A 71,467-nucleotide genomic window follows, 5' to 3' on the forward strand; every position below is an offset into this window, starting at 1 on the left:
GGACGGCAGCTTATTGTCAGCTCAAATTTACAGTAGTTACAATATATTCAAACAGCGAGTCATGGCAACAATCAAGCTTTCTACAGCTGCCGTTGTTTGTGAAAAGGAACTTTCCAGGGTTACTTTTCAAGAACTCAGACAGTGAGTATTTAACAGTCAAAAGATAGATTTTTGGTTTATTATTCCTTTAAATTTTCATGTTCATATTAGAACTAAGGTTACATAAAATAGGGTTAGCTATGTAACCACATGGGCCAGGATTAGTGCTAAGGGTCGAAGTTAGGGAATGAATGTAAGCCCAATGCCCCGACAAGGGTAGCCACGCAGGGGTGTGTGTTTGCACATATTTGTGTTTGTTTTATGCACTCATTGTGACCCTCTCTCTCTGTGTGAACACTGTAGCAGCCCTGTATGCCTTGTCTCCACAGTCGGCCTGCGTTGAGCTGCGCTGCACTGATCTCTCTGTGTTCCCATCATCCCTGGCTGTCCTCTCCCATTAGCCCTGACAGCTATTTGTCTGTCATTACTGACCTCAAAACAGCACAAACACTTTCCGTCACCACACACACACACACATACACACACAGACACTCACAGATAGACTGCACACTTGCTGTGCTTTGCACTGCAAAATGATTATGTGTCTGCACTATAGTTCAAACTTAATCATATGATATGCTTTCATCACACAAGGTGCAAGAGATAAATATCACATTGGAATGTAATGAGACTCAGACCAATTCAGACATATTTTCATTAAGTCTATTAATCCTGTCCTGAATGGGATGGTGCGAGTTGTAACATGAAGACCAACATATGACTACTCTCCCAAAGTATCATTATTATCAGTGCTGTCATTGATTTAAGGTGGAACCAGAGACAAACAGGATATCAGTCATGTGGGAATGAATAGAGCTGTATCCTTTTACTAGTCCACCTTTACTGCCCTTAGATAGAGATAATACAGACCCAGTGTAAAAAAGAAAAGGAAAATTACAGAGTCAAAGGATTTGGCTTTGCAGGGCTGATTGGAGAGCTGCAGCATATCTACAGAATGAATCAGGAAGGTCGCTGTCTATTCTGCAGAGATCAGCCCACTAGATCTGTGTGCATGTGTGCGCATGTCAGTGTGCCAGTGTGCAAGTCTCTGTTTGTGTGTTGTACCAGCACTAAATCCCTCACCCTACAAGTAACAAAAGCCAACAGTCTCCAAAAGTTCAGCTGCTGTTGGACGAGGAGCCAGCAGGAGATTTATCTGAAGGATTAAATGGGTGTGCATCTGCTTCTGTGGCTCAAGCACGTGCATTGGCCCTGGTGTGTATTCTGTGGAGCTGAGGGTTGACAGGCAAGGTAGACAGCGGTATCAGAGGCAGACTGTCTTCACCCTCATTTCATGGCATTATTTTTTGCACCATGCCTCCTCCCTTCGCTCCCATCTTTCTTCTCTCCGTCTCTCTTGGAATCCCCAGTCAGCTACTCTGTGTCTACCAAAGAGACAGACTGGCAATTAAATCCTCCCAGCCTTGATTCAGCTGCTTAGGAGAGATCAAGGTAGGATTTTTGAGGGGGGCTTTTTGGGGCCTGCCACTGTCATATTATCTCTGTAGGGTGTCATTACCACCCCTTTCCACTCTGTCATTATGCACAATATTCCCTTTGGGTAAGACTAAAGATTGACCCTGCCTTATATAAAGTATTTATGTACGTAGTGTGTGTATGAGTGTGTGTGTGTGTGTGTGTGTGTGTGTGTGTGTGTGTGTGTGTGTGTGTGTGTGTGTGTGTGTGTGTGTGTGTGTGTGTGTGTGTGTTTTTTTGTGGAGCCAGTGTGTGCCTGAGGTAAATTTGTTACAGGTGATAATATTTTGGAATAGAAGCTGCTCTTGAAATGGACGTGTGGAATTAAGTTCTCTGATCAGATTGCAAAGGGCAACAGATTGACTTTCCGCTGCAGTGCATGTGTGTTAGAGGGAGGCGAATGATGGACTCACACTCATTTGTCCTTTCACCTAAAAATGTAAACTATGCATGCGAGACTTGTGGGTTTGGAAGCTTTGATCATTCATGTGAAGCTGTTTTAACTTCATCTGACCTTGATGTTGCTGGTACTTTGGCATTTTTTAAAAAGAATTCTAGCCACAAAGCGTAATACCATGCATGCCGCAGGCTGTACTTTACTCATACCTTACAGTACAATGAAATTAGCAAAATTGCTGTTTTCCAAATTGGTAGGTTAGATAAAACATAAAAGACCTACAATTAGAGTGGAAAGTTTAACACCCTCCCACTGATGCAGAAAAATGTACACAGACACAAACACGTTGCCTGTGCAGTCAGGCTGCACTGATGCTGACAAAACAATTCACAAACAAAGCTAGCATTCATTTGTAAGCCATTTAGATAACCCGCCATATTTCACTACTGGCCGTGCACTGTTTTAGGTTGTTTGCAGTTTTGTGAGTGCATGTGTAGGTGTGTATCTGTGTGTGCGCGTGCGTGTGTTTATGAGTCTCACTGCGGTGCGTATGTTTGGATTAAGGACCGAGACATGTTCTGACTAATACTTAGCACTGTGCTGAAGTCTGTATCATATCACAGTAACTAAGCTCTCATAACCTTTTTACACGCAGACACACAAGTGCACATACTGTCAGGAAGGCACAGACACACACACACACACATACCTTACATGCAACACATGCAAACAAGTTCAGCTTTCCCAGCTTTCCCCCTGCATAATCCTCCCATTAAAGCGTAGCATAACACCAGCAGTTCCAGGCAGGAAATCAAACAGATCTTTATCTCCATCCACCTACCTTGTGTGCATGTATTAACCTTCATAGGAAGCTAGAAATTAGCATTCTATGATTAGAAAAGATGGGGAAGATAAAGTTTGGTAGGTACTTGCAGTTTTTATATTTCATAATCATTTTTCAGGACCTAAAGTGGGAACTTGAAGTGGCTGTTTTGAAGTTTACAGAGGGGCTCAGCAGCACACTCTTGTGGTCACTCAGAGTCAAACCTGAGCAGGTTTGACTTATGTTGTGGTTTTGCTTGATGGCGTGATGGTGGGACCTCACTGTGTGACTCCCAGCGCTATGCGAGCCTTGTTGCTTTCTCAGATGAAGTGCATCACTACCTGTGATTCAGACGCTGTGAGACCTTAATTCACTCCTTGCAGAGGCTGAGGCAGCTCTCTGGAGGAAGGTATGCTGCTGCCACAGCTGTCTGTGAGGAGAGTATCCAGGCAGCTCAGGATACAGCCACCAGCCAAACACTCAGGACTTATGACCTGCATAGCACTCTGTGACCCTGTGCTTTAAACGAATATGAAGGAGCATGTGTATGTGGGTGCGTGGAGGCAAACTTCAAACAGTCAAATGCTTCATGATGGACGCAGGTTTAAAGCCAGTGAGACATGTGAGTCAAAGGAATGTTGCCTTTAATGGGCCTGATAGGATAATCCTCAATATGTTTAAAACTGAGTGCACTGAGGTGTACGTGTGTTTTAGAGAAAAACTGAATTCAGTCACATGTGTGTGCGCGTGTGTGTGTGTGTGTGTGTGTGTGTGTGTGTGTGTGTGTGTGTTGGGGGGGGGGGGTATTTTCATTGTACAGTTCAGGGCTTTTGGCCAGGCCTGTGATCTTGTTGATTGCGCTGGTGGTCAGGTGAAAGGGAGGCACGGCGTCCTGCTGGGCCTGAGACTGGAAGGGAATACTGAATGGAACAGGACCAAATTTTCATTCTCTCTCTCTCTCTCCCTCTTGTACCCTGTGTCTGCTGCTCTCTATCACGCTGCTTCCATTGCTGAAATGAATTGGCTATTCCTGTAGTCCTGGGCACAGCTGTGTACAACGCAGAATACACACTGAGCTGATCATGAGCGAGACAAGAAACTAATTTAGAGTGAGAGATGAGAGAGACAGACAGACAGATGGCCATCCATCCATCATACACTACAAGCCATATGAAACAGTAAACCAGCAAGGATGTAACAGAAAAACAGAAAGTTTTGCCTGACCACAAACGCTGTAATAATAATAATAAGACAGTCATTTTAGGTCATGAGAATTCTCCTCCTCAGTGGTTATGAAACAGTCTGGCAATCCCAGTCTGTATCTCCTGCATGAGTTCGTCAGTGTGCAGACAGCCACCATCCTCTGAATTGTCAGACTGGGTCTGAGGAGCTGCTAATGGTGTTCCTACAGTTCGAGTCTGGTGCACTCTGTTGAGAGAGAGAGAGTGGAAAAGGAGGTTTGATGAGAAACTATGTTGGGGGTTATGTTGAGGAAGCTCCCAGTGCAGCTCCCGGTCTCTTTAAATCATCTCACTGATTCAGAGTTCTCTCAATAATGCATACATAAGCCGAGGGCAGGTTTTCTCAGGCTTTAGAGCCAGCAGTTAGCCTGAAATCTCAATGCACTGAACACACTAGGCCCATAAAGTAAATTATGATCACTGCACAGTTAATCATTAAAGCGGCTGCTTGGCACATAATTTTGATATGCCAAAAATATTCCTTGTCGTTGTCGTTTCATTATATTAATCCTTTTCAGGTGCTGTATTATCAAATGTATTGAATCTTATCTGTGTTTCTGTTGGTAATATTCCAACATCAACTATATTGACAGCACTGACTATAAACCGTGTATGTATGGGCCATGTGGAGGACAGGTGCCCGCTTCACGGCCCTGCAGAAAAGCAAGTTGGCAGTCTGACTGTTACCACCTCCTTCTCCCTGCTTCTGCTGCCAACAACCCTGGCACATCTGTGCCTGTCCAGCGTGTCTTGTGCCAACTACCCCGCTCTCATTGTTCTCTCCTGAATGCACCCAACGCCCATGGGAAAGAAGGCTGAACACAGTGTGGCACAACCTACACAGTCTGTTAGATAATCTCAAGACATGAAAAGATTCTCTTAGCCTAGATTCTAGAAACAGCTTTTTGTCTTGCAGCATAAGCAAGGAAAACACCCGATGGGGATTTTTATAAAATTCTTCCTCTATCAGCTTCTGTTTCTAGAGTTAGACATTCACTGGAACACAGTCCTGCACGAGCAACTGACCTTATAATATAATATAATAACAATATTGCTTTTCATGTGAAAATCATCTTGGGAACCCTCTTTGAACATCATATTTTCACTTAATTCAACGATTTTGATCAATTATGTGGTTATCTATCAGTCTGAGCTTTTGTGAGCTTTTGTTTTCGCTGTCATTATATTGCAGTTATTGCATGAAGAAGGAAACATGCACAAGACACACAAAACATAGGCAGTAACAATACGCAAAATCCATGACCCCCCCCCCTCTCCCCACCCCCACCCATCTGTTATTTGCACTTTCCTTGTGTGTTATTTGTCTCCACTTCTTCAACACACAGACACACAAACACACACTCACACAAGTGAGGGAATTAAATGTGTCCCATGGAGAAATAGGATTGGGGAGCATTGATGATATGTATTTCCAGAGTGGAGGCGGTGATGTGGCCAATAGCAGATTTATCAGGGTCATGCAGGCTGGCGAATTATTCCAAATGGGGGAATCAGTCACCCTCTCCTTTGATCTCTCTGCTGCCTGCTCTCTAATTTTTTTTAACCCTCCTTCTTTCCCCCCTTGCACTCTGTTTATACTGCACCAGTTTTCATCTTTAATTCCCCCATGCCTCCACCTGCAGATAGGCTGTATTGTCCTTTCTTACTGTTATCTGTGTGAGTGCAACAGTAGTGTGAGCATGGGTTTTTGCCTGTTTTGTCTAACTGTGGGTGCTGATACACACACACATTTGAATATTTCTATACTTGGGAGGACCCTTACTGACATGCACTCCCAGTTCCTCTGTGCCGACCTTACCCTTACTCTAACTATAATCCAACCCAAAGGTCCCATATAGTATAAATGTAGATGTCCATGTGTTTTTTGATTATACAGCAGGTCTAGGTTCTATATTAACACTGTGAAAGTATCAAAGCCTCAGTCCACAGAGAAATGCACCCAGCCTGTATTCAGAAACTGAGCCTTAAAACCAGCCGTCAGGACTTCTGGAACTTTGTGATGTCACAACAAAGTAGTCACCGCTCTCAGCCATGCCCCAAGCCCCGCCCACCTGGACCCACCATCCAACATTGTAGGACTTGGTTTCTCTGAGTGTTTACCTGAAATCTGCTTTATTTTTATTAGATGGCTCAGAAAACAGCTCACCGACCTGTTGACCGACCTGTTGTTGAGAGAGAGAAGCCTGAGAGGAGATTTAAAACTACATTGTGATTTTTTTTTTTAAATCACAAATATATCTTCTTATGGATAACAACACTTCAAATAAATCACAGGAAAAGTGTATATATGGGACCTTTAAATCAAAACTCCAACAAAAGTGCTCACACTCACAAGGTCCTCAATGATCCTCACAAAGATAGAACCAGCTCACACACACTTACAGCACACATGAGCTGCGACACCAAGTCTTCTGGCGGTGTCCAGCAGGCTGTTTAAGAGCTGTGATTATGGGCCCTGCGAGCCTGGTAGGATTCCTAGCATGTCAGAGGGTTTAACAACATCCAAATCACTGTCCGACTGCTTTCAGCTCCTCCAGACTGGCCTGTCTGTCACTCTGTGTCACACAGACATTCATGCAGATCAGCCTCCAACAGCCAGTTAGGAGAGCAGAGGGAGGAAATATGGCAATACACATACTAAAGACACTCTTTTGTCCTCACTTACTTACATGTGCCATAATTATCTTTAGCTTTACTTAGGGCTGCAGCTTACAGCTATTTTCATTATTGAGTATTGATAATTTCTGTCCACAATTGTTTTTATTTATCTGCTCATCAGCAATCAGGTAGTTCATAAAATGCCAGTATATAATAATTTCCTGAAGCCAAAGGTTACATCTCCAAAATGCTTGTTTCGTTCAGCCTACAACTGAGAAACAATTAAATTGAGAGAAAAGCAGCTGTGTGTGTGGTGTGTGCACAGTAGCTCACACTATGTATGCTGTGGATTTATTGTGTCATGTGGTTGTCTGTTTTTTGAAACAAGAAACACTTTATTTTATTAGCTTCAACTCTAATGCAAGATTTTGTCAATGAGCGGAGCAGAGCCTGTTGGGACCTCATCCAAATATGCACTTATTGACAAAGTGCACAAACACACATATGCACAAGTCATGTCACACAGACACACTCCTCTACCATGCAGCGACTTCTTTGATTTACACTGTGAGAAGGTCCCCAAAGAGAGGTTTAAATTAATGGGGTAATTATACTCTGGGAGAAGAAAGCAGCCGCACTCACACTGCACACTGACTAACACACACATGTGCATGCACACAGAGTCCCCAATGAGACAGACTCGGTCTTTGCTTTAAGGACAACTGATCCTCTCTCTCCTGTCTGATCCTCAGCTCCGTTCACTACCTCAGATTTCAGATCCTCATGTTGTGTTCCCTGGTCAGCCATTCTTCTCTTCTGTTTGTCTGTCCGCCAGAGCCTGGCTGACCCACCGCCAGTAACAGTCCCCATGTTCAAGTGCAGACTCACTGGGGAGCTGCAAACATTACTACTGTGCAACTTCAGCTAAGAGAGTGTCATTCCTACCAAGGAAAACACACATGCATGCACACGAGCTTGCAAAAAGAGCCACTGACATAAGGCCATGTATCAAGAAGCGGTATACTGTCATGATAAATGCAGTCAAGAGGCAGTGCATTAGTCATGTTGTTAGTGGCGTGGCCCCAGAGGAGCGGCTGCTTTCATCAGTCATGGAGGTGAAGGAAGAGGAGAGAGCAGCGTCAAGACCTCAAACCTCTCTCATCACATCAAACAGCATCAAGGAGGAGCTCAGTTTAAACGACTGACAGAGGAAACTGGATGTTTGTACTTCGGAGAAATTTGTGACTACTCTCGTAGTGAAGAACAGAATGTGTGAGACGTTCTGATTTGGAACAACACACAAAAACACATCACTTCCAACTTTGTAATACTGAAACGTAAACACAAATGTTTTTGTGTGATAGTGGAGAGTTTATGAGTACCGAGTCAGCCTGCAATGATGAGACCAAAACAACCCACCAGCTGGAAAACCAACAGGCACGGGGCCACTTACTCCTTTGTGATGGTGTAAGAATAGATGTGTGCGTGTCTGAAGATGAGCTTGTGCATTCATACATGTGTATATTTGTGGTTTGTTCAATGGAAGAAACTTACAAGCCTAACTAGATGTAATGATGCAGTCCTTTTCCACCTCGAGGCCCACAGATGCGCAGCAGAAGGCAGCTGGGCTTCAGCTGAGGCAGCACTTTCCCTCAGTCTTTACAAAGTCAGTCTCTCTCTCTCTGTCTCTGTCTCTCTCTCTCTCTCTCTCTCTCTCTTTCTCTCCCACTCTCTCTAATCCAAACTTTGGAGACTGCATCCCCTAACACCATATTCCTCAATGCAGCAGCCATATTGTTTTCTCTGATCACATCCAGTGTTGACATAAAGCTTGATTAAAATGCAGAGGTGTCAAAGAATGGCCAAATTATCATGTGAAAGTGTGGAGGCAGGTAGAAACAAATTGCAGTGGGAAGCAGAGCGAGGAAACAGCAAGTAACGGGGCGAGAGAGTAGCTTAAAGCAATCCCAAAAAGGAGAGCGGCAGAGCTTTAAGTCCCGGGGGAATTTGAAAGCCACAGAAATCCAGTTGCGGATATTAAGAGGCTTAATCTAAGAGCTTGCTGAGGCTGAGTTTTGCTGTGTGGGCCCCATCACTATCATCCTTGACAGAGGTTAAAGAGGAGACGGGGGGGGGGGGGGGGGGTAAGGAGCGAGAGGAAGAGAAGGCAGATGGGAGCAAAGACGAGGAGAGCGAGCTGTGTATCATTATGACAGCCTTGCGTGCTTTTATACGAGAATTAAACATTGACATAATGCACAGGTGTGTGTTTGTGTGTGTGTATTTAGAGTCCTTTTGTACTGCTGTTCATAAGTGACTGTGTTTTTCTATCCAGTCAAACAGCATGCTGGATACAGGCAAAGCCAGGGAGCATGTGTCAGACGTGAGTAGAGGAATCAGAGTCTAGGATTCATTCATTCTATAATTAGACACAACCAAGTAATCCAACTCTGGTGCATGAGCGAGGATGACATAAAGCAACACTTGCTGAAATGAAACTCATTATCATCAAGCTGCAGATGTCTCCCAGGAGAGGAGAGGAGAAGAGAAGAGAGGAGAGGAGAGGAGACTGGCAGGCAGGTGGAGGAATCCCCGCTGCCTCTGTGACATTCTTTTCTCCTCTGTTGGCATTCCTGCTTCATTTGATGTGAATGTTTTAGTATAATGAAATGCTTCAGTGATGTAAATTCTACAAAGCCCACAAAACCATCAGTATCACAGCATTTGCCACTGCACTTTGGCGCTTCACTCTTGTCACCTTGTCAGGAAAACTGGTGTCTGTCCACAGCAGTTGCTGGAGCGTCCTTAACGGCCCATAATGCTGCTTTTTCTCACAGTTTAGAGATTGTGTGTCCCACTGGGAGAGGGGGGGGGGGGGCTTTGCTCTCTCTGCAGAGAGATAATTGTTTTTGCAATGCAATTATGGCTCTTTATGCTTTTTGGATTCAGTAGCACATTCCAGGAAACAACAGCAAACAATTTGTAATGAGCCACACATTTTTTTCTTGCCTGTTTGCCTGTATTTTTTTTTGCCTTATTTATAAGTATATTACCTAAGACATTTATTACTAGTACAATTATCTTACATTGCCCAAACAAACATGGAAAATATCTAATTAATTTGTTTTATAAATGTGAGCAATAAAAAAATGGCTAGTATATTTATATATCTGTGTTTTTGTGTGTGTAGGAGGCATAAACCGGGCAGGGGCGGCGGTGCCGACGTTCCTGCGGACCCCAACGGTGATCCAGCCCCACCTGGACATGAAGCCCTTCCTGCAATTCCCCATGGAGACCGCACCTCCTCCACACAGCATGAGCCTCTTCCACAACTTCAACACGGTGAGAGTTGATGCCGACACATCACAAAAAAATAAAATAAAAACCATAGGTCACCTACAGTTTTCCAAAGAGCTATTTTGAAGCTCAGTGACAGTTGTTTTGTCGCCATTTTGGAGGTGCCTGGCTTTGCCTCACTCCCGGCTAATCCAAAAATGGGTAAAGAGGTGGGGCGTGCGTGGAGACTTTTGTGCTTGCCGGTTTAATAACTCCGGCACCACAGCTGGATGTCTGGGCATCTTGCTAGAAGGTTAACCCAAAGCTAATTAATTTGCTTGCTAGTTAGCTAGTTAACAAGCTAGGTATGGTGAGCCATACCGATACTGCTAATTAGTGCTAACATATAAATAAAATAATACCAAAGGAGCAGACATCCTCATTTTCTGTAAGTCAATTAACTACACAAAAGAACATATTATTTTTCTGATATTTGCATGAAAACCACAACAACAAACATGGCCAAGAGGTCAGGTTCAGGTGACACCGAGTAGCTAGCCAACTGCGGTGGCACCCACCTGTCACTCAAAGCAGCCACGCTCTCGATGATGCATAACTTTAAGCCTTTGAAATCTGAGGTGAGTTCACAGTACAGTTGTCATGAAGGGGGATATTAGCTATGGAGACCAGAACCGTGTTTTGCTGTAAATTTGGGCCTAGGCCTTTTAACATGGGATTGTATGAGGAGTGACTTGCTTATGGAGCCAGCCTCAAGTGGCATTTCAAGGAACTGCAGTTATTGGCACTTTGGTGTTGGCTGCATTTTTTTCAGCCCCAGAGGTTGCATCTTGACACAAACACACACACATACTCCAGTCTTTTAAGGTCCAAGCTCCTCCACAAATTCTTCGTACAACATGCAGGATATTAAGGTTGTCATAGTAGTGTCTGTGTATTTACCTTCATGATACTGTCATGATCCATGTGTAACATATTCATTTTAATGTTTATGTAGGTTTATAGTATATGTATTGAAGTTGTTAAATTCCTACTATACCCACTTAAATGATGTATTTCTATAAGGGAAGCAGGGCATTCCAGAGGTTGTATTATTTCATTTGCACTTACTCTCTCCTATTCCTTAAATCAAAGACCTAAGAATTAAAGAGAAGTGCTAAGGCCATCCTCATAGCTGTGCACTTCAAACACCACAGTTTTGTTTGATGTGGTATTTATTTTAACGGAGAGGGATCTTCCCGTTTCCCCGGGCCCTGACTAACATCTTACAATTTAGATTAGACTGTAGAGACATTTGGCATTTCACCAACTCAGCATAATGTGCCGCCTGCTCCTCCAGACTCCATTAGGGAATGTCAACACATTTTTTGTCAGCAATATGTAAAATCAGTGAACTTTGTATGTACTGTAGTTGGGCAATGCTATTCCTGGACCATGTGTGCACCAGCGTTATTCTCTGCATGTGTCAGCCTGGTATATTTGGCTACAGTTTGCAAAGGTGTGACATAGCAATCTCCTGTCACTAATTGGAAATATCTGGCAGGTGCATTGACCACGTATGGTGCTACAGGGATAAGAACAGGAGTCCAGACACTGTTAAACACATTTTAACGATACAGTCATTTTAATAGCCCTCCATGGGCCATGACATAAGTGGAAGCAGTCTCACTGATGTTAAAACTGCAGTTCACCCAGCAGACATGGATTAATAGAGATACTGAAATTATGCAGGCACTCACTTTCTACTATTGCATCTGTTAGCACAGCCCTGAAATCATTCTTGCTTGCTCTTTCTTCATTTTGTCTCGCTGCCGCAGCGCTCCCTCTGAATCTCTCTCTCTCTTTCGTTCTATAATGTCCCTCTGCTCCCCATTTTCCTTCTCAGAACATTAACTACGCCTGAAGGTCTACAGGGACGCAGTGAATGTTAATAACTGTTGCTGCTGATGACTGCGAGCCAGCCCTCAGTGAGTGGTGTTTTACAGCCCTGTGGCCAGGAGATGGGGCCATAGGAGAGGCTTGGAGGACATTATGACCTTATAGCTCCACTGCATACTGGCACGTATACATGGACAGGACTTCGGCTCTTTTACTGCATTGCATTGAAAACAGTGGAGAAGTGACTGACACATTTAGTCTGATATTTCAGTCCGTATTTGACTTGGCGGTGCCTGAAGTAAAGTGCAGAGTCAGCTGTTTCTATCTCCGGCTTGTATTTTGGAGCCGTGAAAATGCAAAAATAAAAGACACCACATTGGTTGCTGCTAACGAAGGCTCTGTCTTGATGTTTTCATACAGAGGATGGTGTGGCCCTCAGCTCCCTCAGAGATGTTGTTATGTTTAACTTAGTGTTGTGTAGCTGAGTACATTTATACAGGAAGACCTAGAGTAAGAGAGTAAGTGTTTGCAGCTCTGTTTACATCACCGACTGTATTTTATGGCTTGTTGGGCTTTTAGGCTGAAGAATGTTTAAACAATCAGTGAATGGCATTCTGCTTGGATCTCATCTCTTTCACATAACCATGTGAATGGAGGATGAACTGCAAGATTATTTCACATTAAATATGCCATTTCGAGGGTCTTTGATGCCTCCTGGTGTCTGCCTGCACCAACGCACTGTAATAAATATGGATATGCACAATATTTCAATGAAGACACAGCATAATGGCAGCAATAACACTGAGAAATGTCCCTGCACTGAGCTGGCAGCTAGTTATTCTACCATTCTCTCTTAATAAGTGATCTGTGCTGAGTTTGTACAGTCTTAATGAGACTCTACTTTACGTGGAGGGTTATTAGCCCCACAGCAGAGGAATGGCCTCTCCTAAAGCAATATACAGCTTTAATGGTTTTCTAATCTGATTTGTTCTCTACCTGCTTGTCTCGGCCAATGTGCTTCTAGACAGTGACGAGGCTGAATTATTTATCTGCAGCAGCTGGTCGTGATACAGACGCACGTTCGCACACCTCTAGGCCGAGCCAGCTCCCCCGATGTGGACTGCAAAGTCAGGAATTTCCGATGAAGGTGTCTAATCATGCAAAGCCTTGTGAGGACTTGTTGAATCTCACCTGCTGTCGGTCCTCCTTTCATCTTTATTTTACTCTCTTCCTCAACAACTCACTCTCCAACCTTCATAACACTTTCATTTCAGTACTACTCTTCTCAGACTGACTGATGCTTTATCATAGCTGTTGCCGCTACAGGTTTCAGACTGAGGCTGCAAAAATAGCAACCATTTAAAATATGTTTTGTCCAGTTCCTCATGGGGCTTTATGTGCAATGATGTCTGGCTGAAAGGCATCCCATCTCAAACCCACTGTAGCAAGAAACCACTGTGTGTATTCATGTGTGGTTAGGAGGGATTGGTGGGCAGGGCAAAAGCTTCCACTGGCTAATGATGACATTTGATAGATGGTGTGAACTTGGGGGGGGGGGGGGGGTTGAGCAGGAGGAGAGTGGGACACACAGTCCTGGCTGCATTTGGACAGATTGAGTATGCATGAAGAAGGGGGAGAGAGAGAGAGAGAGAGCGAGAAGGGGAGGAGAAAACTGGAAAGCAGAGTGAGGGGGGAAATGCACTACAGGAAAGCGTGAGACAGAGCGAGAGAAAGCAGCTGAGAGGAGAGGAGGTGGAGGCTGAATAAAAGGGACAGGCACTTGTTAGGTAATGTCTCAGTGAAAAAAGAGAGGGTAAGGGAGAGATTTGAGAAAATCCTTACAGCACACACTCTCTTGTAGCATCTCAAAGAGACGCAGAGTGTGTGCCAAAAAAAGGAAAAACAAAGAAATCCTGGCAATGCATCACTAGGCAGAAGTCCTGTATATTTTTTTTTTTTTTTTAGTGAGTTAGTTTGTATTCTGCACTGACAACTGAGTAGAAAGCAAAATGAGTGAGGAAAGTGCAACACACATTCTAACTCTCACACATGCTGAGACCCACACACACACCTCGGCCAGTAGCACACACACAGGAGGACCAATGCAGCTCCAAGCTTCTACAGACACAGAGGAGAAGAAGGTGAGTACCTAAATGTCTGGAGCTTTTCATAGCTTTTTTGTTTGTTTTTCACCCAACTGTGTCTTAATCTGGGCACAACTCAGTAGAGTGCTGCAGAACTTGTGCTTCAAAGGCTGTTTTTATCTGGCACAGTGCACACTACGCTGTGACTGCCAGAGTGGTCCCAGCGAGAGTCACTGAGCAGTGTGTTCTTCGTTGCTTGAATACAACCCTTCCAAATATTTTGTTGCAGGGAATTGATCAAACGTGCCAGAGGAAAAGAAGAGAAACAAAGAAAAGATGAAAGAAAAACAACAAGTGGGGGGGGCAGAGAGAGAGAGTATAGGAAAGACCACAATAGAGGATACTGGTGAGCTTAGGTGCGCGTTATTGTGCAGTGCCAGGAGATGCTTGGTTTCTCCACAGAAGAGGCTCTGTGGTAACAAAGGGGGATTAGGGTGTTTGGGTCTTAAGACCCTGTGGAGATGTTGACATGACCGCTGAGTGACGCTAAAGTCAGTGATCTGTGTGGTTTACTTACTTCTGCCAGAGCTCTCACCACATTCAAACAGCTCCATGCTCCATCCGGCATGACAAGTTTCCAAAACTCACTCAGCTGAGGTGAATATATACATTGCTTACTAATGAGATTTTCAAGATTGAATGGATTCAGTTATAAACTATTAATGCAGGAAACACAGCCAATATGAAATTCCATTGCTGATATTGTCAAAATTGGCCAAAGCGAGTGAGTGAGGTTTGGAAAATCCCACTTCAGTTGCATCATAGTGCTCTGATCCTATTTCATGAGGACATGTTTTGGAGAGGATTCGGGTAAGAGGCCATGTGAACAGTCATCCAAAAAGGCTTGTTGGCAGCCGGACAGTGTTTTTAACAGCTGAATCAACTGGATGGATCATTACTGACCCACACCCAGCATACTGGACTGACTGGCTGGGGAGAGGCCCATGATTCACATGTACAGTTACTCCACCAGGTCTGTTCAGCCTCTGGATAAACTTTCCTCAGCGGGGTGGTGATGGGTCACAGTGATGGGTCGGAGCTGCGGTGACATTTGGCAGAAGTTGGAGGGATTTGATCAAAATGCTGAGTTGATTGTTGATATAAATGGCTGTTTTATTGGACTCCTTGTGTTAAAGTAGTCATTTTGTTGGTTTCAGCTGGCTAATGCGTAGTCACCGCTGAACTATTTCTGCATTAGTTTGGGCAGTTATCATCCACCATCGTCATTGCTCAATAACATCCACCCTCCCCCCAACCTCCAGTCCATCAGAATTCACAGCAACAGCCGCAGTGGAGCTGACTTTAGGCTGTTTCTGGGGAGAGGAATAGAGGGAGTCATGGAATGAGGAGTAGGGTAAAGAGAGCCAAATGAGATAAGAATGTACGATGTGAGGATGTCCGGACCGGGCCTCTCTCTCTCTCTCTCTCCCTCCCTCTCTCTCTCTCTCTTAGGCTCTTTACGATTTCTCCCTCCCTCTGTCTTTCTATGTGTCCAAATTCATCTTCCTCTCCCACCCATTAGCTCCTCCAGATGGTGTGTTTCTGTCCCATCCTGTCACCCAGCTAAATGTCTTTGGCCTCCTCCCCTTTCACTGTTTACCCTGTTTCTTTGGAGTTGCTAAGTAACAAGCACTGTGCAGAAATTCTAATTGTTTAAGGTTGAGTTATGAGAATATTCATTTCAGCCTCTTTTTACTCTTTGTCACTCCTCAGGCCAGAGGAGCCATTTGTATTTTAGAGGAGACTGTGGCTTTGGGTGCATAGCTTCAGGTAAATCTTGGTGATTACCGGAATTAAACGTACTGATGAGCCAAATTGAGTCATTTAAAGTCTGTCGTCCTCTTCAAACCAACAGGCTTGCATCAGACTTGGAGGACTCTCTGGAACATTCCCTCACTGCCTTATGAATTCAAAACACACACTCACATTCATATCCATATTGTTCTTCAAGCCAGGATTTTTTTATTTCTCTTCATTCCTTTTGCATACCCATACAGTACCACATCATCTTCTAAATGTTGCTTACTTTATCTGCAGACATAGTGCCAGACAGTTGTCTGTGGTGGAAATCCACACCAGCCATTGACTCCAGACTAATGCTAAGGTCAATTAACAATGATCGCTGGATAAATTCAGCTTCAAACCTAGATAAATAATTGGAATGAAGCCCTTTTAGATCAGTGCAGGCAAGGTCTTTTGTGTCTGGGACAGAGTTTAAGTGGGAGGCTTAGCCACCGACACATGCTAAAGCAAGTCAGTTAAATTTATACAAGGTGCTTAACACCACACAGATGATGGACGTCCTAGCTGAAACAATTAGCACAGGGACAGTATGAAGCTACATCCTGGTCTGGGATGCAACAGGTGTTTCAGTTGTAGCAACACACTGACAACACTGTTGACTGCTGTTTGCTGACTATAAACACAGACAAAGAGCAAACACTGGGAAGATATGTAAACACTCAAGTCTGTGCACTTTCTCCACCCCTGCATGTTGTCATGTTGCAGGTTTGGTCCTTTGGGCAGAAAACCTGTAGACTCCTTCTACTCCACACTGGCTTCTCTGGCATCAGAGGTAGAGGGCGAAGCACAGTGACCCCTCACCATCATTATGATAGATTGGCCTGTCGACTTTTAGCACCAGGACTTCAGATGTAGGGAGTTGTAGAATATGAATTATAGCTCACAGATTTCTTCTCTTCTCTTCTTTTCTCTTCTCTTCTCTTCTCTCTCTCTCTCTCTCTCTCTCTCTCTCTCTCTCTCTCTCTCTCTCTCTCTCTCTCTTTTGTGATGCTCTGTCAGATGGACCCGGTGCAGAAGGCCGTGATCAACCACACCTTTGGAGTTCCTCTGGTGAAGACCAAGCGGCCAATCATCTCCTGTAACGTCTGCCAGATCCGCTTCAACTCAGAGGTACAGGAACACGAAATAAGCCCAACGCATACACAGTGTTTCTCCCGCTTCATCTCCCACGAAGTCTCGATTTCCCACGTGGCATTAAATATACTGAATCCTGCTGGTCATACACATACATCTTTCACAATCATACATGTTTTCCTTAGGGATGTGTTGGAGGTCTACGGTATATATCCTATTTGCTCTTCCAGACAGCGGGCACTGACACAGAGGATGAAGCAGATTTGTTTGGGTTGTGTTTAGGCAGTTGTGACCCCGCTGGAATTTAATTTGCTTCAAGACTGTGGCGTTAGTAGAAGCAATAATCGCTGCGGCACAAAGCCTCACAAGCTGCTGCAGAAACTAGGAGTGAGAGATAGGATTTCCTCCCTGCTTTCTCAAAGAGATTTTCTCTTGCTCATCAACACTGACAAAGCCTGAATGAGATCTTGAACACGTGGAGAGTTCATTTCACATTAGCATGACGTGCAGTAAGAACATCTTCAGCAATAACTGAACTGTTTTTTTTTTTCGCATAGTGTTGTATAATTCTGTCAATTAATATTAGCAGCATTTTCATCTGTTTGACCATATGGTGTAGTTTATCTGAATTCATAATGTGAGTTTAATGGCACATCGTACCCACGGGCAACTTGCATACATGGCTGATGACAAATTGATGAAAACAAAAATCATATGGAAGTATTTTATGTGTAGTGAAGCCAACTCAGTCTCAGCTTTTTCTTTTTGCTGGAGACGAATCGGACAGACACATGACAACATCAGCGCCAAATGTGTGTAGTGTATAATTTGGCTGCGATTGTCCATATTCAGTGGTGCAGACTTCAGGTCTAGGGCGTACATCCATCCACAATACACAACATTAAGGAGTGGACCGGTGCTATATATACTCCCCAGGTCTACAATCATGGTTTCCATGTGGTCAGGGAGCTGCAGGGCTGTAATCTTGAGCCTAGTCTTTGCACGGTTGTCTGCTGGATTTCTCCACAGGCACAGGAAACCGTTAGACAGAGATGTTTATACAATGAAATACTCTGAGACCCACAGCTAGCAGTCTAATAGTGGCTTCTTTAGTCAAAACGTGTCCTGTTGGATAAAGTTAAAAGGATATGCAGCAAATCTGTGTAGAATTTAAAGAATTTAAATATTTAACTTAAGAGTAAAATATTGTTTTAATGATTTGACAGCTAAAAGAAAAAGACAAGAGCAAAGTTACAAAAGAAACCCTTAATGTGTCAGGATACATACAGAACAGAGTCTACTAGTTTTGCTTTCGTATTTAGCCTAATAAAAACAAAAATAAATACTGTTTGTTAGCATTTCTGACTGGATAGGATGTGCAGCGTGGGGTGAGGGATACTGTTTATACATCTGGACAGATGCCTCCTCCTCACAGTGGCCTCAACACTATGAACAATTGGACAACTGACCTGAGATTCTTCTTCCTATTTTTAACCAGGTAAAAATTTCATCAAGACCCGACCAACAGGCCAGTAATAAAAAATTGTTCCAAAATAATAATTAAAATAATATAAAGAGACTAAGACTCATGTCGTGCAGATGCAATAGAGGAGCTTAGATAAAAGGCAGTTAATAAACAGGTAAAAACATTTTAAAAACATAAGGTTATTTGGTGTCTCTAGTGAAGTTAATGTTTTTTTTATGTTCATATGTGTACAAGGGTGGAAAGGTAACAATTAGGTGACACACACTGCAACTGTGGCTTCCTGTGTGTTCTGGCTCCTGACTGATGAAACACTCACTCACACACACACACACACACAAACACACAAACACAAATCCACATGCATGTGAAAACCTCAGGATTGCGATATTCAGGACGACACTGCCTCTCGAATGTCATCGTCACTTTCGCTGCCTGTGTGCTCAAGAAGAAGCGCACACTGCAATATACTGTGTCAGCAATGTCAAACTTGCAGCAGGCCGTGTGTAGTTTGTGGTGTCCTGCAACCCGTTCTCTTTTACATAATGTGAAGTCAGGATGAAAATATTAAAGCACGTAACACTTCGGGATAATCCTGTGCTGCATTCCCAGCCTCGTTTTTTCCCAGTTCGGGCTCTGGCCTTGATGTTGACATTTCTCTGTCGTTATCTGCCATCTGTGAGTTGATTGGGGTGCTTAGGTCAAATACAGCAATAGGGGCTTACCATGTAATGTCATAATCAATGCGTTTGTCTTCAAAGAATCCAGCTCTGCCTTTTTGTTCCCGCCCTTCATTTCACGCATCATTTTGCCATCGTTCATTCATCCCGTTTGATCTTTCTCTTCTGTGCCTCTCTGCTTGTCTCTCTCCCAGCAACCTTCTCCCCCTCTTTCTATCTTCCTCCCTCTCTCGAGCTGCATTATTTACTGTGTGGAAATGCCTAAAATTGCCTGCCACTACTTATTATAAGATGCATTTGTCAAGGGCATGGATTAGTGTCTGGTTCTGACAGCCCCAGTGCATCTTGGGAAAGTCAGGGAGAGGACACTTTGATAAGGAAGGGCAGCAGAATTAGGGGTGGGTGGGTGGGTGGGGTGGGGGGGGGTTTGCCCCAGCTCGTTCCCTGCGTGTATAAAATGGTGGTGTGAGGTGCTAAACGGTGGTTTTATGCAGAATAACCTTGGTGGCGTGCTGCATTAGTGACATCACAGGCTCCGTCGCGCTGCATTGACCAACGTCACAGCTGCTGCAGCAAGACTTGGCTGATATGCATCCCTTATTTTCTTCCTGTTCCTCTCTCCCTTCTCTGCCGTCCCCCTCCATTTTCACTCCCCCTCAGTCTGTGTCCTGCCTGTTTATTGTCCCGGTCTATCAGTTGTTTTCTCTCACTTTAACTTCCATCTGCCTCATCTGGAGATGCAGCTGTGGCTACGCTGTAACATCACAGCTTTCTCCCTCAGAATGATAGTCATGCTGGAAAGCACTTGTTCAGTTTGAAGCCTCTGCATAATGAAACACAGGCAGATGCGGCGCAGCTTTTCCTCCCTCTGAAAATTTTTTTTGTCTCTTTTACATCATTCCCATTCTCAGTCCAGCTCTTTATATCACCTTCCTTGTCTTGTAGTTCCCTGGCTATGAACCAGCGCTCCTTCATCTTCCCTTCATCCTCTTTCCCTTCCCTCCATCCAGGACCTCACACTGACATTCAGCAGCTTGGCAGTTGATCCCCTTGGCTTGGTGGGAGAGGTTAAGAAAGCCTCTGTGGCTGCTTCGCCATGCAGCACCATATACCTTTCTATCTCCCCACATTCCCTTCTTCATCTGAGAGATCACTTCTCTTTCAGCAACGCCCTCGACCCACCCCATTCCCCCCTCTCCACAGCTCTCTCCACCTTGATCTTCTGGCTTTGCTCGAGCAGCTCCTTAAGACCCCTCTGACAGGATACAGTTACAGCCCAGTTTGTCATCATGATTTACAAGAAACATGTGATCTTCTAAAGCACTGCAGCCAATGCCCCTGGTTTACCGTGCCAGATCACATCCTGGATGCCATTAGGCACTCACATAAAGCAAACATACACAACTGGGCTCATACAAACATTACTCATCACTCCCCTGCCTCTTTCACCAAGCCAGTCTATTCCCACTCCTGAGCATGCGGTCAGTGTGATGTCCTGAGTGTCAGGCAAATTCTCCAGGCCTTTCAGCACCTATTGCAGCTGTCAGCCGCTCTTCAAGACCTTGAATCTCACTCTCCCTGGCACCTAACTGTAATCCAGCTATTTAATAATCATCTTCATCATTGGCCCCTAGATACAAGAATTATTTGGCCGACACGGCACATGGCGTGGTACATATGCTCACTCCGTATATTTGTGGCGATGGCAGGGAGCTATTTGACTCAAGGAGGGTGTCAGTGTTTTTAATTGAGGCACACTTGATAGAGGGGAGATAAAGAATGGGTGAGCAGATGGCAAATAGGGTTACATGACCACCCCCTGCCCAGCTAGGTGTGTGTGTGTGTGTGTGTGTATGTGTGTGTGTGTGCCAGTGTATTTGTCTGTGTTTTTTTGTTTCACAGCCACCATACTGTGAAGCTAGACCACTGGCGACAGCTCAGTATAGCAACCGAGCATCTCATCTGCCATGTTGTCCACGACTCACATACCTCTGTGCAGACACACAAACATACACACAGTAGAGGCAGACTCCCCCGATGTCCTGACAAATGACTCACCTCTGCTGTTTACCCTCCAAATAAAACACATTAGCTAGCAGGAGATTAGCCACAGTAGCCTCTGTAACAGATCTCTGCACTATTTATTTATTTATTTTTCTTCGCTGGAATGCGGGATGATCGTCAATCTTTGAAAACCTCCAGACTCCAGAATCCGCACTTTATCTTTACTATGAGATATTACAGACAGGGTCTCTGCTGCCTGGTAGCATGTATATTTAGGCAAGCAGTTAAGTCCGGGACTGTGCTAGAGCTTGACCCTGTCCAACCAGCAGCTGAAGGCGATCACAGTATTTATGTTGTAGGAACCCACATATGTCCACTGATAATGCAGTATGTACCGTTATAATGTGCGTGTGTGTGTGTGTGTGTGTGTGTGTGTGTGTGTGTGTGTATGTTGCAAGAGGGAGGGTAGTGTCAGTGCAGGGCTTATGGGTCCTTCAGGCAGATAACACGGCATCCCACTGACCCCGAGCTCAACTCCCCTCGGCATGTCTGTCAGCATGGCTGTAGTAATGAAAGCTGGAGCCAAGTACTGTCAGGGTGAATGCAGAGGTTTAGACTACAGAGGACGTATGTCACTTTGAGCTGAGCAGTTATGTCCAATGTAGACAAACAGATTACCCGAAATAGATGTACTGGTAGTCTGAATATGCTGCATGATAATTTATTGCTAATTCGAAAACCTGACTATAAGGTGACATAAGGCACAAGGAGGGCAGAAAGGTAAAGGTCTCAGATGTCTCCTTCTTGCTTGTCTTTGTTCTCCTTGCTTGTAATCCATCTATTTATCCACCGTAAACCTGCCTGCTGTCTGTGGCTCAAGTCCCCAGAGTATATTAAATATCATGCTATCATAATAGCATGCATGTGTGCACAAGTGTCTAATTCAACTTGCAATGTTTTATTCACCTGTTGGCATCAGTGTTACAACAGACATGTATTTTTTCTTTCCCATAGAGCCAGGCAGAAGCACATTACAAAGGAAACCGCCATGCCAGGAGAGTCAAAGGCATCGAAACCTCTAAGAGTCGTCCTCAGGAGGGGGACAAGCCTCATACTGTGCCCCCCACCTCCTCCCCGTCTCCGCCCGGAGCACCAGGCACTGTCTCAGACAGCGAGCCCAGCAAAGCGGGTGAGAGAACAGAAAAAAAAAAAAAGGAACCGAAAAAAGTGCTTGTGTGAGTTTTGTTGTAGAAATAATCATTTCAATCCGTGCAGGATGTTCAGAGGCTTATCGTTTTGCTGGAAAATGAAATGGAAAATATGCAAGAATAACAAAGGCATCTAATCACAGCGGCTTTGCTGTGTATTGTTCTTCTTGTGAGCATCTCGGCTCTGTGTGTGGTCTGATTTGGCTGCAGCATATCTTATGGCCAACAACACAGCCCCACAAACCTCAGAAAGAGTTTGCACTAACAGTAGTGTTTATGGGGAAAATAAAAATTTAATTTAGAAATGTTTGTTTCATGGAAGATTGGGTAGCTGAACGAAACTTTTAGATGCCAAGACTTCATTCTGAAGTGACAAAAACTATTTTCAATGATAGTTAAAAATAAACTAGAGTCCTGAGGAAGTTAGTTTAAAAGTGGGACACAGTTGAAGCAACGAGTTCCTTTCTGTGACTCTGGACACATTAAATTTCATTAAGAAACTAAATTGAGCTTTAACTTCAAAGGAGTGTGTCCAAGTTAGTCTGAATGCAGCTACAGTTATATAAGCACTGGCAAACGCTTGATGAAAACATAAATCAGGTCGATAGGAAAGTTAAACTAAAAACAGAGGGAATCTGACCCAATACTCCAAGGGTTAAGAAGTCGGAGCCCTTGACTGAATATTTAATATGTATTGCACATAGTAAAGATTGATTCAGTTCTTTACAACAGATTATGAAGACAGTGTATGTAGCTCAAACAAACAGATAAATGTTTGCTGTCACGGGACATACTCCATCAGTTTACATCACGAGCCTTTTTCATCTTAATCTAGAACAATATACTGATGCCAGGGGATCATCTTATATTGATCTTGTCTGGCCAACAGCTGAGTAGCTCAGAGAGGAGCACACGGACCAACATGAAAGCCAGACGTCAGGTGTCTTGCTCTCTGAGTGATAGGTTGATCAAAGTAGAAGCATCATCACTGTACCCCAGACAATCCTCCGTATTAGTCCAGTCTAACCACAGCATTGTTTTGTTCAGCTCGGCAACGCAAGAGTATCTATCCATTTAGACTGTGTGTAGGCGAGTTGGCATAGAACACGGCAACATGGCAGATTCTTGGCGTGTTTTCAAGGAACCCCACTGTGGTGTGCGTAAGTTTGTGCGTGTGTGTGTTTGCACAGTCCTGAGTGAGTTATTGAGAAGTGCAACACCACAGAATCAAAATAGACTATGTTGCCTGAGTCCAGGGTGGTGGTAATGTGTGTTAAGACTGATTGAGAAAAATAAAGATGACACCACTGTGGGAGAGCCACAGAAAGGACAAAGATGGCAGCTGATACGACTTTAATGAAAACTAATTCACTGTTGGCAGATTCATTTATTAGTTGGTAAGGATACAGGGCATCATCAAGGCATTGCAAGCTCTTTCTTTAGCAGTATGTCTTAAGCTCTGACCCTGTTGTCTCCGTATTACTTAACCTCTCCCTGTCTTGCTCATCTTCCTATTTAAAGCTCTAATTCAGAGACTGGGTGCTGTGTGCCTATGCCCTTCTCCATTCTCCACCCAGAGTTTTCCATTCCCTCAGTGTCACCACTCTGTCCTCGGATCAAACACCAGGCAATGAATAGACCGGTCATGTTTTGGTGACATTTACAAAGGTTTCTGTAGCTGATTCTTTACCAGACATTTCCACCTTATTGACGGGAGGCCACAGAGCAAACACGGTGAATGAAAAGATGAAACTCAGATCCAATAAAGGCCAATATGCTGCAACATGCCAGAGCAAAGGCCTTAGCATTTCACCATCTTTGACTCTTTTACTCTCCATAAAAATAACACTAATTCATTGTAGCTGATCCCAGAGTAGTAAGAAGCAAGTCTTTTTTCACTCACCCTCCCTCACAGGGGATCTGAGATCAGCTCCAGGCCAATCGCCATTAGTGAGACTTCCCGGGGCGAACTCCAACAACATGGGGAGCCAAAACAAGCCTGCCATGATTGAGATCTGAAAGTAGCAACATGTGAAAGAATGCCTTTTTCCATCCAAGCCTCTTTCTCGTGACCCTGGAACCCTGTCTCTGCCTGCTCTGCCTGCCTGCTTGCTTACTTGTGAATTCATGTGTGTATGTGTGCATGTGTTTCTGTCATAGGCTATCTTTGGGGGACAAATTTCACACTAAAGACCATTTAATTGGGGACAGCTTGTGCAACTGGGGACAAAAGCCATGTCCTCAATTTGGAAAAAGATCATTTTTGGGTCAGGTTAGGGTTAGTGTAAGTCTTCAGGAAATTAATGCAAGGCTATGTTATGTCCCCAAAAGTGACCTATGATAACGTGTGTGTGTGTGTGTGTGTGAGTATGTGCGCTTGTGTGTGTGTGTGTGTGTGTCCTCAGTGTCATCCTGTCCCACTGCTCCATGGTAGGGGAACAGACCTCTGGGAGCAGGCTGCTGTGCATGACCTTAACTTGGAATGCAGCATCTGGAGAGCGGACACTGCAGTTTGGGCCGTGGAGTCAAACGCAGGTCACTCACTGGCTACTCTGAAACTGAGAGATGCTCTGGGCTATACACATAATGTATGCACACACATATATACACAAACAATGTGGTTAGGCCTGTGCAAGCACGCATTCGGAAGGACGAGGAGGAGATTTCCCACAGTGCAAATCCCTTACAACCCAGCGCAGCCTCTGTTGTTGATGTTGAGTGTTTTTTCCTGTGAATGGTTTGTTGATAAGGGATTTTACGCAATATCACAGTATTCTGAAACAGTCGGCTATAATACTGCCATGATGACCTTCTCTTTTACGCTGCATCATTTCCTCACGCACATATTAAACATGAAGCAGTGTCAGTGACGGCCATAAACAGGACACATTAAGACCTTGCCGAAGGCTAAAACTGTGAAAGGTCAGTTATGGTTTGAATGCTGTTTCTTCTTCAGCCTTATGGCTACCAGAACAGGTCATGAGATTCGCAGCCCTTGAAAATTTAGTGGTCAGTGTTACCCCCAAAGAGGAGGCTCTTGGCTTTGGGGGATTTGGCCTAGAGAACTGAGGGTTTGGCTGCGCCTGCGGGCGATGGCGAGGCAGCTGTTTACTCGGAGAGAAACTCTGCTCTTCCCTCCCTCCTTCCCCTCCTCTCTATCCCTCTGCTGTCTGACACTCCCACTCTAATGAAGGGCCCTGTTAAAACCACCTGATATTATAGCACTCTTGAGTCCACACAAACACTCGCAGGCGAACACGCCCCCAAGGTCAATTAAACAGATGACTTTCATGTGAGGGCTAGGGTTGCATGGCTGTGACGTGACTACGCTATTGAGTTACACAGAGCTGATATGCTTTTCATGCTCTGTCTATATTGGCTGTTGGTCCTGGGAAGTGAGTTTTTCAGGGAATTTTTTCAGGGACTTCCTCTGTGGTGAAATATACCTGCAATAACATGACTAACTGATAATAATTTGCTTGTTTGCGCGTGTGTGTGTGTGTGACTCAGAGTTCAGATGTAGGCCAGACTGGGAAAAAGGCACCCAACTGCATTATGAATGAGGCACGGGTCTTGTAGGGCCAGCGTTATGTTTCGTAGCTCGTTAATCATTAAGAATGGGCATCGGGGGCGGCACCAGTGGCAGACGGAGTCATCCTGCCCAAGTAACCCTAACCCCTGATCACACACACACACACACACACACACACACACACACACACACACACACACACACACACACTGTGGAGTCAATATCTCAGTCTTGTGGTAAACCTCCTGGTATCTGACTTGAAACTCAAACTAATGGAGGCCTCCGTAATCTGTTTACCTTGGTTTTAATTGCACTGCTTTCATTTGACATTTAAAATAAACAAAGCATACGCATCACCACATAATGTTCCACCTACACGCGGATTGATTATTGCAATAACATTTTATACAACAACAAAAAGCTTACTCGTTGTTTGGTTTCTAACCCTGTGGGATCACTTACACTCTGTGTAGAATAGGGAGGATTTGCTTAGGCAGGCACTCATTAATATACTGCCTCCTACATCGATTCCACAATCAGATATGTTTTATATTTCCAAGAAGCTATTGCAGACTAGAGAAAATTTCACACTTAAGGAATCAGGATGAACATTGACTCTTAGCCAACAATGGAAGTTCCTTTGGTCTGACTTTGAATTGGTCCGTATTAAATCCCATGGCTTTATCAACAAAACCTCTCCCTCTCCCCATGGACTGCATACTATATACATCGTTTTAATTTCCTGAAGTGGATTAAGGCAACGCAGACACACCAGGCTGTATTGTAAAGCATCTGGATTGAGTTATCTCCCTCTGCTGACCTCTCCCAGTGAATAATGCCTTCTTCTGTTTGGCTCTGAGGCCAGCAGGGACGAAGGGCAGTTAACTGCCTTATCAATGTTTAATTAGACTTAAATATCCCTATACTTTCTGAAGAAAATAACTCTGCAAGTGGGATTCTGAGGGCAAGAAAAATGTAGCAATTTGTCTACTCTGTGCTTTTCATTTTAGTCAGAAAATATGAGAAAAAGAAGGAGTTTTTTGCTGCTCAGTGACATTAGTGATTTTGGGTTGCTGAGACAGACAGTGCATGACTGTGGCTACGTGACCTCAAGGGGTTAGCCTCCAACTGAACTTGTTCTAAGGTGGATGAATGTAGGAGACGTTCACTGTGGTATGAGGTGAAACAGTGACTGGATGTGACGGTTGAGTATGGCACACCTCCAGGCTATCATGGATCATGAAATCCCTCTCTACTATTGGGCCATCCACCTCTCCCCTCCACTTGACTTTAACTCAAACCACATGTTAAGGACGCTGTGGATTCTGGGTTTGTTTCTCAGCATTGTGATGAAGTCATGTGCATGTGTATGTGCTGTGTGTGGGCAAACGCCAACAACTACCTTGGCTTCTCTATCATTCTGTCCTCCTGCACTTGCAGGTACAACCCATTAACTAGCTGCACTGTGGTAAAGTAGACACATTATGATCACAAAGCTCTTCAAACAGCACTTGCCCTCACTCAGCACTTTGATCCAGGCCTGGTTTATGGACTCCTCAATGCCATAGAGAGTCAGAGTAAGAAATATTCCTTTTTTTTTCTTTTTTTAACTAAACATCTGTTTGACAAACGCTCAGTGCAGCCAGCAGCTCTGCAGCTGGAAACTTCCAAAATGGAAAGAGAGAGAATTTCGATCTTGGAAAGCAATGGAATGGAAAGCACTCAGAATGGCATCTTCATCTGAGATGATGCAATAGAATAGTCAGAGTGACTGTAGTTATACAATACACGAATTATCAGAGTCACATAAGAATCTCAGAGTGAAGCAAAAACATAAAAATATCATGGCCCCCATGGGCTCTGTCATGTGACAACATGTGGAGATCCTTAAAAAGGAAATTGGGCAGTTAAAGTCAATATTTGTTTTCTTCCCAGAAATACTCTGTTATCCCTTTAATACCATAATCCAGTGGGGCTTTTCCATTGCCTGGCTTTGGCGCTACATCCTGTGGAGTTTTAAGAAACGGGGCCTGCTGGTCCCTGCTGATGGGGGGGAGTTCTGAATACCCCACCCAAATTTAGGGGGTCTTTTTTCAGCCAACACCCACTGCTTCGTGAATACCGAAGGCATTGCGTATGGGAGTGGCTGACCAGAAACATGTGTTTGGAAATGTATGCATAAACATGCTCTGTGATGAAAAGAGAAAAAGTACCCAACATACGTTGAGATTAAAACTACAGAGAGAGAGAGAGAGAGAGAGAGAGAGAGAGAGAGAGAGAGAGAGAGAGAGAGAGAGAAAGAGAGAGAGAGAAGGCAGAGGGAAAAGTGAGCAGAGAATGAGAGGAAAGCTCACCTAATGATATTTTCTTTGGACTTCGTGTGTTGCCCTGTGACAAAGCAAGTGCCATTATGCTTCATCCTCAGCCAAAAAAACAACAGGTGTGTGGGAAAGAGTGGAAAGAGCACAGGCTGAAGTGTGTGTTTCCTGTTTCTCTCGTTGGAAGATTTTCAATAAAATGAGAGCACTTCAGTCAAAGATTGGCTTGAAAACTTCAAACACGTGCCCATCTCTTTACACACATGGGACATACGTTTTCCTCCTCTGATCCACTCTATGTGTAACTTTAATTAAAAGGACCTCTTTTTGACCAGTTACAACCTATACAGTAGGAAATAAAAAGCACTTCCGCCTGCATGTTGGTTTGTCTGATCCATGAAGCAGACCGTGCATTCCACATTCAATTGGGAGTGGTATGTGATGTGGTTTGACATAGCAGTTTTTTTTTTCAGGCGGACTTTGCTTCACCACAGAGTTTAAAGACCATGAAGTCAATAGTAAAACACTTTATTGTTTAAGTTATGAACTTTTTGGACTATAAAATCAGTGCTTTGATTTTTCTCCACACTGCTTTTGACTTTTATTTTGTCTCTTTCTTTGTTTCTCTCTTCATTTTTGTAGGTGAAACACGGCCTCTTTCACAGTTAAATGGGCCCCTGCTGGCCCCGGGGCCCCTTCCCACTCTTACCACCCCACCTACCCCGCCCATGGACTCCCCCGTGCCCTCAGTGTGCCCTCTCCTACCCACCCCAACTCCTCCCTTGATCCCCCCTTCCTCATCCTCCCCAGGCTGTGGCAGTGGCAGCACCAACTCAGAGCAGCCCGGATCTGGACCCCCGGGTACAGGAGCCGCCGGCACCTCCGCCTCCAGCAGCCCGTCCAACCCAGAGACAGAGGAGGATAAGGCCAAGAAGCTGCTGTACTGCTCACTGTGCAAGGTGGCGGTCAATTCCTTGTCACAGCTGGAGGCCCACAACAAAGGTGGGTTGATCTGTGAGCTCTGATACACTAAAATCGCTGTGGTACTTGTGCACTTTCCAGATATTAGCTGGCTATCAAACCACGTGGGATTAACTGTGATGTCTTTCTCCTTGGATCTTTTGCTTCAGTTTCATTTCTTCAGCTATGCTTGGATTCTGTTTCTCTGCTTGCTCAAACCACACTGTTGTTGTTGCTGGAAACAAAATGTATCACAAGAACCTGACTGCATCCACTGTAAGTGTACCCTGTCTGGGTTCATGAATCTGATTGGAAAAATACCCTTAGTAAGTGTTTCAGGTTGAGTGCGACCCAGCACTGAGAAGAACACTGATCAGCAGATAACTGATCCGTTTGACACTGACAGGCACGACCTCTGTAACCAAGCCCCGCTCTCCTGGTTTCAGGAGCTCTGTCAAGGTGCCTCTCCCTCTGCTAACACACCCACGCGCCGCCACAGTTCCTTGACTCACACAAGATATAATTATTTAAAAGAAACCACCCCCACCCCCCACCCCCACTCAAGGAATTCACGATTTATCTTGTCATTTGCAGCACGCAACATAAAACGTGTTCCACTTAGCCTGAAGGATTTCTCTTATAAAAGTAGCAGAGGAGGATGGCTATGGCGGGGTAACCACTGCATTGGGGGATTTAGTGGGAAAATAAAAGAAAAATAAGCTGTTATGTGGGTGAGCTCACTACAATACCAGCTTCGACATTCAGTCAGACAGCTTTCACACATGACGACACTTTCTCAGGGCTCCAAATACCCCTGAGGTGCCCGCTGCCTGCTTTAATCCTTTATGCCTCCTTTCCAACTTAGTGCTGCCTGTGACCTTGTTTCCCTCTGAGGACAGTTTCTATCTGATTGATCTCCAGTCTTTCTTTGGGGAGGTGTACTCTCCTACAAATACATCTTCTGTACATGAAGAAAAACTGTAGAGACACAACTGACTCCACATCAGTGTAACTCTATCCCACTTGCCTTGAGTAATGTTGGACCCAGCCAGCTCAGCCAGACATGAGAGCAGCCAACAAATACCTCTTAAAGTTGTATAAAGTATTAATCAATAAATGTGCCATCACCGCCGCCATTATGGTCAGATTAACCCGTGGAAGTCTTTTGGAATTCATGTTTTATCATGCTCTAATTAATTCTTTATCATTTTAACAACTACACAGCGATAAATTTGCATTACATCTGCCCACAAGCACATTTACGATGCAAATGCACATGGAAGTAAAACAAGCCATCAGCTTCTAAGCATGATCCCGGGTTTCAGCCTGCTGTCAGCTAATTGGCTCCAAAGTTCAACCCCTGAATGGGCAAGAGTTGAAACTGTTGAAACTCTATGAGGGAAATGATCTGGAAGCAATCACCCTTACGAATTCTCAAAATCAAAACAGTGCATGTTAGCGGGGTTCGAAAACAAAAGCATATGTCGTGCAGACACCAAGACATGAGCAGCGTGCGTGGCACAGACTTAATAGCAGAAAGGGCAAAAAGAAAAGAAAAGAGAAAGAGCGATGTATGTAATGTTATTTTAACAATTACACAACAGTTTCCTGCCAACCCTTCGCCTGTTTTTGTGTTTTTGATCGTGCCTGCTCTCCTTGTGTGTTGGCTTACGCAGTGAGTCAACCTTACAAAGACAAAAAAATCCACTGAGCTGTCCATTGTCAGACCAAAATAGAACAAAGGCAAAAACAGACATCCCAAGAGCACATTCCTGGCCACGAGTGAAATCCGTCAGTCCAGCCCCTTCCCCTCCAGTGGAGCCCACAGCCTCCGTGTTCCCCACCAGTCACACAACCCTGCTCTCCACTGTAACTTAACTGTTCAAAGGGAGAGTGACTCAAATTCAAAGTCAGAGTCAGTGATAGTGGGATGATTTACTCTGAGAGTAAAGAGGCATAGCAGTGAGGGGAAGATTGGAAGCCACAAGGTCAAGTCTGGGGTGGGTTGAATGTGGGCGGTGGAGGGTGTGACTTTAATTTTTCAGTGAAGAACAAAACATAATTATTTAATGAGAAACTACTCTTGCACACTCTCTAGTGTGCTGCTTTGCAGACCACTTGAAAGGGGAACTAATATGCAATAGCACTTCTCTCAATGCGATATCTTTTGTGAATTCAGCCTGTGCGATTTCTTCAAATTAAGAATATTTAGAAAATACTGTACTTAGAAAAAGTATGAAACATGCAGAATTTCCCGTAAAACATTTGACAGAATATCATTTTCTGAATTGCTCAATATTTCGAATTCTATCATTCCTGCTGGAATCATGATTGGGTTAAAAGCAGGGTGTGGGGAGACTATGGGGAGTTCTTCTTGTTATTGTTTTGTGTCCAAGAAACACATCTGGTACATTTTTATTTAAGTGTGTTGTGTCTAGTGTTACACCCTCATCTATAATGATGCAGGTCAGTATTTCAATCGCTCAGCCGTTTAATCATTGACAGAAACAATGGCTGTTCAATCAGAAACATGACCATATCACATATGGACTTAGTTAGATTTTAGTGTCTTTATGTGTTCCCACTGAGCTACAGGTCTTGATAGTTTGTTAAGACGGTGTGATTTCATCACATCAATATGTAGTGAAACAGTGTAAAGCACAGGTGTAATGATCTTATAGCACAGCAAATACTTGTACTGCAAAATCCATCCCAAGGCCAGAAAAACCTGCTTCACATAATAACCTACCCTTAAACTTCCAACTTTTGACATGTACAGTCAAAATTATTGATTTCAAAGTGAAGGTTCAGTGGTGCAGCACTGTCATTGATATTGGCACATGTGGTGGATATAATTTACTGCTGTGCATACTGAATGACCTTATGTCAGCCTCTCCACTGAATCAAACATAGGCAGTTATTGCAATATTAACATGAGAGAGGGCTCCAAGTTCATCCTCCAGATCACCAGCCGCACAGCTGTCTGACTGCAGCCCTCCAGTGGTAAAAACGCAGCACTACAACTTTGTATTGCAACATATTCTGTATGTCATGTCGTGCGTATGTGGTCACTTAGGGGAAAATAAAGACATATGTCCAGTGTGTTCAGATATTTGTCACTGTCAGTGTTTCTCCATCAGTGCTCTGAGCTACAGAGAAACGCTGTCCAGTCTTATTTTACTTCAGACAGGTGGAAGCGGCATGACTCATATGTTATAAATAGTGATACATCTCCACTGTATGGCTTCATTTTATTCTATTAGCTTCTAAATATGTCATTTCATATTGGTTAATGACATTGCTGTGTTTTTGCTTGTGTGTGTGTTTCTACCTGCAGGTACCAAACACAAAACTATCCTGGAGGCACGGAGCGGGCTGGGCCCCATCAAGGCGTATCCTCGCTTGGGCCCCAAACCCAGTGGAGAGCAGGGAGGGGGGCCGGTGGACCCCAACACTCAGGAACGAACCTTCCACTGTGAGATCTGCAATGTGCGGGTCAACTCTGAACTGCAACTCAAACAGGTAGGAGGAAGAAGATTTCCATTTTCCATTCCATAATTCATCCATTTTAATGGTCTAATATGGGAAATATTTTCACTCAGGGAAAGCGGGACTAACTTATGTTCCTGTGTTCTCTCCTTTCAGCACATATCAAGTCGAAGGCACCGGGACGGCATGGCGGGCAAGCCTAACCCCCTCCTCAGCCGACACAAGAAGCACAGGGGGGCTGATCTGACGGTAACCTTTCAAGTTTCTGACTGTTTAAGTCTGACTCCTCCTGTGACATAGTCAGCAAACCTGCGATTCACAGAGCAAATAGACAATGATAACCAAGAACATAAAGTCTGACAGGCACATTTAGAGCGAGTTGATCTGATACCTTCAAAAGCCTGCCGGGTGTTCTATTTTGGGTTGTGTCCTCCTGAAAATACTAACTCAGCTGAACTGAAATTCTCTGCATTATGACGATCAAAAGAGTCTGAAAAGGAAGGTTTATATCTGATTTCCCTACATATGTTGACCTTCTGGAACTAATCATTTTATCCCTCTCCCTCTCTCCCTCCCTTCCTCCCTCTCTCTTGTCTTGTGTCTCTTTCTTCACCCTCTTCTGTTTTTAGTCTTCTTTGACTTTCTCCAAGGATCTCACCAAAGCTTTGGGTGCGGGGCTCTTGCCCAGCCCCTTGGCTGTTGCCGCAGCAATGGCCGCTGCAGCTTCCTCGAACCCGTTGGCCCTCCGTGCAGCAGCTCCTGGGCATCACCCACACCATCACCTACTGCAAGGCCCGCCTCTCAGCCACGCCATCCTAAGACCGGCCCCGGGGCCCATCCGCACCACCCACGGGCCAATCCTCTTCTCCCCTTACTGACACATCACCCTCTGACTTCGGCCAGTCAGGAACAGCCACTCCAAAAGCACACTGTGAAGATATAAACATGATCAACAAACAGCAATCGATAAGGGGAAAAAAATCCAATCATTTAAATATTGAACTGAGAGAAAAGCAAGGGGAAAGGAGCAGCGGAGAGGAGTAGAAGTTTATGTCTCTCTTTCTTCCCTTTACCTGAAACTCTCCCTCCATTTCAAAGACTCCTGAGTGATACGCAGATGGAATGAGCAGAGGAGAGATATTCATTATGCATTGAACTCCCTTGTACATCTCTCACCTCCCCTGGTCCCTCTCCCTTGCGCTGTGGCCCTGTCATGGCCGCCTCGATAGCTACAGAAGAAACACATGCAGACGTCACTAGAAACATTAAACCACATGTAGTGTTACATAATTATTCTGGGCCAGGTTGGTTTTCCTCTGTCGTCACGGCTCAACGTGTTCTTCTCATCCTATGCACCTCAAAAACCAAGACAATAATGTTATGTCAGTAGGGTAGCTGCTTCCATCAGTCTTTGCGGTATGCGTCACATGTAGCTGCGGCGGCCTCCACGGTACTGTACATGTCCCCTTCTGCGCCGGAGGCCAGCAACTCTTCAGTTTCTGACACTAGGTCCTCACTAGATACAACATGACTTCGGCTGACAGGCAGGTGGTAGCCGCTTCTGAACATGTCTGATGGTTGGGGGGAGGGGAGGTGGGGGGGGGGGTCAAGAGAGCAGAGAAGTGACTGTGGGGGATTGCGCTCCCCTGTCATTTCCTGAGAGGGCGAGGTGAGAGGAGGGCTGGCACGGGTCAGTGGATGGGTTGACCCCAGGCAGCATGCAGACACACGCAGGCCCGAATGCATTTGTGTTTTAAAATAGACTGTACCAACAAAAATCGCTACAGGGCACATCTGCCAACCTTCGTATTAGTCAGAGAGGAGCCTCACCAAAGGGGAGAGAGGACAGCAGAAGTCACACATTGGTACATACTGTACTGCTGTAATGCGTTTGATGGCAAGATTCTGTGATTTTACTTACAGTAATGAGAAATACTATACTGCAAAGAGCATAGTTCATATGTATTTGCTGTGACTTCTGTTGACATCAAGCCATCAAAAAGAATTGAATTGACATCCTCAACATCACCCTCGTCTTTGACTCACTGTGTAGGTGGGAAGGTATGACTTAGGTGCGACCCTGTGCACTGATGTGTTTATGTTGTTTCTGCATGCAGCCTTGCAATAAGGACCTGCAGGCTCAGGCTTCTGCATCATTGGGTCCCCCCTCCTCTGACCTGCCCTATCCTCCTCACCTCCCCCATATCCAAAGGTTCATATGAGTCTATTGTAGAGGGCACATCATAACACTGGCAACCATAACGCTGAAAGGGAACAAATTAAAGAGAGGAAGATGAAAGTCAAATACATTCTCGGAGAAATGATCTTGAGTCGGCGTGACAACCGAGCCAGAAGCCCAGCGAGGCCGCCGGGAGTGGGAGCCGAGACGTCCAGCCCAAGGCATCTATCAATACTTCCTGTCTTACAACTGAAAGCCATGAAATGCACCATGATTTGTTTTCTTTTTACAAAGACTGGTGAGCACTTTCTTTTGTTTGGTTCGGACTGTTTGTGTTTATATCACACATCAATAAGAGCAAAATAGAAAACACAGTAAAAAATATTTTTGTAGGTGGGAAATGTTAATGACTGCATCCATGAAGAGAAAAGAAGAAAGGGATGGAATTATTGTATAGTGGATTATATAAGTGTCGACTCAGACAGACAGAACAAGTGACTCAGCAGGGAGCCAGAAAAACTAGCAAAGCAGCAGCAGACCTATCTTGCTCGACAGCTTGAAGCTATCACCCTTTTCTGAACAAGATGTACACTGTGCCCTTTCATTGAGAAGCAATGAGCTCTAATGTCTTACCTTTGTCTGAATATTGCAATGCAATGAGCAATTTTTATCAGAGTGACTTGTTATCATTGTGACATGTTGTGACATGTTGTCCGGAGTTGTGTGTGTAAAACTAGGAGCGCGCCAGCTGACAGACTTTTTTCTGTTCTTCCGGGAGGAGTTCAAGCCCTCGAAGGGATTTGGAGAGGGGCAGAGAGAGACAGAGGTGTAGCTGGGCTTAGGTACCGACCCTTCATATTAAAGGGCCTTTTTACTATGGTAATCTCTGCTTGGGGAACAGGGTACAACGCCAGGTATCAAGGGATTAAAGATAGATGTGTTCAACAGGCTTTTTTTTTTTTTTTTTTTTTTTTTTTTTTTTTGGTTTTTTTAGTTGGACTTACTGAATTGCATTATTATTATTTTTCTCTGTGTGTGCGAAATGTGCTTAAGTGAAAATCCTGAGGAACATTATCAATGCCATTACTTAAAGAAGAAGCTGGCTTGGTGTCAGCTTCCACCGTTGTGCTCTTTTTGTTGCTGAACGAAACCTCCTTTGAAGAGTTCATTTTGTGAGTAAGATACTATTCCAGGATCTGTGCTCTCTTTCCTGTTGGTGTGTGTACCATTTGTATTCTAGTGTGTGTTGGGACCGGCTCTCTCCCCACTTCCCACCAATCAGATACAGAAGCATCCTGGAGTTATAAAGTGGCCTAATACAGTGATGGAGATAAAAACCTGCACATGTTTGGTTTAGGAAGATTGATCAATCATCCTGGATTCTATCAAACTTGATCAACAACCCAACCTAATCCAAGTACTACAACCATGTCCCTGTTAGTTCAGTCAAGTAGCAGCACCACAGATATGTTCATATTGTCCGTGATATGTTCTTTCTGTGGTATTCCCATTGACCCATCCTCATTATTCACATATGGGAAATAAATGTTAGATTCCTATTTTCTGGGCAGGTATTTCATGTTAGCTGTGTTTAGGCTACTAGCCTTAGCCTTATTCTGCCCTCAGTCTCTCCCAGAGCAGAGAGAGAGAGATGGAGAGGCTATGGTGTAATTTTGTCTTGCCAATAAAGTTATTTTTGAATTTCATTGTCAGAGGGGACACAGAGTTTGTATGGCGAATTGTAGCAATACCTGACTCATTCTGGCTACTCTTGTTTATTGCAATAAGAAAATTAAACAATAAATGTGTATGTGAGTAAAACATTATAAATGTAATTTAAATGAAAAAGAAACTTTATGGTAAATACTATTGGTATCAAGAGAAACCATGGTGGAAAAAAGTAAATGTCAATAAATCATTAAATGAAACTCATGTCTGCAGTGTGTTTATGAATCAGTCACCTTCTATCAAATGTCAGCGTTCATAAAGAAACATATAAAAAACAATATCTAATACAGTATCTCTTATGCTTAAAAAGAAATCAGTGATAATCGTTAGGAGATCCTCTGTTTCTCTACTGACAGGGAATTAGTGACTAACAAATTTTGTTTTTAGAACTAAATAAAAAATGGAACCTCCTCCTGTAAGATCTGCTGCCATAAATTAGGAGTTGCTCTGATATTAACTCTCCATGGAGAAGCTGCAGGATTTGTCCCAAAATGCTGCTACAATCTCGCCTCTGTTCCCTTCAAACAAAGGAAAGACTTGTTCAGATGTGATCCAAAGATGTCCGACTCACCATTGTGATAGCGCTGTAGTGTGAGATCAGGAAACTGCTCATGTTCAAGTTATTTTTTTTGTCTGCAGTTTCCATTAAATGTTTCATAAAGGGGTCCAGATCCCTCCAAGAGGTCACAAAAAATTTGAAGGGTTGCAGATAGATGGGAAAGAAAAAATAAACTCTGTTATTGTTACTCTTCTGTTATTTTGTTTGTTTGTTTGTTTGTTTGTTTGTTTGTTTGTTTGTTTGTTTGTTTGTTTGTTTGTTTGTTACTTTATAGGCTACACCTTGTCAGGAGGATGCACCATAACCTTTAAGGTAAACTGAGCTTGGTGATCTCCTGGTTTGGGCCCAGGAACTGTCGACCCAGTCCCCTTCCCTTTTATGATCAGGTTCCTGGGGGAAAGTGTAGTATAGATCAAGGGGGTTGCGTCCAGAACAAAATGTTGATTTTAGGCCGTTTGCAATTTTACTCTTTTTTTGTGTTTAGGAGGTTATTTTACTGTTGACTTATAATATTTATCTATTGTAGAACAAAGGATTGCATGATATGCAAAAACAATCACATTGCGATTATTTTGGCAGATATTGCAATGTGAGATTGCGATTTCAGTTGGAATGGTCGTTTTGCATTTCATTTCATTTCACAGAAAAAAATATAAAAAAGGTGATGTGATTTTTGTTAGATCTTGTACCAAACAAACATGTTCCTTTACGAATAGAGAATATAATTTGTATGCCAGGGCGTCTCCGCAGCATCACTATGCCTAAGATGCTGACAACAATGTGACAAATTTTATCTTTATCAAAAGAATTGCAGCTCCTGTGATTTTTTGCGGCTCCTGCGTTTTGGATATTGCACTCGGCCATACTGCGATTTCGATAATATTTCAATTAATTGTGAAGCCCTAGTGTAACATTTCCTGCAGCAGGAGGAGATACTGTCTCTTAAAATGGGGGCTGGAGCTTCTCCCAGGAGTTCAGGCCATGCTGGCATTAGCAAGCCACTGTCGCTGCCAAGGGCCCTAATGTAAAAATGCGTGGTGCCTTCCTTTTTGAAAGGTTTTTCTTCAGTTTTGGCCAAGCTGATTTGCACTATAGATCTCCACTGCTGAAGAAAACAAACAAGCAAACACTGTTGAACAGTCTTCACTGCTCGATCAACCTAACACAACTGTGCAATCGAATGGCGTTCAATACAGCTGCTCTGCCATAACATGTATCTTTACAGAGCTCAGTTTTTGGTGGCATTGTCAGTAATGTTATTACTGAGGTTATAGTTAAAGGTGATGTGGTATTGGACTACATTATACCAATAGATGTTTATTGCGAGACCACTAATTATGACTTCAGTGTTAAAACCTATAATTTAATCAACATAGTGTCAACACAGACCGAACATTATAGGCTACATACAAGTAGACTTTTTGTTCCTAATAAGCATACCTAATAAAGTGGACAGTGACTGTATTTGGTATCCATAGTAACATTTTTTTTTTTTTTTGAACAATTGAGCGTTTCACCAAGCGACATGCTTTCAGGCTCTGGAAGAAATATAAACATAAACACTATAACTTTTTAGTGAGTCATCTGTCTCGGCTGCTGTCTGAATCTCCTCTGTGAGCAGCAGATGCAGCGAGCAGGAGGCGTAGCTAACTGATGCTGCATTGTACTGTCTGATGAAGAGCAGCATTGTGCTGTCTCGAGTGCATTGCTGATTTCCTGTAAGCAACAGCCCTCATATCATCCCCCGGGGACTCATTTGTTTCAACCATTCCTTACCACAGCGACAGCAGTTCTCCGCATCTTGTAACAAATACACAGCTCAGCCACTAGATGGTCCTCCTGTTGTGACTGAGAATCAGCTCCACTTGAAACAATGCAGCATATGGTCGAAAAGAGTTGTTTATTCTGCACTGCATGAGCAGTCAAAATTATTTTCACATCAACATTGTGTAACACTGCAGCGCTTGGGATGTAATAATGAAGACGAGGACATTCAGTACTGATATGTAGGCTACAATATTCATAATGTCCTGAATATATACAGTACATTAAAGAGAGCTGCCCTTTCAGCTCTGTGACTATATAGGATATGAAAGAAGAATACTGTGCCATGTGGCAGAGAGGAGCAGATTGGACAGATGGTTGCTATGCTGTACTTTATTGCCACGCTCATCAAAGACATCGTAAAACTAAATGATCCATAGGGTAGGATTCTACAGCACCTTAAAGAAACAAAAATGTCACTACTCAAAGATGGATCTTCAGATGGTATGTTGTTGGTACTGAAGTACTGCAGTCTGTGGTTGAGAAAGTTTAATGCTGCTGACATATCCTTTATATTCGCAGGCAAGTCTTACATGTTTGCATACTCGCATGGAAATGTGGGAAAATGATTGTTATAGCCTACTTACTTGATTTATGTGAAAACATAACAAATAAGTATTAGTATCATTAAATAACAAATGGATCATTTAAAGTTGTATTTTATGAAAACATAAATGTTTTTTTTAACTGTACATGTATGGTTAGGTTGCTTTAGATAATTATCACATGGCCCTTTTATTTAATATTTGGCAATGATCCTAAATCACAAAAATGATGGTTCTCAACATTGAATTTAAAATACCTCCACCATGACATTTTATTTTGCCAGATACTTATAAAATGAATTACTTTACTTTCAGAACAGCACAGAAAGAAGACAGCAGAAGTAAAGTACTGTATATTCCTGCACAGATTCCGTGTTTTAATAGATCACAATTCCTAGAAAGCAAAAGCATAATGGCATGGATCTGAGAGGCAGACCCAGAAACTCTTAAAGAGCTCCATCCATCGACATGTGGCAATAACACAGAGAAATGGTTAGACAGGGATCTTCAAATGCAATCTGAAGAGGTAGAGATACGTACCCGCACTTTTCTCCAAATGGAAGTCTGCGCCTGAGAGGAGTGGGCATGTTATTCAGTCTCCCTTTCTTTCTTCCTCCTTCTGTCTTTTTTTTTTTGCATCACACATGTTCTATGCAAAAAGGAAGCTATGAGACTGAGCTTTAATGCTGATGTGACGGCAAGAATGTCTTTTTCTGTTTGTTAAAATACGATAAGATGTCCAGTTATTTGCTGATTTTTGGCAAGATTTGAACCCAAAGGGGAAAAAATGAGATGAAAGAATCCGGATTCAATTTGTAGATGACAAAAAAAATGCTATAATTGCTTTCTGTGCTGACATTTCCAGTCTAATTCAGATAACACATTCTTTCAAGGCTTGAATGAGCTTAGAGAATAAGAAATCTGAGGCATTTGCTTTAGAATTACAGGTAGACTATAGAAATCGAAACACAAAAGATAAGAACCCTCTCACGTTTACCACGCATTTTCACATTGTTGACGCAGTAAATTTTGTAGAATTGAACTGAACCTTTGTTGAAAGTATTGTATTGTGGGTGTAAGGGTACCATCTACGTCTACTAACACCTACGCTGGCAATACAAAATCTTGTCTGCAAGAAGAATGAATACAGGATATCTACAGGATATCAGTCTACATAAATGTAAACAAAAAAAGCTTTTCAAAGCTTTTACGCATTAGAAAGAAAAAAGTCATGACAGCCAATAATACTTATGAAATATCTTCTGTGCCTACAGTTGCGACTAACTCAAAATGTGTACACACTGTGCTGCATTTCAACTACAGGGAGAACAAGTGCAAGCATGTGATCGTACTGCAAATTGTCAAATCCCACAGAGGATACCATATCAAATGCAGAGTGGCATGGAACAGGACATCATCAGCACGAAAATATCTCTCTCTCAGTGTTATAGTTAAGGTTAATCCAGGCGTGTACCCTCCTGTCTGTCTCCACGAACAGGAATTGGCAGGTTCAGGTGCATCAGTGAGGAGATAATTAGTTCAGGCTCCACAGACAGTCTGGGAGGAGAGAGAGAGAGAGAGAGAGGGGACACAGCAAAGCAAACGAGTCTGTAATCTCATTTCCTTAACTAGTCACAAAATTGTGTTGAGACCAACTGTAGCACTTGCTCTTTTCATTTCAGCTTGTTGTCTTTTCTCAAATGCTGCATGTCATTATCAGTGTTTGTGAGGCTGCTCGGGGTGTTGTACCTGTATGTGTACCCCAGAATTACACAGCAGTGTATGCTCATCATCATCTCAGAGGAAAACTGTTTCTTTTTATCAGATTTGCAGACTCCACTTCTTCTATCTCAGTTTCATTTGTGTTCTTCGCTTTCTATATTCCAACCACTCTCATCGGTCTACGGGCAACATCCCGCTGTGACAAACATTTATCAGCCCTCCCTTGGCTGAAGTATTTCTAAAGGAAAACCTCAAGACACAACAGTGACATCTGAGGAGGGCATGAGATAGAGGGATCAATCCTCTGACTAACATCTTGTTTTCTTCAGGGAAATTAAGTCAATGCTCCGTAATAACCAAACTCCCACTCAGGTCAAACAAAATAGCCACATTCCCTCGGGTAATATCTGTATACAAGGGGACTATGTCATACAGCACTGATTTAGGCGCACAAAAGTGAACCTAGAGCCTCCTATTTGTGTCATCAACAGCTCTAAAGTGTCAGTTGTTGCTCTCACAAGGCATCCTAGTAATGTCTCAGTAGTTTGAGGGCTGAGCTGACAGCAGCTAGATGGCTCAGTTGTGTGGGCATGGCAGCAGCTCGAGACAAAAGCCACAGTTGTGAGAGAATGGTCTGCAGTCCTTCATGCCAGAGTAGGCGGTCAAGGCAAATTGCCCTTCTGCACTGACGCAGCACAGGCCATGGCTGGAGAGAATCTAATTAACCGTTCTCGAGCAGTGAATGGAGACGTTTCAATAAGAGGAAAATTTACGGTGTGTCACATAGACTTTTGTCTTTGAGCAAGAACATGATTTTAGCAAAGCAATTAAGTGTACTATAAATTATTATGTTTATTTAAAGGCTATTGGCTATTTCTACATAGTCTGCATTAGCATTAACAGCTATTTATTTACTAGTCTAGAAGAAACGTTCAAATTCAAATTTCATTGCCTTTCTCACCAAAAGCTGTCTCCAGCGGCGGGAAAGTAACCCTCTTGATTTGCTTCTATTTGTATCACTTCTTTTTTCTTACTGAAGTTAGCATGCTAACCAGCTAGCCCCGGCCCAGTCAGACCATCCCACTTTCTGATATGGGAGTCACTGTAGCGCCCATGATGCCCTGAAGAAGTAGCGTTGCTTCGAGGGCGTATTATAACCTCTTGTGTTGTAATTGCAACAATGACAGGAGCTCCTGGCAAATCTGGTAAGCAAACAGCTGTCAATGCTAATGTTGGCTATGTGGCAATAGCAAAACTTATAAATAAATCCTTTAATTATCTGTCAAATGTCAGGAAGTGGAAAGTCCAAACGTACAACAGGACACAAAATTAATTGAAGAGTAACCTGAAGGCAAATCTTAACAGTAAGACTGTTACAAATTCATTTTAAGTTGAAGTTGAATTAAATAGTTAAATTAATAAAACATGTTTATTTACATTACGTTAATGAGAAAAAAAAATGTTGATTTCACCAAATGCCTGTGTTATGTTTTATCATGGAACATACACAATAAACACAGGTACACAGGTGTCACTAATTAAGTGACCGAGCCTTCTACAACAGTGTGACAGCGAGCCAGCAGGCACAATACTAGGACCCTGAAACAAAAGCATCTAAATGAAATTCTGCCATCATTAATTTTATTATTCACACTTGTGCCTTTCCTACTGTGACATCTCAAAATGTCTTGGAGGACCTAAAGTCAACAACATGAATGCAGTCAGATGAAGCAAACTGCAACACTATATAAACTGACAGTTTGACACTAAAGCCAAATGCAAAGCAGATGCCGAGGGATATGACAGAATATGTGATTAATAGGGGCGGTACCTTTTTTAGCCACATTCAGACTGGATGACCAGGAGTGGCAGGTTTGAAACAAATGCAAATCAGACAGACCATTGGCAAAACTGAGAAAACATAGCAGAGGAGCAGTTGTCGTTCATTTCTATTTTGAAATGTAGTTGTACTTATCTACAACTACCAACAACATTAGGAGAAAATATCACATTTACGCAACGACCCTCTGGTATTCAAACTCCTGCCCAGCTGATCTACTACTGTCCGTACTGTACAGCTCCTTGATGATGTGATTACCCAAAAGGCACAGTGAGTCACAGATGTCTTCCCAAGAATGTTCTATTTAAATCTCCCACAATACATCCAATGTAAACCCCGGAGCATTTTCAGGAAACGATGGCGACGAAAACGATGGCGGGACGAGTGGGAGATGGGGGGAAACAGTGACACTGAGGCTTGATGGTGAGACACTGGATGTAATGTGAAAGATAGTGTGTCACCTTTAATTAGATGATGAGTTACTGACGGAAGGAAACAAATAATGTTGTCATTCAACGGTATCCTGTTGTGACAGCCACTCACTAATTATCTTTCTGTCCCCTGACGCCGGTGTCTTGCTTTCCTTAGGTCCAAAGCAATATCTCACTTTCACACTGTTGTTATCAAATATCACACTAAATATCATAATTGATAAACTGACATTTATGAACAAGTGTTTGTCTTTGAGATGAAGTGTCTAAAAATGTAAGATAAAGAAGATGAGAGAAGAGCAAGCCCGATGACGATTTCCTTAGGCTCCTACCAGATGAAACCAGATTATCACCTCATGGTTGTCTGCCTCCATCACTCAGACTAGTTTCCGGTTACATCCCTGTTTATCCAGAGTCATATGAAATATGAAAAATGGTTTCATATGAAACCATTTGTGTGAAATTTGGTCATAATTGCTGTGTGAAGTCTTGAGTAATAGCTAAAAAGTGTTTTGTGAGATCACGCTGACCTTGACCTTTGACCTTTAGCCAGCAAATCTAATCAGTTTGTCCTTGAGTCCAAGTGGAAGCTCGTACAAAATTTGAAAAAATTCCCTCAAGGCATGGAGATATTGTGTTCACACAGCCAAAACCACGTTTTGTGAGGTCACACTGACCTTGACCTTTGACCTTTAGCCAGCAAAATCTAATCAGTTCATCCTTGAGTCCAGGTGAATGATTTTACCAAATTTGAAGAAATTCCTTCAAGGCATTACTGAGATATCACATTCACAAGGCCAAAACCATGTTTTGTGAGGTCACCACACCCTTGACCTTTGACCTTTGACCACCAAAATCTAATCAGGTCATCATGAGTCCTAGGGAATGTTTGTGCCAAATTTGAAGGAGTTCCATCAAGCCCTTACTGAGATATCGTGTCCACAAGAATGGAACGGACAGACAATCCGAAAACATTATGCCTCCAGCTCTGGCTGTCGCCGGCGCGGAGGTGTAACAAATTCTACCTAATCCGTGTGATACCTTTCATGGTTTATATCTGTTTTAATGGAATCATCAGATGCTCCCTCTTACCTCCTTTACATTCTGTTCTACACAGGTGTTTTCAGTTATTCTGGATGATTGCACCTCTGTTCAGGCTAAAGTTGGGCAGAACTAAACTGGGAAAAGACTCATAGCAATTTTGTCTTTTTGTAGAGGGAAAATGACACTTAATGGAACTTGATATCATTACTAATGATGCATACTCCATTAAGTGCCCAAGTAAGCTAGCATGCTCAATACCAGGACCATGAAATTATAATTATGAACTGCACCTGTGTTTTTCCAATGGCGTGTCAAAAAAGGTATTTGTGTCCCAGTTACTTTTTATATAATATTCCTAGTGAGGTTCTCAGCATGTAGCGTGTTCAGTGACAAAATTAACTATGCTTTAAAACGTCAGTGTGCATACTTTAGAAGCATTTGACTTTTGAGTATGCTGCTGATGTACACTATTGTCCCATGATGCAATGCACAAGGGAAATGGAGGAGCTACTCCCACCTGAAAAACACTGAAATATTTTATGCGACGTTGGTGAGACCCAAGACTGAATTGTCTGTGCATGGCATCCTGAATTTGCTATTTGGTGTTGGCTGTCTGTTGGCTGAGGTATTGCATTTCCTGGCACAGTAGTTTAAAAAGTTTTTTTTTTTTTAAAACAATAGTATAATATATGATTCTTAAAATACAATTGGTATGTAGTATGAAGCATGTGAGTGAATGGTAATAAGGTAAGGAAAAGACCACGAACAGTCTGTACAAAATCCTTAGAAGAGGTCTAATCAAGCAAATAAGTGGGAAAGTGGTGCAGGTGTACCATGGGTATGTAAAGGTTTTAAATGTTAAAAGCAACTGGCCTTTTTTACAGCACAAAACCTCGTATTTGTATGTACTGTATTATCATGAGTGAATCACAGCACAATCATTATAATCAGAACATGGCACTGTCTCATTATACAGTTGTGGCAGATTTATAATGAATTATGATGCATGTAATTATCAGATAGTGATGTATAATGAGTTTATAATGTGCTCCCCATGCTCACAATAGACTTTAAGTCATCCCAGTATCTTATCAGTTTTGATCAATCTTGGCCATCCCTGACATCCTCTGGCTCAGACAGCCAGTTGTTACAGTAAGTGAGGTGGAATAAAGGTGTAGTCCATCCATCTGCTATGTTGCTGACAACCCTCTGTTAAGATGAACCTAAAACACAATCCATAATTTTACATGGACTGAGCAATTTGCCCTCATGTCTAGCGTGACAGACGTGGTGCCAGCTGTGTTTACCAGGACACCGTGTGTTATGAACGTAATCACTTTACCAGCCCCTGCCTGCCTGTTATGGATGGCACTTGTCATTTACAGAGGAGAGCCCTGGGCCATCAGTCATCTGTGTGCTCGAGTATGTGTGTGTGTGTGTGTGTGTGTGTGTGTGTGTGTGTGTGTTGAGGGGGTGGTGCTGGTGGGGCTTTTATCTGTCTATCTGTCCGTCTGTGGCTCCATGGAAGTCAGCACAGTAAAGTCTCCTCACATATAATCACTGAACAGAAAAATAAATATTAAAATGCCGTAAAACAAAATTCTCTGTTTTGTACAACTGAGATCTCACTGTTGTTCATGTTTCATGCTTCAATACACGTGCTGGAAATCACCACTCATACTGTAAAGCATGAAAACTAGAGAAAACATAAAGTAAATGTGAAAGCTTTTGAGTCTTTATGTCTCTCTAGATTTGTGTCTACAACTTGTAAATATCTTATTTATTACTCTTTTTTTTTTTTTTTTAAATAAAGAGTATTTGAGTATCTTCTACTATCTTAAATCCAACCTCCAACACCTGAAATGATTGTGATGTCATCCATGTGAGGAGACCTCTGTTGCTGTTAATAGCTGCTTTAGCTTTGCCTCCAAGAGAATTACAACTGTGTTGATGTGTCAGGATTGATCAGTAGCTGACCCCTCATACCATGAAAGCAATAACAGCTGTTTCTTGAAGGTGATGTTGGCTAGAAAATTAGGTGAGTGCTCCATGAATAATGTGTTTCATTGACTTGGTCTCTAGTGAAAAAAGACAAAGTGAAGCACAAAAATGCCAGAAGGCATTCATAGCCAAGTTTTTTATTGTCTCTGAAATTACCTCTTATGCAGGACTCACCTTTGGTCCAGTCTTATCATTGTGTCAATCTATAATATGTATTCTGTTTTGAAATTCAGAAATGATGAGCATACAGTGGACATCGGCCAGTGGTGGATTGTATCTAACATAGAACCTAATGACCATATTAGGAAACAAAGAACAAAGGACTGAAGCAACCCCCTCAGGAAATGACTGGGATGATTGCCATAGAAAAGACCTCAAATCAATGTGGCCAGTTGTATTTCCAGCACTGTCATGGGAAATTTTCAACATTGTCTCATGGGTATCTGACACATCACAGCTGAATAAAACATGTGCAGTTTGCTTGGTGTTTGTGTGTTTATATGTGTATTCAACATCTCTCCTTTAAATTTTCATGCTGTCATTACCTCACCCATGAACGCACAGTATGGTCGCACGTAGAAACAGGAGAACGCGCACGTAGCGGGGAAATCACAAAACTCCTAATATCAAATATTCAAATTCAATCAGTGGATGAATAATGCGACTGTGAACTGTTTCATGGCTTCCAATTTCTGTCTCAGTCACTATGTTGCACACTTTGATCTCATGATTCCATAATTTCCCTTGACACAATTTTATGAGCAGGTGGAACAAAATGAAATAAGCAGCAGAGAGAGGTCATTTTCTGGGCACAGTCAGTCAGTCTAATATCAAGGTGTGTTGGAAGCCCAATTGCAATATTGCCGGCTCTTGTTCACACCGCAGTAATGAGCTATAAACCCTATGTTACATCTCCATCATCAACCCAGAAGTCCAAAAAAACAGACACCTCCATCATGGGTCCAACACAAAATATCAGTCAAGAGCCTTGTCTACTGCTCTCGAGATGGTTATGACTGTGCCAGAAGAACACATCTTTTGTTGACCTACTGCAAATTCCCACGTATAATAATAAAGTTAGTTTGGCAGCTCGGAGGCCAGACCGACAACTTATTGCTGCAGGTATATATACAGACAAATGGTCAAGTTGAAAGCCTGCAGCTGCACCAAGACACAAAAACAAGACAATAAAACAGCGGAGCAAATTACCCAACAAGTCATTGAAATTTAACAACCACATAAGTTGTTTGTTCATGCCTTCCAGAGTGATACATAGAGGTGGTTTCGGATCTGATGCCCCTGTCAGCAGGACAACACACTTTATATATTCCTCTCAAAACTGTCAGGTTGGGTTGAGGCACAAAAAGGTCAAGGCAAACATGGTTGGGGGACCTCTGCCATGGTTACAACAACAAACCCTGATTTTGTTGTTTTACAGTTTAAAATCCAAATATCTGAAACAGATTAAGTTTCATATTCTTTTAATAAGATACAAACCAGGAAGTGACGGCCAGAGACAGAGCAGGTCCTCCACTGATCACAGGGTTGGCCGTTAATACACAGGTTCTCCTCTCCACATGTCAAAAGTGTCCTTCCACATGTGGACAGAGAAACACACCGAGAAACACAGCCAAAATGGTTCCCAATGGTTAGGCGTGCACCTTGCATTTGTAGCTTGCTGTCACCAGTGTGTGAATGTGTGTGTGTGTGTGTGTGTGTGTGTGTGTGTGTGTGTGTGTGTATGTGTGTGAATGACAGGCAAATTGTGAAGCTCTTTGCAGAAAAGTGCAATAGCTATTTACCAGTGAGGGGATTAAAGTGGTCAGTTCAGTTTGAGGATGTTAAAGATTCATGTACTGAACAACACCTCTACAACAAAAGTGTTTTTTGGGATTACTAATATTGGCATTGGTTGTTAGCCTTGAATTTAGGTTCAAGTATGAAACGGGGAAGTTGCTCTAATTTTTTCATAATAGGACATCTCTGCCTCTCAGTTATTGTCCGTTCAGCTATCTACTATACACTCACTGGGCACTTTATTTACAACACACCTCTCTCATTGCTAGTGTTCATGCTGTTTTTCCTCTCCCTGTTTCTTGTTTGTCCCCTGTTTCTCTCTCTCTCTCTCTCTCTCTCTCTCTCTCTGTCTGTCTCTGTCTGTCTGTGTGTATGTGCGTGTTGGTCCGGTTGTGATTCTCTGTTTCCCTCCTGCTGCCGGTCCACCTGCGCCAACATGGTCCTAACGCGACAGCCAAACTTTAACTCAAGTTTGAATTTGACAAACTCATGTTTGCCTGAACCATGTTTGACTCTGTTTACTCGTGCCTAAAAGGTTATATAATCGTCCTCCTCTGATCTCAGTCTGCTTGCCTCGGCCTACACTTTGCCAGTCTGCCTTCCAGCTGGCAGTCCTCATCAGCTTCACAAGGAAACCACTTTTGATCTTCAGTTAATGTTCAAATCAAACATCAGAATGATGAAAAATGTGATCTCTGAGGTGTGATTATTGGTGCCAAAAACAACAAAAAAAACATCTTGAGAGAGGCCAGAGGAGAACGGTCGGCCTGGTTGGAGCTGGTAACTCAGATGACCACTCTTCACAGCGGCGGTGAGCAGAAAAGCATCAGAATGCACATTTAACCTTGAGGTGGATGGGCTACAACAGCAGAAGAGCACATCAGGTTCCTCTCCAGTCAGCCAGGAAGAGAGATCTGCAGCTTCAGTGGGCTCCGGCTCAACAAAACTGGGCAGTTGGAGACCGTAAAGACGTAGCCCGGTCTGATGTATACTGTCATAATATGGCATCAACAGCATGAATCCTTGGACCCACCCTGCCTCGGCTCAACAGTCCAGGCTGGTGGTTGTGATTGTGGTGGTGTAGCGGTGTGGGGAATGTTTTCTTAACACACTTCACCTTGCCCCGTTTGCTTTTGGTTACAGTGTTACAGTGGCTACCACTCTTCTTGGCTTATTAGATGGTAAGACTGTGGAAATCACAAACACATTAGGTGTCTTACTGAGGCTTTTGAAACAGCCTGTCGTTATTCAATAAGGGTTATTAATCGATATTAATGGTAGTCTATACAGAAGTGACCCATCTGTCCCTGTATGTGGGCTATTCTTCTTACTATAACAATTCATTTTCATACAATTACCAATGAACACTCTTTATTCTGCTTCAATTTTACTCTGTAATTACCCTATATTTTACAATAATTCCTGGTAAATTTACTACTACAACTTTTGTCATTATACTGATTTTACTGATTTCACTTGACTGTTATTTCTTGGTCATTTCTTCACAGTATTACAGAATTACTACAGCCTGTAAATGAAAGGGTTACCATGCTTGGTGAGTGTATATTTGAGGGGTTTTCAACTATCATACTTGTTGCATCTCCTTGCTGTTTGTGCAATGGCTGCTGCTTTGCAGCTCCTTCGTCACAGAGTAGAATCCCACAGCAGACGGCTGCCTCAGTGTTAAATACCATCGATGAACAATATTTAAACTGAATGCAAAGGTTTGCAAAGCCGAAAGGTTTGGAAAGCTGGCAGCTGATTAATGAAGGGAGGGCAGAGGAAATAAATCTACCATGAAGCGACCATTACATCTTGCCATTGCAGAAAATGGGAGGCATTCAGCACCCCACTGCAAATGAAAAATCCTCATAATTCAGTTATGTTGTATGTTTAATAATAAATTGTCGAATTAAAAAGCAAAACCCTTTGGCAGAAAACAGTAATTCTTCAGCAAACTTACAATGCCCCCTGTTCATCTGATGCACCACATTGAGTCTGCTAAGGATAGAAAACATATTTCTAGAATTGAAAACACAACAAACACGAGTGTCTGATTGCACCCACAACTACAGTGCAAATCACAGCCTGTATATTGCGTCTGTGACAAACGGGATGCTAATGTGTTTTCTGGAGTATTCTCACTGCATGATGAGTAGAAAATGGGCAATACTGTCACAAAACAATCCTCCAATCTTAAAAAAGAGAGATTCATGAGCCTAAACAGCATAGACCTGAGTGCAAACGATCGTCACTGAGAGAAAATTAAAGGGAACAAAAAACTTTTGACAACGGGGAAGCAGAAAAACACTTTTAGGAGCTCTTTGGAAAACGATGGGGGGAAAAAAGAATGTCTTTGGCAACACAACAGCAACAGTTCCACATACCCGCTGTGGTCAAATGCAAATAGACTTTCAAAGCATATCAACATCCATGCCAGTCGTAAAGGAACAGTCTTCAAATTAACATTTAGATGGAAGTGACACTTCTGGACCTTCCAAGTCAGAGATCAGGGAGGAGTGGGTGGAATAAAAAACTGCATCCATCAAAGTCATTTTGCATGCCCCGAGGAGAGGTAGAAGTAGATTCTAAGTTAAATTCCCCCATTAGATTAGAGCCCATTAACTCGATTATTGACAGGTGTGCCTCATGATCTAACGTTGAGAGGCCTGGAATCATCGTCTAGATCTGCTTATTTTAGTCTCCATGTCGCCACAAGCAACAGCAAACAGCAGGGATGGCCACTGAGTGTGTGAGGGACTGTTTTCCTGTTGACTGTGTTCACACATGCAGAATCCCCTTTGGACTTTCTGGCTAGAGATTCCAAGCTGTGCATCCAACCCCAGCCTGTCCACAAATATAGCTAAATCTACACCCTGTAATTTATCGCACGTCTTTGCAATCTCACTCTCGCCTCTCGTCCTTGCGCACTCTCTTTTTTTTTCCGTCTCCCCCTGGTCACTCATTCTTTCATAACGTCTCTCCCATATAAGGGCTGTGGCGTCACTGTCTCCTCTCAACTCCAGGGTGGAACTTACTTTATCTTGTCCCTCTCAGGCCATGAAAGCCTGCACAAATGGATGACTGGCAGCTCCATTAGAGGGAGAAGAGAGGGATAACAGTGTGACTGTACTCCTGCTGCTCTCCTTCGCCAGATACGCAACTATAGAGGAACAAATTTGTATTCTTGTGTCCTGACACGGACCATACAACAAATTGACCTGCCGGGCTGTTTTCAGTTAACCTGAAGTCTGCAGACTTTTATTAATATTTTTCCTTCTATGTTTCTCTCTTTGTATATGTTCCACTGCAAGGTTATGTCAATTTATTCAACCTGTTAATCCAGTAATTCAATACAGGTAAAGCAGGATGAATGGGCAAAATCATATAAGGAAACTTTTAAATTGGGGAGGGGGGGGGGAGGGGTTGCAAGAAGGGGAAAAAATCTGAATGGGAGAATGATGAAGCCCGACAACATTAAATAAACTTTTTACATTAAATCATTAGCAAAAGAAGATACAAATGTTTTCAATTGGCCAACTGACTGATAGTCACACTACTTCGCATTAGACCTCAACATCACTTAAATTTGTCATGCACACTGAGTCATACGCATTCATATCAGATGATCTCAGCATGAAGCTGAGCTGTGCCTTTTCCCTTTTGTCTTCTCTCATATTGGTCCATCTATAGCCACCATGGGCTACCTGCTGTTACTGAGCCAACCATGAAAGTCCTGCTGACCTGTCAGGGACAATACTTTCCAATCATCTTTGCAACTGTCTGCAGCTCTGAGGGGAGCGCATACATAGTGGGAGCGCTACCGTTTTCATTGTGAGGTCAGGAATGAGTGACATTCAAATGCAATACAGGCGAGGGTGCATGTGATTTTGTTCAGCAGTCCGCAGGGCATGTACCTGTGACGTATAGGAGGACATCCATCTAGCCCTGCAGCACATCCAACCCAATATCCATTTGCCTTTCAGTGAGATGAGAAGCTTCCCCTGCCCTGGCATGTTGTGGATAAACAGCCCCTGGCACTCTTTCCCTGTGCTCTCTGTTAGTCCAAAAACAGGGCCACTTTGATTACCAAGAGAGATATAAAAAAAAAAAAAAAACTCATCAATAATGTAAAAATGTAATTAATGACTTCCCCACTTCTGTCAGATCTCCCATCCCGAACCCCTGCACTGCTGCATACACCTCACTTCACCCCCGCGCTACTACATACGGGAACAGGACAAATATGGAAATGGGAAGTCATTACTAAAACGCAGCAGTGTTAACCTTTTGTGAAATGCACCATTTTGATTTTTGCCTGGTGCTTTGTTGTTGGTGTCATACCCTCCTCTATGAGGCCTAAGTCTCCAGAGGCCACAGCACTCTGCAGCAGTATCTCCTGCCTGTTCACAGCTATGATCTCAAACTTTGCTTTGCTGAAATATTCATGCTTGTTTGCATTGTGCATGTGCGCACAAACATCAGCATAAGTGTAATTGCTTGTGTAATTGCAAGAAAAATGATAGGTTTGGTATGAGCACTAAATTTGAGTTGTTTTCAGCTGTTGCTGATGTTAGGGAAAATACTTTTTTTTTTACGATACACTTAGACACACAAGAACAAGCCTACTAAATGTTATTTCTCAGTCCACGTTGATTTCATATGATACCTTTACTGCAATGTCAGAGCAACTAAATCCTGTAGCACCGTTTGTTGCTGTATAAAACAATATCACACCATTGGTGCTTATACACGTTACAAGACAGACATTTCATCTCACCACCTGTCAGAGCGGTTTAACAAAGAACAGATAACAGCAGCCATGGGAACACTTTCAAGAGACCCTCAGAATCACGTGTTACTCATTGTGTCAATACTGGTATGAAGATGTGTCTGTCCAAACAGCACTTCTGGATTTTAGTCATGACAACTCAGCGTGTTTGTCTGTTCAGTGGCTGCACTGATAACGTCTGCATTTACTGCTTGACTTGTGGTTGTAGCCAAAAAATAAAATAAAATAAAATGAACAGATTTATTTTATTTTGTATGCAACAAAAAAACCACAACATCTCTTAAACTTTGTCAAATATTTGAAAATTTCCATTTAAATTAAATTAAACCCACACAGCATGTTGGCAGATTAACTTGCTATTCTATTAACTAACCAAAACCTTTAGCTACTCAGGTGTAGATGCACAAATGTTTTTTTTGTCTCACATTTTGTGTTTGAATGAGGGCAGTCAATAGCAAACACGCAGCGGTGTAGCCTGTCTAGCCACATTAATCACCATCCTCTACAGTGACATGCAGAGGCAGCGGCTATCTGTATAATTACTTCCTAAAAAGATTAGTATCTTATCAGTGACCATGTCAACTGGTCAGTGGGGTGGAAGGGCACCTAGAGGGGCATGTGAGTCTGATGGCAAAGAGATGGATAAATGACACTTTGAACACAGAAGCTCAGGTTTTAACTCAAACTGTAAGATAAACTACAATTAAAAATAGTTGTGTTTATTTGTTCCCTTTATATCCAAAGCCAAGTGAACTCAATTGTAAAGAAAATTTCCAAATATGTTCAGGGATGTGCTTGAGTCCACTAACCTATGTCCTCGTGACCATGCCTGGACGTTTTTTTTTTAATTTTTTTATGAGGGTGTGTGTGCGTGCGTGTTTAGTAGGGGGCATAAGCTCTCAGCAGCAGCATCATGACCACCAATAAGTAGACTACGTAGCGCTCACCACAACGTGATATAAGACCTGGTACCCCACCTACGCTCCAGTTGCTGATTGGCGTTACGCAGGTATCCAGTTATTATTTATTAGCCCAAAGCCTGGACGTCTCATTTATCCTCACCGGATCTCACTGCAGGATCTATCCGTTCCCACTCCACTCCGCACCAGGGCGCACGCAGCTGACTCTTTTACCTAATTACCTGCTCGACAGAAATCAGGTAAAAAAAAAAAAAATGCACATTTGAATGCTTAACGTAAAATGTGTGCGTATTTATTATATTTTCAAGAGTTTCCTCCTTTTATGGAGAAGTGGATTTAAGGTTTATCACGACTTTTTTGAGAGGGAACACAAAAGGATTGAGTGAAATTATTGGAGTCATGTCTTTATTTCTATGATGGATGTGTGCAAGATAATCGAAACAATAATTTACTGATTTTAATTACACGTTCCATGAATTATATCTTTGTAAACCTTACACCGCGCGCTTTTACGCACCAATTACGCAGCGAGTTACGCGCAACAGGTACAAGTTGTTCCTTGATGAAAATGCAGTTTTCAGTGATGTAGGCTAGTTGCCCGTAAAGAAGCAACAAAATGATAATTGTGAATATCCTTGCACAGGTGGTGCTGAGAAAATGAGGAGAGGTTTGCTACTGGTGACTCTGTTCCTCATCATGAAACTTCGCTACAGCCAGTGCAGATGCGAGGAACCCGGATCGCGCAGATCACCTTCAGATGTAGGTTTCCTGACGCGTAACGACCAAAACCATGTACGGAAAATCTTTATAACAGAAACTGATGTTTTCTTTGTGCTTCTCGTAATTGCAGCAGACCGTAGGCTTGGACAACCTCAAGCGGAACATTCTGAAGAGGTATAGCGATTTGGATTATGACAGCTTTGTGGGTCTGATGGGCAGAAGAAACGCCGGTGAGTCTTCCTTTCGACTGACGACGAGTGATAACATTCATGTGTTTATGGTAGTATTAATAACAATAGCAATGTTAATGATAATGACTAAAAAAAACAAACACAAAAAATGTTAAGATTTCGTGTTAGAAATTTCCCTGATCTAGGAGTTTAGTCAGGATTGTAACCTGAAAATCTCCCACAACTTGTTTCAAAAAGCTGTTATTTTTCTTTTTTTCCCCATCAGATGCAAACACTGTACAATCACCCCAAAAAAGTAAGACCTTTGTCATTTACCAATGATACGATGAAGCGCTTGCTTTCGTTGGAAAACACATCGTTAAACGGTTCTCATTCTTCTTATTAGGAGAAATGCACGACATTTTTGTTGGCCTCATGGGAAGGAGAAACTCAGAGCCTGGTGAGTGTGGCAATTTACAAGAATCAAATACCCACTGTAGCCGTGTTGGCTGATATGGGCGTTTAGAGTTAGATTTCACAATTTCTCTGATGCTCATCATACGGACAATATATCTTTCTATTGTCTGCTCTCACAGATAATGGTCCCTGGAGGAGAGAGTATCCAGAGAGGAGAGGCATTTTTCTCAACAAGTGCCGGCTGAGGTCAGTGCCTCTTCTTTTTCACTCAGTAGATGGAACATCACACACAAAGTCTCCACGACTTGAAAAGATAAAGTTAACACTCAGTAAAGGATTAAAACCATATAGGACAGAAGAGCTTCTGAAGATTTCTGCTGTTCCAAGGTTTAATGTGTTAGAAGCACTGCTGACTCAAATGACTTTTTTTTGCCCTTTGTGACAGAAAAAAAAAAAACAATTCTAAATCATCATAAAAGGCCAGTGCACCTTAGTTTTACTGTGTATTAAATAATTGATTTTGCACATGATGCTGATTATACATTATTGATTATATAAATGTGGTGTATTTGTGTGCTGCAGGTTTCTTCAGGGGCTGTAGACTGAAACAACTCTCATCTGGCTACAGTGACAGATCACATAGAACACATCATCAGACAATGAATGAAATGTCTGATGGAAACGATTAAACCATGATTCACACTGTAAAACTGCCGGCTGGCTTATGAAAGTGACCATAAACTTCACAGATTGTATTTGCTTTACCTGAAAACAAAACATAATTAGAAGTGAAAGATGATTATTTCTTTATCATGTTATTTCTGTTTCTTCAAAGTTCAAAATAAACATAATTTTTTATACATAATTTATTCATTTAAAACATTGGTGCATTTTCCTGAAGCTGTTTATGAGTGATTCTTCAAGCCTGGCTCCAGTGCTCACAGTCATGTCCAATCACGCCTGCTACAAGAGCAAATCATTGGAGTTCTGTATAATAATGTTCATCAGAGGCTACAGTGTTTCCAAACAGAAGCAGAGAGGGTTTCGAGTGCACACTTCCGCATCAGAGCGTCTTATATCTTTCAAAGCTAAAAACAAGATCTTTCACAGCACAGTCGTTCTCACTGAAATAAACATATCACGATTTGCAGAGGATTCAAAAATGACATTAAAAGGCAACATGCAAACAAAGATACAACGGCTCTTTGAAATTAATTTTTTTGCATGTTGTTTCAAAACAACGGAATAAATAATTAAAATTCTAACATCAGCAACACCAGATATAACATCAGAAAAAACATTAACATCAGAAAATCAAAGGGGCCATAAGAGGCTATATACTTTGCTGTTGTTCTCCATTTGAAGAAACGTTTTGAAAATAATGAATGAAATGAAAATGAATAAAAAAAAAATTATGAGCTTATTTCATACATCTGTCACTGCATTTTTGGCTCAGATCAGGTACTTGTAAAACACATTAAAATAAAATTCTATGCGGCTATTCTTACATCACTCCAAGCAAACATCTGTGACCGTGTAACGTCACAAACGCACTAATTCTGACACTGATGATGTCAAAGTTAATTTAAGCTAAACCAAGTGTTCTTGTGATCTTGAATGAAAATAGCAGAGCCATTCTTAGCTCCCACTGAATCACACTGTGCTGAGAGCATACAGTGTCATACTGGCTGTGGTATACTGTGTCAGAAGAAAACACCAGTTAGCCAAGACAGTGGCCACGATAATAGCTCTTTCTCACTGAGTGACAGTAGCTACAAGTGTTTCTAACGTAGATTCGTCAGACACATCACAGTTAAAAACCCATTCGGCCTCATCTGAAACACAGGATCAGTGCCGTCTACCGTGTGTGACTGCAGTCCTGTTCTCAGTGAGGTGCGAGTTCAGATTGTCTCTCTCTCCTTCCTCCGTCTCCACTTCGGTTTGGTTACCATTAACTGAGAAGGCTGCAGTTGTGAGACTCCTTCCATCTGTCACCTCTCCAACTCCTTCAAATCCCGCCGTCACGGTGGTCTGCGTGAGAGTGCCGAGGCTAAGTCCCTGGCGTAGGGACGGCCGGTAGCGTGGCCTGTAGCCGTATGCTCTCAGGTGGTAGGTGTAATACTCCAGTGTGTACATTAGTTCTGCTTCCACATAATGGAACGACACTGCCAGGTCGGAGCAGCACTGTGGACCCTGAGGAAGAATAACACACAGATCACACATACAAACAAAGACAAATACAAGCACGTCCACACACGTCCAAACATTGTGTGGCATTGTGTGGCAGCCTCCATCATTCACCAGACTGCAATCTGGTTTTACAGGTTTCATTGCTCAACTGAACTCTGCTGTACAGCACAAAAAAGAACAAGAAAAACAAGACAAAACAAACAAAATAAGCACCAAGAATCTCACTGGCATGAGGAGCTTACATTGTTGAGATGATTAGTACCAATTCAATCTAAAAAAAAAAAATCTAAAGGTGATTTACTCCTGTATGAAAAAGGTACATGTAGCACATCTTCTTTGTTGCATTTGTTTTAAGGATTAGTCATTATCTATGGTTTAATTTATTTATTTATTTTAGACACACTAATTTCCAAAAACAGGCAATGAAGTAAATTGTGTCTATGTCCGGCACTATTTTCTGTTGTGGATTAATACGCATTTTGTGCACTAGTGAGCATTTTCAAAAGCAGGACAGTGTGCAGGGGGCTCACTCAAGAAAAACTGCAGTGCCCATGTTCATTGCGGATAGCCAGTGCGACACTGTGACTCTTTTGTGTGTATTGAAAAGTTTTTTGGACAACAATGGCGGTCTACGGCACAGAGGAACGACATACAGTAAAAATCTGTGTACGTCAGGTTTTGGCCACATAGAAATACTTGTTTGTGGGAACAATGCGTCGTTGGCCTGTGTCTTTTTGTTTCTGTTTCACAACAAGAAGAATAGAAAATATCACCTGCCTTATCCTTTTTTATAAATTGTCATATACTGGCAGTTCTGAAACCACAAATTTCCATTTCTAAAGTCTGATTAAAAAAAATAATTACTCTAATATTAAAAGTAAATTTGTTTCCTTGTTTTCCTTTGAAAGACGGGACAAAGCAGCTTCATACACTGGCAGGCTGTATCTGACAGGATCAGTAATGGACCTGTCTCATTATAATTGCAAAGTACAATAAATTAGTTGCATCATCAGCGACAAATTGACCAATTTTCCTTTTGTTGACAGGATATTGTCTCTACTGCATTCATCTACTTTAAAATGAACTCATTTCTCTTTCAATTCACTATGCAGAGGTCAGATACAGAATTCAGATGAGCCAGGTAATCACGTATTCATTTATTTAGCTATTATCCCTCTGATAAGTGATTTATAGCAACACCTACATTTTGTTTATTTCATCAAAAATCAAAATAAACAGTACACTGTATGGCATTATACTCACTCCCGACTGTACATTTCTAAGATGTACACTAATGATATTAAAGGATTTTCAACTCACCAGTTCACGTCCTGGTATTTCTTCCTAGCCTGACTTGCCCCTTTCTAATAAGACTAATCCGCACCACAGAATGTCGTCTTACTGAGGAGCTATCCGTTAACCACTTTGTGGTTTTACTGATAGTGCCACTTTTAGTTGCTTTTTGACATTTTGTCTTGGTTGGCAAGCTGTGGCGGCTGTGGCTCAGAAGGTAAACCATTAATTTGAAGGTCGGTGGTTGAATCCCCGGCTCCTCCAGTCAGCGTGTCCAAGTGTCCATGGGCAAGATACTGAACCCCACTTTGCCCTTCATTGCTGTTCCATCAGTGTGCGACTGTGATGTATGAATGTGGCGAGTATTGTAAAGCGCTTTGAGTGGTCAGTAAGACTAGAAAAGCGCTATATTAAAGTGCAAGTCCATTTACCATCAAGCTCACAGCGAAGATATAGACTATTAATCTGGGGAGGAAGGGCAGTATGATATGCAACAAAGATCTCTGGCGAGAATCAAACTGGGAATATTGCACTTACATGGTATGCCTCTTAACCATCGGTCCAATGGACGCTGCATTTTCAACACTTTGAGCACAGATATGCCGTATAGGCTTTCACAACTTTTTTTCCCAACTTACACTGTAGTACCATAGAGAAGTGAAAGTACTTGCCTCAACAATTGGGTAGTAACAATAGCTCCAGTACCAGAAGCTCTTGGAGAACTTGCCAGTCAGATGGTGCTCTGGCACAAACGGATGGAACGTTTCTCGCTGCAAAGTGTCTCTCGAGTCCCCGGCCACAACGCCCATCTTCTCCAAACACTGCCCCAGCGCTAGGTCTTCTACAGGGGTGGTGTGTGTGCAAACTTTGGTCCGAAAACCTTCTACGAATCTCTTGAGGGCCTCTTTACTAAGTACGTAGCCTGCCCCTCCGCTCATGTAGCCTTGCTTGGTGTAAGGTTTGAAGCGTTTACCAAAGTAGATGGGCTCTTCAGGGGTGTGGTTGGACAGAATCCAGCGCAGGTTGTCCACCACCACATAGGTGTCGTCGTCCGCTTTTAAGAACCAGTCTGCTTCATTCGCATGGTGCTCGTACACGTAATGGAAGGCTTGGATGGTCTTCCAGTAGAGCTGGTCGCGGCCCTCCTTAGTGCCCAGTCCCACAGTGGGGAAGTCTGGGTCCTCCACAGAGCTCATGAACACCACCACGTTACAGTGGCGACTCCAGGTGGCCCTGACATGGCGGGCCCTGCTCTGCAGGTTGTACGGCCCTGTCATCACCCAACAGAGAACGCGGACCTTCTGGTACAACACATCTGCCACCCGGCTGTCTTCATCTAGTAGGACACAGCAAACAGCACAGCACATAACAATGTTAACTAGCGTGCAGTGGAGCTTTTGTAAGTGTGGTTCTACCAGTGAGGCCCAAATTATACTTCTCTGGGTTGCATGTATGCGAGAGTGCAGATACATTTACGAGGAAGTTTCTTTTATACTTTTTCTTCAACTTTGTTTCTAAAAATTGTAGACTCAACCACTCAGCTTGCTTGCCGCACAGGTCCGCACATGCATTCACACCCTTCTCTGTGTAGGCCTGACGTTTATCATGCATCTCCTGAGAGACATAATTCCGTCGTTACACCACACCACCCTGGCACTTGAAGGGATATGTTATGTTTGCAACTGTATGCGCTGTTTGATTAAAAAGGCAAATCCGCCTTGAACTGATGATTATGGTTGTTTATGAACATTGTGACACTGAATGCCGTTTGAGATTGCAGAATGATGTGCAGGGACAGACAAGTAAGTACAAGTATGACATGTTTAGATAACAGGTTCAGGTCAGAGTGGTGTGAAGAGAGAAGAGGCGGAGTGACCCTGTTACACAGACAATGTGTGTATAAGAATGAATGACTGAAACAAGGAAGTACTGCACTCTGTTTAGACAGGAGAGAGGAGAGCAGGGTGAGTCCAGAGCTCTGTAAGCAACCTCAAACTTCTATGCTTGGCTATACTTTTAATAAATTGGACGTGTTGAACTTTAAATCTGTGTCCTGCATACTTCATCAAACGAACACGCGAGTCCGGTTTTGCTGCAAAATAATAGTGGACTCAACACACTCCTCACACATGAGCATGACTTCTACCTTCTGCTCTCATTCATTCAGTTGACTCCACATTCTTCTTGCGTTTTATCCCTTTTACTGCATTTTTCTAACTTGCTATGAGCACTCTCAAACCTTTCATGTAAGCAGTGCAAATGACCTTTCCTTCAATGTGCGAAACCCCAGCTCAGACAACCTTGAACAACATTCCTGGAGCACTGTAGCACAGCTCTAAATGCCTTGATGGATTAGCGAGAGGACTGAAGAGGTACTACACCATATGTATATGTACATTTTTATCCAGTTTCATTAAAAACTGATTAAATGAAATGCGTGGACATTGCGGTGGAGTGGTTTCATCCCACTGACTGAAAGGCAAAATTATCTTTTTTCCTCTGTGTACATATCCCTCTTTTACCACGGCTACTTCCAAACCAATGAAAGCATCCAAGCTAATAATATACACCTTGTCTGTGTTTATCATATAAATGCATTTTACACAACTTATCTATCAGTCTGTCACTACACAATCACTCACTGACTGTTTGAGCCAGTGCTGACATTTAAGCTAATTACTCTAATTTATATACAGAACAAAGACAAGATAGATCTAATAGAACAGTAGCAAATTTTGCATAATTAAATATAATGAAAATATATATATGAGGATACAAGGTTTTATTTTACTTATGCTATGCTTGTTATGCATATACTTTTTTTGACACAGTGATGTCTGGAGCACCTGCATGGTGAGGGTGGAGCAGGTTGATGAGAGCAGCTCCCTCTTTCCTCCAGCTGGTTGGTCTCTCCCCCACCGTTGTGGCTTTTTCCTGGGCCTCTGACAGCACAGGGTAGCTCCTCTCAAACCACACCTGGCGCAGGAAGAAGTAGACGCTGCAGGCCCCCACCAAGAAGCCCAGGGAGAAGGCCCATCTGGAGCTTGGGCCCTTCATACTGACACCCTCTCCAGCACTGTGACGTCCCAGTTATAGCATGTCTACACAGAGCCGCAACACACTAGGATCAATTTCAATGTAGTCCAACCTGAAGTGTGACTTTAAACTTCCCCCTTCAACATTTTTTTTTTTTGTATTATCTGTATAAAGCGCATAAGTTTGAAAAGACTGTGCAAAGTTGCACATTGGACTGTGTTATGTAATCATGCAAATGTTTTAAAACCTTCATGGCGACAGAAAAGGTTATAAACTCCAATGATATCTGCACAGCAAGACATGTATTTGATGTGTGCATTAAAAATTGCAAAGCTGCAATGTGGTGTCAGTGTTAGCTTTCAGTCATACTGGATATACTTTTTACACCCAGACTGCAACACATTTTAAGCATTGCTGTCTGGGGTTCAATCTCCTCATCTACATTTACTTCAAAGAAACTTTACTGCCACAATACAAATGGACATGAAAATCTAAAAGACGACAGAAACAACCTGTCTCACAAAGCAAGAAATAAACGTGTCTAGACTTGACAGTTGTTGGATACCAACACCGAACTAATGACTGTAACTGTGAACCAAATCATTTTAGCTTGAAAGCAGGACTTACTGTGAAGGAGAAAATGTGCTCCAGTAAAATGGTGCTGTCCCCCTGATCACTGTTTGTGGAGAAGCTCCTGGGTTTGTCTTGATGACATCATCACTCATGCCTCCTCCTTTGGCTCAGCTGTAACATTGATTTAAACAGATACATTTATGGAGATGGACTTCAGTGTCACTATGTCACTGCCAAAAAAAAAAAAATGTTTTCATTTGACTGTGTTGTCTCACGGTGAGGTCAAATACCTCAAGTTCGAGACAGATGTTAACGATTAACATGACAAGGGTTGTTTTTTTTTTTCTACATTTACTCTCCACGCGCACTGCTCCCCTTCATTATCCTGACGAGAAATAAGAATCAGGCGAACAAATCCAGTCACCCTGATCGAGGCATTACATCCGTTCAAACCAAAAACATATGACACAGACTGCTTTGACTGCGATACAAGGCCATGTGGAGTCCAGATCTGCATCTACAGGCTACACCACGTTGTCTTTGTACACAACCGCCGCTGTGTGTGTGTGTGTGTGTGTGTGTGTGTGTGTGTGTGTGTGTGTGTGTTTCCAATCAGCCAAAAACATAATTCATTTTATGAATATTTTCGCTTGTGTGTGTCATTTACCTTTGCTGGTAGATGAGTCATTTGTGAGCACGACATGCTTGCAACTCCTGAAGCAGCGGGGAGAAAAAAAAAAAAAAAAAAAAAATCCCGTTTCTGAAGAAGGAACAGGCCTGTTACAGCTGCCAGTCATATCGTCACGTGCTGGTCCCGACGTATTGTTTCTGACTGACGTCGTCTGTATTTTGAGTCGCCAAATAAGATGATTAGTAAGTGGGAAGCCGGTGCACAGACTTACATTCTTCTGCCTCACGGGCTAAGCTTTGAAAATGCGGCCTCTCATTGGCTGGCTGCATGTGACGTGTAGAGGAAGCCGCTTTTCACTTCGTCTCAGACGCATTAAGGGCAATTAGCTTACAGTTTGATTAAATGCTAGATGCATTCATTATGATAGTTGTAATGTGTATTTTAAATGATGATCAGAGAGACCATGAAAGAAATACAGGGTAAAGCAGTTGCTCTATCAATCTTGGCCACAGGGTGTCACCCTAACAAAGTCTACAACATTCCCATTTATCAGCAGCTACAGTTATAATCAATATGTGTCAATGTAATGCCTTAAGGACCAGCCATAGACTGTGTTCAAGCAATCCAGTCTGTCTGAGCAGCTGGAACATAATCACAGTCAAAGGATACGCACTGTCATATCAGGACAGGAGTAATATTTATCAATGCATGGATGGATTATTCCATAATAAAGATAGAAAGTGAGCTTGTAAAACAAATGATACACAGTAATAAGAACAGAAACAGAAACAGATTCATCATAGCTCATACCACATCGACTCGTACACCAGGATTGTGCAGTGTTCCTGTTGAAATTGCAACATGAACGGTTAGCACAGAAAAGGATGTGAGAGAATTGGTTAACCAGGAAAATGACTATTTCACAGACGCGTACATTTTTAGAGCAAGGTCAAACTCATATTTGCGATGAGAAAATTCTTTACTCTCCAAAATAGGTGTTGCAGGTAACAGCAGTTCTCCTTGAATTAATTATTATTATTAGTTAATCCGGATAATGAATATGCAAATGTTGTTCATTATCATTTACATCATTTACAAAGTGACAGTCCATTTTCAGTGTAAAGTGCACTGGAGGTTTTAAGCTTCCCCATGTGTAAATTAAATACTGGACCATGATAAACTTTTGCAAATACTGTGATGTGACAAAATCATGATGCTGTTGAGCACCGAAAAACTTGTGTGAAATTTGTTGTGCACAGTTAAGGCCAACTGAAAGCAGGCCGAGCATGTTATTTAAACGGATGGTGACTTTAAATTTGTTCAGTGACGTAAAGTTTATTTTTCGCTTCCTAAACACCCAAACATGTAGGTGCTTATTTCAGAGTGTGCTGGGAAGCGTTCTCAGGACAGGTCCAGGATCAAGCAAGCTGTCAGGAAAACTAGTTCATCAACTGTGTATTCTAAATCTGGAAATACAACTTTTCTCTCCGTGACGTCCAAACATTGGGTGGTGTGGTGCACGAGAAGAGTCTGTGAGTCGCTTCTGCACACTGAACCTTGAATCCGCAAATACACGCCTTTCTCATTCAGCTGTCACACTAGTTGTTGCGAGTAGTGGGGATGAACAGGGACGAGGAATAGGCTATTTGTTTTACGGAAACAACAACAGTAAGAATATTCATCTATCTTTCTCCTGTCTTTTTTTTTTAATCTGCTGTGTCTATGAACAGAAATGTTGGGGCTTTTTGGCGTGTTGCTTTGAAATATTGGTTTCATCGCTTTTCCCCCTTATTCATGACAAGTATTTCCCAAAGAGAAGGGAGCAGTTTGAAGCCTTGTGGAAATGCGGGAACATTTTTCTGGTTAAACATCGGCTATTTTTTGAAGAAAGTTAAGGGCGTCTTCTAAGGGTCAAATGTCTAACCTTATTTTCATTGCTTTAAAATATAACGCTCGACCTTTCAATAAAGAGTTTTAATAACTGGTGTATCCTGTACGGATATCCTTTATGGGAGCTCATTCAGCTTAATAACTCGATTGACACGCAATCAGTCGTCAATCATGCACCATTTTGTTATTTATATAGGCAACACGTTTACTTTTTCTTGAAAATGACGTTGGAGCATTTAACTGAATTGGGAGGCAAAGTGACCTCTAGATAAGCGTTTTAGCGTTTGAGATGTTTAATACAGTAACAGTACAGTAAGTAGTAAAGTTTATGTAGTAGGCTATAGCAAAGTCACAAACTGCTTCATAAAAGTGAAATGATTAAAGAACACATCATTAAAGTTCTAACTTTAACGGACAAACTTGAACATAACAATAAAGAAAACATACAATAAAAGCAACACAAAGACATTAAAAACACACAGAATTGCACACATGAGAGGAAGAGACAAAGGCTAACTTAAATAAATAGGTCTTTAGTTGCCTTATCAAAGTATCAGTAGAGGCTGCAGAACGTTTGACTTAAGGAAGAGCACCATTTTGCTTTTTGTCTCCAGTGGAGTGCGAGGGACAACCTGGTCAGAAGACCTGAGTGACCTACTAGTGATACAAGGATGAAGCAGGTCACAGATGTACGCAGGTGCCTGACCATGTAGGGTTCTATATGTGAAAACAAGCACCTTAACATGAATCCTTAACCTCATGGAAAGTCAGTGTAAAGATGATAATATGGGTGTGATGCAAATGTAGAGTATCAACAATTTATTCTGGATGATATAAAAGTGATAATGGGTAATCATCTGTAGCTCTGGTTGTGATACAATAGACCTGAGTTTGCCAATGTTTCTTCAGTCAAAAAATGTGAACAGGTTAATGATTTTGTTGCTGTTGTTGAAAAAACAGGCACATCAGGAGATGCAGGAGTGACAATGTTGTTGATGGTGTCAACAGGATTTTAGGATTGTGTTAAATCTGGTTTGCAAAGTAAGAAGCCCTTGCTTCTTTTACCATTAATCATGTTGGTAATCTTTATTTAAAAATCACTTGTTGCAGATGAAGCTTTGTTGGTTTCCATAGCTGCTCTGTCCTCTGACATCTGTGCCTTGAACAGAGTTCAAGAACAGTCAAATATTACTGCAATACAAGTGAAAGTTGTTCAGTTAAATTTTTACTTGAGTTTTTTTACTTAGTATTTTTTAAACCTTGCACTGGATTACTTGCTTTAAAAATACTCAAGTGTTCAAAATACAATCCAATGACCCTGAAAACACAATTGAATTAGCAAAACGATGCCAACTACAAACTCTTTATCTGGAAACAAACAAACATTTAACACCTTGACGTGCTTTCAAAAGTTGAACAGCACATTTCTGTAGGTAGCGATGAATGTTGCTCGTGTTAAACACTGCAACATTTAAAACAAAATTAATCTTTATTTAATTTAAAAAATGTAAACATGGACTAGAAGAATCTTCAGAATCATCTTTATCTAACGTGGCCATCGTTTGGACACTGACAGGTTCAGACATGCAGCAGCACAACGTGACTGACAGTGGAGGAGTTGGCCGTTCTTCATTCCTCTGACTAAAAGCTCTGCTTCACAGTAACAAGTACTTCACTTCAGAAATATAGTAGAGTCTAATGTACAATATTTGTCTTTTAAGTGTAAGTGTAGTGGAGTAAAAGTCATAAGTTTACAAAAAAAATAAAACTCGAAAAATGTACTTAAGTACAGTACTCAAGCAAATGTACTTTGTTACTGTCCACCCCTGGCTGTGAACAACAAATAGTGTCATTTAACAAGGAGGATGAATTGAGGGAGGGAACCAGTCACATTTTGCTATGCAATACAAAAAAACAAAGCTAGCAACTTTGTCCAAAATGGTGAAGCAATTCATATTAAGACAGAGTGAGTCGTCATGAGAAGACAATGCTGTTGCAGAAAACCTCTCCGCTGAGAGACGATTTCAGAATCGCATGTTTCATGGGCAGGAAGTTAAACAGAGCGTGTTAATGATCAGTAACATGCATCACCTCAGAGCAAATAGAATCGATATGTAAACCAAACGTAAAAACCAGGTCCAGGGAACGACCCTTAATGTGTGTGGGACCAGACACATGTTGAATTAAATGAAAAGACTCAGTGACGTTAAGAAAATCCGCAGCAAAGCTACAAGAAACATCATCTACATGAATTTTAAAATCTCCAACCATAATAACTCTGTCCTACCTAACGACAGAGGATAAAGTCACTGACTCGCATTATAACCAAGGGGCAAGTAAATTACCAAACCAAACAAGTTGTCAGTTGTCACACCTCATGGTTAGATAAGGAAAGAAGAAATATCTGTTGCAGCAATATAACATATGAGGAACTTTAACAGTCCACATAGCAGTTGCACCAACTACAATGGCTGTTAGCTATCTGGCAATGTGAACCTGCCATAAAATGCGATTGACAGGGTGAGTCAAGGAAGAGGAAGCCCACCAGGCAAAACATTTGTTTGTGTCATGAACATCTTTAGGGTTGTCTGCGGTCTACAGTGAAACAAAAGAATACGAGATCATTGAAGAAGAACTAGGTCACACACCTAACAACATGTAACTGACCATGAATAGGAAGACAATTCACTGTAAGTAATAGGCTACATATGTTTTGTAATACAACAAACTAATGTAAATGGAATAACTTAATAAACAACACTTCTAAGAGTCAAAGTAATTACTCTGCCGTCATGGTCTCATGGAGGTAAAACTGAGTCTTCAGCCTGAGATAGGAAAGTTTCTTGAAGATAACAAACACTAATTTGGAAGCATGGTATTGCATGCAAAAATAACACTAATACTGACAATGCATCATTCACCCACTAACATAAAAAAAGAAGTTTCTCAAAGTAACAAGAAGGTATTATTACTCTGCTCTGGCATCAATATTACTTTTAAGGAAAATAACTGTCCCAACAATCTGTTCCTAAATGAGTAATAATTTAGCTTCAGTGTAGGGAAATAAAAGCAAAATTCACACACACATTTAACCTTCACCTCACCTTAACATTTAAAATGAGTAATATTTAGGGTTGAAGCCTTCTTTCCCCTCATAACAAACTTCATTCAAATACACATGGGCTTTAAAGCAAAGGTCAGACCTATTTTATTTTCATTAAAGGTGATTTAAATGATCAATACTGATGCATGAACAGTTGTGTATTACCTGGTTTACACGTCAAACCACCAATAAGCCTGAGTTGTGCATCTGCAGTGTGATACATGGATTCTAGATCAGATAATCCTAATTGGGTTAAAATTCATCTTTCCTAATTTGAAATTTAACAATGTTCAATGATTTTCAAGGTCTAACACTTGTAGCCTACAGAACAATACATAATCCAGGCAAGTCCAGATAAATTTCAAGCCAACTGAAAAATGATGTGAACTTGTCAACAATCCAGTCAAATTCAGTTTTTCCCATGTGAAAAACAGGGCTTATGTCTGTCACATGCATGTATTGTTTGTCTTATCCAGTGAGGCCTACTTGTCTACCATTTTGACATTTGTATTAATCTTCATTCTAGATGCATAAGACCTCTAAGAAGTGTCTTGGACTGATTTTCGTCAGCATTGTGGGGCTGCTAGCCTTGTATCATGTTTGGTGCCCTGGGTCCAGCTCAGAAGTTGACATACAGCCACGACAGGGGGGTACAATAAAGGAACTCCTGGATGGGAAAATTCGGGACATCACTAGTGCATATAATGACATAACCTACCATATAAAAGAGGATGTGGCATGGTGGGTTATTTGTCAGCATGACTGTTATTTTGTCTAAGTTCTGCTTGAATTCATGTTTATATCCTCATCAATTCCTTTTTTTTTTTCTTGTTTTTTTTTTTTACACAGTCTTTTGGCTCAGAATACTTGTGTATGTCTGGCTGATAAGGAGACTTTTAAACTGCCATTCTCCAATCTGTTCAACCCACATGTGTGGGCCCACAATTTGGATGTTGCGTTTTTAGAGCCCCACCCGGACCCTGAAGGTGTAAAGCGTCACAGAGCTCAGGAGTACAGCAGCTTTCAGAGCAGGTAAGGTTTTAGTTAATGAAAAATGACTATGAACCCTTAACAGTGAACCCTTGTATAATAACTGTCAGCTTGATGATCTTAGCAAAAAGTCTGTATGAAATAGGTTTTGGTTCCCGTAACCAAGGTTTAGCCATTACTGAATGACCTACTGCTAGTTTGCTAAGATACCTTTGAGCCATTCTGTAGTGTATGTTGACAGCTAACCTATCACTGATATAGCATTTCAATACACTGCCAGTGCAGTCTATTTAAAGGCCTTGTTCAAATGTGTTTGCTCTCATTAGTGTTCTATAACTCCAGTGTGTACCTGCTTTAGTTATGTTTGCCTGCACCCTTGGTGCTCTAAATCACACAGAGAGATTGATTGCATAGCATCCTGCATAGTTTTCAAAAGGATGCAGTGCATGCACTGTGCACTTTATATTTAGCATCTTACCAAGCACTGTATTGTCATTATGCTAGCATTGTCCTTGCACTATATGCAGCGAAACAGCATCCCTCCTTGTTTGCTGTTTGTATTATTTTGCCCTGAAATTACATCAACAAGGATATAAACTTGATGATAGTGAAAACCTCAAATCAGCAGGCCAACTGTTCCATACTTCTGGTGCATAAACACTTAATGCACATCTAAGACTAAATGGGAATCAGTCTATGAGATTAATAATTAGTCTATAAAATTTCAGAAAACCGTGTAAGAACACACTTTCTCTGAGCCTTGTTTTGTCTGACCAGCAGCCCAAAACCTAAAAACATTTCATTTACAGTGATATAAAACTGAGAAAAGCAGCATATCATCACAATTGAGAATGTAAAACAAACAGATTTTGACATTTGTGCTTGATCAGTAAATAATTAATTGTTTACAAAGATTGTTGTCTGTTAATTTTCAGTCAATCAACTAATTTAGTCAAGTCATTTCAGCACTAATTCTAAATCATCCAGGTCATAGGAACTCTCACAGTACTAACCAAGGTTTGGTTTTATCTTTGATAGACATTGGACAATTTTTGTTGGACGCCCAAAATAAACAGTTGTATATGTGCACCTGCTCTCTATCTCTTATTCATAAGTAGTCATGTGCACACACACACACACACACACACACACATATACACGCATAAAAAGCTCTGCAAAACCTTTGCTTTACTATTTGAATACGGTTTTGCTGATATAACTTGCTTGAAACCAGACTTGGATCATGATTGTTTTCTCTGATTTTAAAGAGATATTTTACTTTTTAATGCCTCTGTGCTGCCGACAGCCATTAGATTCATTTGGTGATCAAAAGTCAAAAACACAGTGCCTAAAGTGTACGACCCAGGCGCTTTTGGGGTCTGTCCATATCCACTTTTAAAACTAGCAAAAGTGTATAAGCACCAGGAACATGGTTCAAAAGGGTTGTACTTAGTTTCTTAAATAATCTATAAGCTTTGCTGTGATGTGCTCCATGGCAATGCTGGCATTAAGCCGACTAGTGATAGCAACATTTGATGAACAGCTAGCTGGTCACTAATGAAAACAGACATCTAACATTATGTACCCATCGAGTACACCAAAACAAAGAACAGAGAAGCTTGCTTCACTACACACACAGAAAGGGTGTACTTTGTTCTCTGCTCAGGACACCATTATATCTTTACACAGAAAATAGTTGTTTCCTGGAAAATGACAGCTGTGTTGGTCAGACACTCGCATAGGCACTTGTAGTTTTAATGCTGCATTGGGCTGGAAGTAAGATAGGGGCCCTAACCCCCAAAAATAAATATAATATCAATTAATGCTAGTTTTGTCCAGTGAATGATTTACTTTAACTCAAGACTGGAAACATACAGTGAAATCGCATCAAATTGCCTTCTCTGTGAATATTAAGACTATGGTGTTGATTGCACAGTGATGAAGCAGTGCAGCTACGTTATATCTAATACTGTGTGTTCTGTGTGTAAAGGTCCTTCAGTCCTGCAAATTTGCTTATTGTAGCCGAGGCCAACAGTCCTCTTCAGTATCCTACCCAGGGGGTGGAGGTGCGACCCCTCAAAACAATCATCATTCCTGGTAAAAGCATATTTAACACAGCACAATACACAATATAAAAAAACTGATGATTTAAATGTTACCTCGTCATCGACTGTTAGTGCAGTATTTGTTCTTTAACTCTGTTAAAATGCTTCACTATCATCCCATGTTGATATCCCTGATAATAATTCCTCTCTTTCCATAGGCTTGGGTCTTAAAGAAGAAACAAAATCAAGCCATATGGTAATTTTTCTCATTTTTGGTTTTTCATTGGGGTTGACATATGCTATTTTTTTGCATAAACATTAAATGTCTTTGTTTAATTTTTCCCCCAAAACATGCATTTTGTGTAACAGGTGTCTTTGACAGCGAAACTGGGGACTTTTGATGTTGCTGCTACAGTGGACAGTGTCTCTGTCAAAGGAGATGGAGAGATGCATATGATATTGTCGAGTCCTCTTCTCTCAGCTCTGAACCGGCAGCTGCAGTTCG

General features: G+C 42.2%; 4 protein-coding genes across 6 annotated transcripts in view; 3 read left to right on the forward strand and 1 right to left on the reverse strand.

Moving 5' to 3' along the window:
- The first annotated feature begins 13,891 nt into the window (after positions 1 to 13,891).
- Positions 13,892 to 33,715, forward strand: LOC111219154 (zinc finger protein 385A-like). Its single transcript, XM_022741749.1, has 7 exons — positions 13,892 to 13,968; positions 16,774 to 16,884; positions 22,030 to 22,204; positions 28,716 to 29,075; positions 32,371 to 32,555; positions 32,679 to 32,771; positions 33,152 to 33,715. The coding sequence occupies exons 1-7, from the start codon at positions 13,930 to 13,932 to the stop codon at positions 33,398 to 33,400; spliced, it is 1,212 nt and encodes a 403-aa protein (XP_022597470.1). The 5' UTR covers positions 13,892 to 13,929; the 3' UTR covers positions 33,401 to 33,715.
- Positions 33,716 to 54,070: 20,355 nt separating this feature from the next.
- Positions 54,071 to 55,866, forward strand: tac3 (tachykinin 3). The gene is made up of 7 exons (XM_022741650.1): positions 54,071 to 54,143; positions 54,548 to 54,663; positions 54,755 to 54,854; positions 55,081 to 55,110; positions 55,201 to 55,254; positions 55,391 to 55,457; positions 55,794 to 55,866. The coding sequence occupies exons 2-7, from the start codon at positions 54,562 to 54,564 to the stop codon at positions 55,810 to 55,812; spliced, it is 372 nt and encodes a 123-aa protein (XP_022597371.1). The 5' UTR covers positions 54,071 to 54,143; positions 54,548 to 54,561; the 3' UTR covers positions 55,813 to 55,866.
- LOC111219067 (glycoprotein-N-acetylgalactosamine 3-beta-galactosyltransferase 1-B-like) lies at positions 55,666 to 63,073 on the reverse strand. Of its 2 annotated transcripts, none has more exons than XM_022741648.1 (5): positions 62,971 to 63,073; positions 62,358 to 62,474; positions 61,541 to 61,795; positions 59,366 to 60,030; positions 55,666 to 57,404 (listed from the first exon to the last, which is right to left on the reverse strand). In XM_022741648.1, exons 3-5 carry the CDS (start codon positions 61,749 to 61,751, stop codon positions 57,060 to 57,062), a joined length of 1,221 nt encoding a protein of 406 aa, XP_022597369.1. In that variant the 5' UTR covers positions 61,752 to 61,795; positions 62,358 to 62,474; positions 62,971 to 63,073; the 3' UTR covers positions 55,666 to 57,059. The 2 variants fall into 2 exon arrangements, with proteins under 2 accessions (XP_022597369.1, XP_022597370.1); XM_022741649.1 differs by lacking the exon at positions 62,971 to 63,073 and adding an exon at positions 62,594 to 62,669.
- Positions 63,074 to 64,303: 1,230 nt separating this feature from the next.
- LOC111219289 (beta-1,4 N-acetylgalactosaminyltransferase 1-like) overlaps positions 64,304 to 71,467 on the forward strand; it is an 18,252-nt gene continuing 11,088 nt past the window's right edge. Inside the window, exons 1-6 of one of the 2 annotated variants that reach the window (XM_022741918.1) lie at positions 64,304 to 64,602; positions 68,454 to 68,668; positions 68,777 to 68,959; positions 70,908 to 71,014; positions 71,181 to 71,218; positions 71,332 to 71,467. The exon at positions 71,332 to 71,467 is cut by the window's right edge and continues 45 nt beyond it. In XM_022741918.1, coding sequence (XP_022597639.1) covers positions 68,454 to 68,668; positions 68,777 to 68,959; positions 70,908 to 71,014; positions 71,181 to 71,218; positions 71,332 to 71,467 — 679 coding nt within the window. In that variant the 5' untranslated portion in view covers positions 64,304 to 64,602. Of the gene's footprint in view, positions 64,603 to 65,451; positions 65,514 to 68,453; positions 68,669 to 68,776; positions 68,960 to 70,907; positions 71,015 to 71,180; positions 71,219 to 71,331 lie in introns of those variants that run through there. The other variant, XM_022741917.1, reaches the window with a different exon arrangement.

This window comes from Seriola dumerili, unplaced genomic scaffold (genome assembly GCF_002260705.1).
Source record: "Seriola dumerili isolate Sdu_G_001 unplaced genomic scaffold, Sdu_1.0 BDQW01000056.1, whole genome shotgun sequence".
NCBI lineage: Eukaryota > Metazoa > Chordata > Actinopteri > Carangiformes > Carangidae > Seriola > Seriola dumerili.

Bases quoted from the DNA above. Each gene is read 5' to 3' on its own strand.
- LOC111219154 (XM_022741749.1), top strand. From the start codon at position 13,930: ATGCAGCTCCAAGCTTCTACAGACACAGAGGAGAAGAAG. The intron at 29,076-32,370 runs GTGGGTTGATCT...TTCTACCTGCAG, and splicing joins GCTGGAGGCCCACAACAAAG to GTACCAAACACAAAACTATC. The intron at 32,772-33,151 runs GTAACCTTTCAA...TTCTGTTTTTAG, and splicing joins ACAGGGGGGCTGATCTGACG to TCTTCTTTGACTTTCTCCAA.
- tac3 (XM_022741650.1), top strand. From the start codon at position 54,562: ATGAGGAGAGGTTTGCTACTGGTGACTCTGTTCCTCATCATGAAACTT. The intron at 54,664-54,754 runs GTAGGTTTCCTG...TCGTAATTGCAG, and splicing joins CGCGCAGATCACCTTCAGAT to CAGACCGTAGGCTTGGACAA. The intron at 54,855-55,080 runs GTGAGTCTTCCT...TTTCCCCATCAG, and splicing joins GATGGGCAGAAGAAACGCCG to ATGCAAACACTGTACAATCA.
- LOC111219067 (XM_022741648.1), bottom strand. From the start codon at position 61,751: ATGAAGGGCCCAAGCTCCAGATGGGCCTTCTCCCTGGGCTTCTTGGTG. The intron at 60,031-61,540 runs GTGCTCCAGACA...GTGTCCTACTAG, and splicing joins GCTCCACCCTCACCATGCAG to ATGAAGACAGCCGGGTGGCA. The intron at 57,405-59,365 runs GCAAGTACTTTC...ATTCTTCCTCAG, and splicing joins GTTACTACCCAATTGTTGAG to GGTCCACAGTGCTGCTCCGA.